This window comes from Rhipicephalus sanguineus, chromosome 10 (assembly GCF_013339695.2).
Source record: "Rhipicephalus sanguineus isolate Rsan-2018 chromosome 10, BIME_Rsan_1.4, whole genome shotgun sequence".
Lineage (NCBI taxonomy): Eukaryota > Metazoa > Arthropoda > Arachnida > Ixodida > Ixodidae > Rhipicephalus > Rhipicephalus sanguineus.
The window spans coordinates 68,751,392-68,812,339 of record NC_051185.1 but is presented as its reverse complement, the minus strand read 5'-3'; the positions used below and the strand labels follow the sequence as shown (position 1 = coordinate 68,812,339).

The window sequence follows — 60,948 nt, the reverse complement described above, 5'->3', positions numbered from 1 at the left end:
GCAAACAAACTGGAATTGGTTGAGTCGATATTGCCACATGCCATCACGTATGAGCCATCCGCTGTGGCACGTACACGCTGAGGAGTGGAGGAAGAAAAGAACGTTGTTGTTGCTGGTCTGGTTCTGGGGAAGACGTCAACTCCTGCAGCTTTCTGTCTTATTTCGCCCGTGACACTGGTGGAGGTGCTGGGTATCTAATTTTACAAGAAAACAATAAACACTGCATATCGTCTCATACATGATGGCATGTGGCACTACTACATGGGTGTTAGGTGAAGCTTCGCATTTTTGTTTTCAGGCGGTGAAAAGTGGTATATCCCATAGACGCGGTCGTTATCAAACGCATGTAAATGCACTAGAAGTTGGAACGTGTGCCGGTTCGAAGCTCTGCATTTGCTTTGGAGCGTAATTATGTGTGACCATTAAAAAGTACATCGCTTATATCTTCATTCGAATAGACGACGTCAGTAATCCATAATTTCCGTTTCCCGTACGTCATACCGGCTCCATGGCAGATCAGCCAGGAGTTGCTACGTCTGAAGTGGCGAAAGCCGGCGCCATGGTAGAACTGTGTGAGAGCAGTTGCTACACTGCGCTTCCTTGTACAAGCAAAACAGACCGACCCTACATTTTCCCAAATTTGTGAGAAACCAAAACAGATTCGACATTCTTGATGCGTCAGTTGTCAGATTGGCGCACACTTGTGGAGGATTTCTTTAATAAGCAATTATGAACAGCAAAGAGGAGGAGCTAGCTTTACAGAAGTTGTAATTGCAGGACATTTTGCTTCTGGGATATCTGTAGCTCGAATGTCACGCGCAACGTATAGTGAAGAGAGGTAGAATGAAGAAATGCCATGGAACCGACAGTGAAGTGCTGCGTTTTTACGGCTGTGCTTCAAGTCTTGGGCTTTGCTGGTACAATTCCTAAATGACTTGTTTCAACTAATTCGAATAGCACTGTGCGAGCAGAAGGCTAGCTAAAATATATTAAGGTTTATTAGCCGGGTTAGCATTAGTAGACATCACGGCTACGGCGCTGAGGCCTGTCCGCTGATGGTGCTCGTCGAAGTCACTTGTTTGCCAACGGCGGACTCGAAGCACACTGCTCACTACAGTAGCTTCATTGAGGATGGCTTTAATGGTATTGCATCTTAGAAAGGTTACAGCGCACACAGACGGGGACAAATTGAAGAAGAAGCGCTGTGTCTTGTTTCTTCTTCACTTTCTGCTCGCCTGTGTGTCCTGTAACCTTTCTAGGATCTTCAGTGAGCGTTCAGTTTAGGCGGAATGAATGCAAACGGCTTACCTTCCTCGACGCTCACCGGAATGGTGCCATTGAATGCGTCGAGAGGCATCACGTAAGCAACCACAAGCGTAAGTGCTAAGCGGTGGGCGGACGCCGGCAGCATCTTCTGTCGAGTAAGCGCGTGTTGGAAATACGAGCGAGGCCTCGATCATGTCTGCGGCGATCGCGGAAACAGCTCCCTTTCTGTCAATGAATAGAACATATGGGAGCATCGCTGTATAGAACAAAACGCCGCAAGCTATAAAAATAAGCGAGAGAGACGAATTCCGTGGGAGGTTTTAGCTGCATGCCGCCCTGCTGCTCCTTGCGCTACTTCTATTTAAATAGGGACGATGCGAAGAAGTGCCCTCATTGCAGTGGCGTAAATCGTGGGGGGTCAGAGGGGTCCGGACCACCATTGTAGAGTAGAGCTTTGTATCCATGGCGCATACCCACTCTGGGGGATTGGTCAAGAACTGGGTAGTTTGCATGAAAGGTCTTAATATGTTAGATTGTGTTTGTTAAAATGACGAAAGGAACGAACAAAAATTTTTAATATTAAGAATAGATAAATAGAAAATACAGATATATATAAAAACACGAAGCGGATAATTACTCAGGCAGGGGGGTAGGACCCCCTTGCAATCCCCCCCACCCCTCATTCAAGTTCCTCTTTCAAACACCATACTAATGCATATTTCGATCTTCTAGGTGTCATTACTCATACTGTACAGAAAATTTCGTATTCAGCTTTTTTTAACGTCTGTTCATTTTGTAATGGTGCCTGTGTTCAATACCCTGAGCTATGTTTAAGACTATGTTTACATCGCAACTGCCGTTCGACCGGTTTCCAAAAAAGACTCAATTATAGCACCATACAATTACGTAAGGTGTGAACCCACGCTCGTTTTTTTTTATATTTTAAAGCATGATTTGGATTTTTTATATAATGAAAAATAAAGCCTATGTTTATAAAAACAAAATGGCTACCATGACAGGATTCGAAAAAGAGTGGTTGGAAACACTTTCGGAAAGTTAAACTAAACTCGCTCAAACAAATTGCTCTGGAGCTTGCATTCTCATCGGAATGTTATTTAAAATATTGTCATGGGTATGGAAAGGTGACTCAGGTAACAAACAATATTCCCGTAACAATATTGTAGTGCTACATATGACGGGGACAAGACAGAGAAGTACATGACAGGACAGTACTTCTCTGTCTTGTCCTCGTCAAATGTAGTGCTACAATATTTTACATAAGAATGTATCACCAGCTAGTACTGTAACGTGCTTTGTTAAGGGATCATCGGAATGTACTATTAGAACTTTTCGCAGAGGTTATTGGGCTTTTTGAAACATCAGACAGATTGCATCTGAGAACATCAGAGCACGGGCTAGCTGAAAGTTTAGGTTGTAGAGCCATTATCATCTGGCTCCTTGATATTGACAGAGGCTGCTTACAGGTGAACGTTGCCTCTGATAGGCTCATTCAGGCAGAAAAGTCATGGAACAAGCATTTTATTTCATCCATCCACTATCTCTGAACAAGCCATCCAGCTTCAACCCAACAATAAACAACGCTCACAATCATGCAGTCAAGTTTTTTTTTCTTAATTACATCCCATAACACACATTCCCCAAAGTTTCGATGACATGCATAAACACAGCAACATCACGCATACATTTCCAGCTGCCTCTAAACGCAGCCCAACAAAATCTCAGCCTGTCCATAAACAAAAGTAAAATCATAGAAACATATACTATTATGCCTTAGACTTTTATCTCCAACTCAAACGAACCAATGCTGACAAAGCTGCATGCAGGAACCATGACACAGCTGTGTCAAAAAATAGGAAAATGGCAGCTGGAGGTAGAGACATGTTTCTAATGAATAGATATTTCATTAGATAAAAATGTAACATTACAATTAAAATACATTTTCCCTCAATGTTCACTTGCTGTGCATTACCTCTGTAATGAGTACAGCAACTACTCTACACAACGGAGAGAAATGTCAAAACTAAAAATTAACACAGCAGGACTTTAGCCGAGGTGCTGCAGTAGCAACGCACCGGACCACATGTATGAATGTGTTAGTTGGCCGCTCACTCTCTGAACCACAGATTGGCAAATCAGGCAATCAACCAGAACACAGAATCAGAACCTACAATAGCAATTCTCTCCACAGAAGACGTGGCACCTTAACAAGGTCATTGGCTGGCCACACTAACTTCGTTTTACTGCACCTTAAATGCAGGAAGACAGCTATTACTGTACAGCACAAACTACTTGGATTTACAGTCTGCGAGTTGCAACGACCAAGCCGCTCTGTAGGAGTGCAGTTTTCTCAAGCTTGTGGACTACCACATAAAATCTTATGCACACAGTTGCTATGCCAAGGGATGAATACTAAGGCCTAGTTGCTATTAATGTCTTGAAGGGCACAAAATTTTCACTGCTAGCTATAATGGTGAATTACAGGCAGGAAGTGAAGCATTTAGGCATTACAAGGTGGATAGTTTACACAAACCACTGCGATACGACTATAGCAGTAACCACACCCCTTAATTTTTTTTTTATGTTCAAGTTCCCCTGTAGACTGAGAACCATGCTTGTTCTGTTTGAAGTAACAGGGACCTGTACAAATTTTCCTGAAGCTGAGCCTGCCTTTTACACTACGCCACTATTTACTATATCTCAGAAAGGTGACTGGTATTATAAATTCGAGCAACTAAGATGCAACTAGGTAGTGAAATGCCACAGCCTCAGTGGAAAGGCGGCACTGCCAGCAGATCATATATAATGATGCCACAGAAAGCAGCATTAAATATCATAGCGATGGTCACAGCTGAATCCACAGAATAGTCATGTTCTATCTAAGCAGCAAATGTCAAGCTCCCTTTGTTTTCTGTTAAGTATTGACAACAGCGAATAATCCCTACATGCGTGTCCCAGAGACGAGTGTGACATGCACTGCGGCCGAAAAATATCAAGACTAGGCGACACTAGATCACTCTAGTTTGTGCATTTTCTATGATGCTCAGTCCAATCTGCCACAAACACATCAATGTGCCCTACGTGCAGATGCATCCGAGGTGCACATAGCGCTTTCAAGTACATCTTGCGAAGTACGAAAAGCATAATTCTCTGTAATGAGTTAGAACATTGCAGAGCATATCACAAAGATACCCGATGCACACCAACATGTAACCGACACGGTGCGATGCTCTGCAACAGGAGAAGCTTACAACAAAGCTGCAGCTTCTGTTTCTCCGAGACCGTGCAGTAAAATGCATCAGCTCAGTTGCACTTGATTCACTATTATAAATACTAAGCATCTGAAGTGAGCCTAGCAGATGGTGCAATCTCTCTCAACTTTTCAAAGTACTCTGGCATCACTTAGGAACATGTGGGACTGCACCCCTGTGCAAGATTGCAGCAAAGATGAACCACTCAGATAGCAAGTGCTTTTGATGAACACCAGGCATGTTATTGCTCAACATGTTATTCATTGCTAATTGGTGATGAGTCTTCGTTTGAAAGCTAATTCAGCTTCAGTCAACATTAAAATTGTTAGATTATGACTGCTAAACAATTTTCGCTGTGGGAAGAGAAGTCTTTCTCTTGCTGGCGAGTGTTGTCATGAAGATCAGTCTGATAAAAGAGAAACACGAATCGATGCCAAAGCACAGGACACCTTTGCTTGAGAACTGCAACAGGCTTCAGCCAGACTCAAAATGCGAGCTTGCAAATGTGAACACGTTCACCAAATCAACAATGTCGTTGTGCCCTAGGGCCACTGGCCCGTATCACGCTCGCATGCCCGAGCTTTTTCCTTGAGAACCAAACAGGAGACGAAATGCGACAAGGCGGAGTCCGTGAGTGTGATACATGGCGCACAAACTCCGGTACCACCATTGCCGCCATGCAACAGTCCGCCGTTGTCGAGCACGGTGACTGGCCAATTGCCATCCGACATGGCTGTCACCACCGACTGCAAGCGATGCGGGCCTTGCGTGGCTCTCGCTTGTTCGGTGCTGGTGATGGTGGCGGGACCACTCGGCGCCCACTGCCGGTGTTGCATGGGCGCCGAGTGCAATTGTCACACAGCTGTCTCCTGACCGTCCTCTGCCTCCGTGTGGTTTGAATTGATGCTGCGAGACAGGTCATATGGTTGCACAGAATACCAAATACGAGTGCACTGAACAGCAAAAGTGCTAGAGAAAGTTGGAATGGTAATGGACTATTTCACAACTCTCAAAATGCTTGGAAGAAACTGATCACTTTTTAAGTATGACACCTTATTGAGAAAATGCGACTGATCTGTCACGGCTCCTGTGAACATGTGAGGGAAATATTGTGGCGCTGGCAGAAGGTTATTTACAATTTTGTGTCAAAGAAAGCCAAATATTACTGTCTCCACTTGGTCAACTAAGCTGCACGTGGGATCAACTCTGCAACTACTTTCCCCATTACCATTTTCTCCACCGTAGCTTCCAGCATGCTTGCTGGGACAAAAGAAGAAAGCGCTAGCATACAGAGCCAGCAACCAACTACTTGTAACTCCCCTTATACATGGCAGATTAAAAATATTTAACAGCAGCAGATTTGCGAGGCAATCTAGTCCAATAGTGAGGTCATTCCGTGATTAACTGGAAAGGTGTAACAGTTCAACAGTAGGATGCACTCTGATATACCACAATGCCATGCTGCTGACATCATTGTGGGACATAGGTAGCACTATGGCTTTTTTCAGTCACAGTGCTACTCACGAAAAGACTAAACATTGCCGGGCCAAATATCCTACAGAACTAATTAAAGATTGCCATAGAAATAGCAACCTACCGAAACATTAAAGAAAGCAATATGGCCCTACTGCCCGCCTGTGACAACAGGATGGCATTACTAATCCATCCTCAAGCTTTCTTATGTGCATGCTCTATTAATATTTACTTGGAGCTTGACTCCAGATGCCCTTCTGTTGCGCTATCTTGAGAAAACTCCTGCCAGAAGAATTTATCCCCCAGCCATCTTCTCTATGACACTAATGCCGCACAAGCATTCTGAGGTTCGTGTTACCTTGCGTCTCACCGGATCTGCTCACTCCACCCCATCTGCAGCCGCTGCCGAAAGGCATGCAAGTGGCAAGGGGAACTCAAACGGTGTGCAATCAGGGTGCACTAGAACAAGGAGCACACCCCGCTGCACCGACATGCATCTGTCATGGTGTCTAATTCATTTAACAAGCCATAACTATCATGCCTTTCTCTTTATTTGTATTTTCCATCACCTCCCAAACTATGAGCAATGCAACAGGGTGCCATCACAGAAGGAGCACACCGTGCTGCACAGACTTGCATTGTTCACGATGTCTCGTTCACTGAATAAGCAACTGTGCTTTTCTCCTTAATTTCCACTCTCACCACCTTGCTAGGCCGAGGCTTCAACGAGATGACATTCCATGGTTTTCGAAAATACAGTAAATTCATAATGTACATAGCCTGTATCCACAGTCCTAAAGAATAGTTATTTCAACATAGCATAACGGTGGTGCAATCTGCCACCACTGAGATTAAATATGGCACACACAGCATCAGTTGGCGTGTTATTTCATCTACTATATCACCAAAGATGATGCCAACTTATTTGGAAATGGGCAAGTTATGCACTCGAACTTGGTTCTAAACTATAAATCCACAGTACCTCTGTGCGAAACTAAAGCACGAAGGAGACAGCAACTTTCCTGGAAGTGACACGTACACCTGCTGATTTTATTTATGAGCAATCAGTGCATGAGCACAGCCTGAGAAAGGCAAGATCTCCTTTACAACCTGTGAAATGAATGGGCACTGAGTACAAGTACTTTTCAGTCTCGACATTCAAAAATCAAGAAAAATCTACCACCAAGTCTTTCTAAAACTAGGTTTAAGAAGTTAACACAGGAGTCTACGAACAGTTCCCTGTGAAAAAAAAAAAAAAGATGTCTTAATCTCAACATATTGCTCACAGCATCCATATCAAATATGAATAACACCCATGAGCTTTCAGCAGGGTTTCCAACCTCCTTGAGCAAATATAATATGCTGTATCCCCTTTACCAAAAAAAAAAGCTGTCTAAACTCTCAAGTCCTCTAATCTTAACTTATTTCAAACACTTCGCAAGTGCTTCTAGGAAATTAGAATCACACAGCTGACATTACACAGCATATTGGATATACATTTATAAATCCTGCTACGCACCATAAAAGTAAAGGCAATTGTATCAAAGCAAAAAGTAAAGGCACTCACTCAGCCATGGTTGACTCCATGTACAGGCCGTTCTGTCGGATGTAGTCTATCACACAGTCTTGAATGAGGTACTTTACGCTTTCACCACGCATCAGCGCCCGCCTGAAAGTGGGTTCCATTTTTGTTGTTACTGCCGTTACTTTCTATTTAAACCAAGAAGCTATGTGAAAAGCAACATCAGGAAAATGTATTCAATGCCCCATAAGCAAACGATGGCAAACTTCAATTGCATGGCATCACTATAAAATTTCGAGGTCTTTTGTGCCAGAACTGCAATATGATTAGGACCACATGTATTAAAAGCAGTTGAGAAGCTGGTCAAACATGTTACACATGTCTGCAGAGTGCAGACACATCACGCTGCAGACCACTACAGGCTGTACACAATTTATAAAGTCATTAATTTTGGTGAACTTAGGTGTAAAATTGTATTTATCAGGATGGCTATAACAGCACAAAAAACGACGGACGAACACACAGAGACAAACAACCACTGTTTGTATCTGTGTGTTCGTCTGTCGTTTTTTGCGCGTTTATTCTTCGATCATGAACAACCAACTACAGTCGACGACCAATTAATCAGACTACAAGGGGAACGTAAATAAGTCCGAATTATCAAATGTCTGAAAAAACGAATGCGTCAGAAAAAAATACTTTTATTCTGTCACCGAAAAAAGTTGTCAATGCGTTGCTGCACGCACTTCCGCTTACATGCAACCAAGTCCGCCTTTATCTCCGCCAGTTCGATGTGATTGCTGTACGATGACGAAAGAACAGCGAGGGCTCGAGACGAGGCCCGTCACCGTATTCACTATGGTGACGGGCCCCGTCACAGTAGTCACTGCCTTAGCAAAAAGCTTTACAGCAGACACATTCGGCAGAATGGCGGTGATAGCAGCAATAGACGGTTTCGCTGTTTGTATACAAACTGGCATGCACCGAACGGTCTGCCCAAGAAGACTTCCGGTGCGGCACTTCCAGTAATACTTTTTCAACGGTCCTGGTGGTGTTTGCCTGGTGTGTTCGAGTTTGCTGCTCTATTATTTCTGGCACAATCCTTCAGACGTGTTCAGAGCGATGTCTAGCGATTACATTAAGGTGCTCGACGACGTCACGTGGGAGAGCTACAAGCAGGAACTTCAGTGGCGAGGAGAAGAGTCACTTGATCCGCTGGATAATGGAAGTTTTGCAATTCAGCTTCTCGGCTGGAGCTAAAAACCTGCCTCCTGTCACAGCCGCGGACATATTTATGTAGTTTTGTCTAGGCACACGAAATCACTACAAAATGCTTATTACTGCGCCTGTGTCACACCGGGTACTTTTGATGGAGATCGGCGCCGGTCGGAATCGATCGCGATCCAATGTGTTCGGCGTGACAGATAACATAAAATGTACTCATTATGTGATGACGTCAAGTGCGGCTGAGTCACGCGAACTACTTTTGTTTACTCACAAGTACACTATATTTATGAATCAAACTTTCAAGTTAACCCGCCTGCATCTACAGTCCTCGCTCACACTGAAAGATAAATTAGCCAGAGTGCGACGATGTCCGTTGGCGGCAACACGACTGCCAATGAACCACTTGCTCGCACCAATGCACCCACTCGCAGGCGTCGCTCTCATAAAAAACAAATGCAATGGTGTCACGGCAATCGGCAACAAAACGTGGGCCGTACACTGTGCGGCGATTCATGTTGAGCGTGGCTGCTTTGGTGTCCCAAGTGTTGCAACTTCCTTCGAACAGTACACATCACTGATGAGGCTACAAGTACAAGAAACACCTTTACGAGGGATTTTCGGCGTTAGCCAGCTTTCACGTTTTGCTATCCACTTCAGGAGACAGCGCAGTTATCTGTCTTGGGTGGAAGAAGATGGCGTCCGATGAGTTCCTTGCCATTGGGGACCTTCGACTAACACCTGAGCATCTCTTCTGTGCCATTACAGTATGCGTTGAGCTTTACTTGCCTTTGATGAAGTGGGAAGATTAGTTATGTGGTTATGTGGGGTTTTATGGCGCAAAAGCAGCAATGGCTATGATGCGCTAGACACTAGGTGGATTTTAATAGGTTTAAGTTAGGAGCATAAAACAAACTTTCGTTTACATTTTGTTTACAAATCTACGTGCTCTTTGCGGGAAAACGGTTTTCTTGCCTGATCGCTGCAATCCAGGCACTCTATCTGCTTTCATCTGTCGGGAAACGCAACGTCTTGACTTGCGATAGAAAACTAGTTTCGTATCGCAGACTGCATCCTGGCACGACACAGCAGTGCCCGAGTCGCGAGCGCTTCATCGGAATAATTCTGTTCACAGAAAACATTGAAACACAAGCAACCGCGGCGAGCAACGCAGGCTAAAACCACATTAAAACGTGGTAAACAGACAGCTTTCTAGGGTGCGTTTCCGGTGAACGCACAATGTTGCTAGAGAGCGGCAAGCGCTGGCGAAACTGTCTATAGCAGCGCAGCGCGGGGATACAGGAAACGGAATGTAGGATGTTCGCGATGTCGATACGATTTCCCACAGTTGACCAGTGCCTCCAAGATCGGCATTTTCAATTACAAATCTCTGAGGCATAAAGTAGCAATCGAAGTAAAGCCTTATAGATCACAATTTAGCTTTCGTTTTGATCTCTGAGGCCATACTTTGTGAACCCATACCATACTTTGTATGGTATGGGTGCCGGAGGAGATAATGGCTGACGATTCGGCGTGCTCGACAGTCTCGGGCAGGGTCTGGATTATCGAATGTAGATCTGGCAGCTGCCCGAAATATCGGTCGTCTTTACACATTACTTCTATGGGATCATCGGTGGTGCCGCGTGACTGCCGAATTACCGAGCATGTCCGAATTATTGGTGTCTGACTGTAGCCCCATTTACTGCCATTGATCAGGATGGCGCAGAAAATGCTGTTCGGTACAATTTCGAAAAAATAGCGGGAGCACAGGGTACAGAATCAAGCAGAGGAGATACCACATTAGATCAGCTCGGGATGGAATTCTGGTTGGACCACTTTTTGGGGATGTCACTTTCAAAATGTGTCAATTCTACGAACCACTGACCAAGTTCACGCTCACCATTGAGTTATCACACCACGTGTAACGTAGCACAGAAGTGAAAGCACCTTTCAAAGTGATAGGCTGTGAATGCAGGCCTTTGTTTTACAAACCAGAAGCTGTAGACAAAGCTCACCTGACTGCCGTGGAGCTAATCTCGTTGGTGATCCACTCGGTAACCACGTGAATGTGGTGCTGCAAACAAACGCAGTCGTCAGGGTTGGCCATATGAATTGATTAAGATGCAATACAACAAAAAAATTGCAAAAGGAGAACACTTGATATGATGGCTTTGTCGTAATAAAAGCCCTCTCTGGGATGTGTAATGTTGACATTGAAGGTCGTACATGTCAGGAAACTTGACAACTCCCAAGGGAGATTCTCACAACCAAATAGATAATACTGCTGAATGGCAGCAATAGGTGGCCAATTTATTTAAGAAGACACTAAAGTGAAACAACGAATTGGTTTAGATTGATAAACTCTACTCTCAGAATTCTCATGTTATTATTTCACCATCATAGCTTTATTTTAGAGGAGAAAATGAATGTAAAGGTATTATTTTCAACCAAAATGACAGCGTGGAACGTCACAGATTTCCAAATGTGTTTTTCATACTTTGGCGACATTTGCTCGACAAAACTTCCTGAAACTTGGTATGTTATGTTCATGGCCCCCTCGTAGGACAATGTACATCTTTTTTACTGATTATGAACCACGTAGGACCTAGTAGACGCCCTCAAAATCTATGACATCCCGGCGCTTGGTGCGGAAAGTTCAAGGTGGCGTCACCACCCGCATTTTCTTTTTGCGCGTTCTCTCGCTTATCAAGCGTCACCTCACAGGAAGCGCAGTGATTTTGGAATTGTAGCAGATTAATTTACTAATATGAAAAAGATCGAATTTCTTTTTAGCGTCGCTTTAAAGCTCCAGTGCCTACACATCCCACACAGCTCTTCCACGAGAGCTGTTGCTGACACAGGTGTGCCTATTCACCACTCACCCGGTGCCGGTAGAGGATGTCATTCTCGTAGATAATCCGAGGCACATCGTAGCCATGACGGGTCACCACCACCAGGCCATACTGTGTCAGAATGTGCTCTATCTTCATGTTGGAGGTGAAAAAGAAGAGAGGCACGAAAGCAATGAGCGGCAACTTGTCAGTATTACACTGCTGCTGTAAGCAATAAGAGTGCGAAACAATGCGCATCTCCTTTTAACAATCGGCTATTTAGAAGAGTATTCTGTGTGCCAGGGTTGCCAATGGTGGCTACTTTTCGCCAAATTGGCGAATTTGAGAGGCCCGTGGCGACCTAAAATTATGAATGGCGACATGGCGAATTTTTGGCGATTTTCGGCTTAGGTGTCCACCGAGTTTTGAATCCTAAGCTCAGTGTCTTCCCAACGAATGAGCGGCAACATTCTTAGTATTTTTCTTGGTTTTAGACCCACGAGTAGAATGTGCACATTACGCGTCATTCGGTATGTCCATCCTGTAACTCGTGTGTACCTCCTCAATTCATCTAGAGAGATAATAAAACGTTTATTTGATGTTCTGTGAAAATAAGATCAGTGACTGGTATCCTTAGTTCGGGATGCCATCTAGATGCAGGAGGTACTGGAACGTCCCCCAGCGACATTCTAGCAAAATGTAAGTCAGCGGACTGCCTTGCAAACCGCGAGGGGCAGTGATTGACTATAGGTTTATGGCTTTAGGTGCTTTAAGCTTATCTGAAGTTTCGCATCTGAAGGGGCAAGAAGACGGTTTGGCCGCGTGTTCCGACTATTTGTTCTGCCAAAGCTCCAACTGCTCTGAATAGCTTGGCTACTTATTCACTGTTGCAGTACCCCCAGTTCAGCTCGCAAAAACTGTTTTGGAATAGCGAAGAGAGGCGGATACGCGGCTATTTCTGCAATAAAAATTATTTATTGAGGCATTTTTCACTGTTCTCGGTGAGCGTGTGCAATAAAAACAATTGCTATATAACATTTTACATTGTTATACAGCAATAACGCATCGGATTGACGCGTGTAGATATAAGTAACTATAAGAAAGGGTCGGTGATGTCCGGTATCATATTAGTTCACACTGAAAAGGTGTAAGACTCACTAATGATCGGTTCCTGTAAGAATTCTGTCGTGTTACCTTCAATAAACCTTTTAATCCTTTTAATTCAAATAAGGGTACGTAAAGCTGTCTACAAATAATGCTTTCACGGTTTTCGCCCAAGGTTTATACCACACTTTTAGCTTTGAAACGACAGGACAGGGATGGAAGGATATCATGAGCGTTTCGTTCATTCACCCTTGCGCCACCACGCACATCTTGCGGCTAGTCGGAGAAGCAGCACCATGCACTCCCATGGTGAAGCGGGCGATACGACTGGCATCGAGAAACGTCAATATAATTTAAGGGTCTTGGATGGTACTGTATTCTACGGGGCTATACGTGAGTGGAAATTTTTATTACTGGGTATGCCGCATATATCTAGAATGGCTACTTTTTTGGCGAAATTTGTAAAAAAATGGCGACTTTTGGCGACTTTTTGCTCGTCGTTTGGCGACATTTACTCGAAAGTCAGTGGCAACCCTGCTGTGTGCACACACACGAAGAGAATATTTCCCCACCAACCGCTTCCTATAACAGTCTATTTAAACAAAGTGGTAGGCTGGGTCAGTTGTAATGTGTGAGCAAAAGAGAAAAACTAGCAGAAAACACGACAACAATAGGATCTTTGTTAATAAAAGCAGCGAAGCACAAGAAATTGTAGCATGTCCAACAAACATTTTATGGCCACCATCTGATTCTGTTGAACGCCGGTTTCAAATGGCACAGCCATATCGCGAAGAATCTGTACCAAGTCACAATTCCCCCCAAGGAGGTTAAAAAAAATTATCGGAGTGGAAGCTCTTGCAATGCCTTACCAGCAAAATTGAAGCCAGCTTGTGTTCCCCCTCAAACATGCTCTTTTTTGGTTGTGTCCACTTAGAGATCAAGTGGTTTTGCTTTGTTAAAGAAGTACTGACACGAATTTCAAGTATTATCAGGTTGTTGCTCTGAATAAAAACACTGGTGTTGAGAACCCTAAAGAGAGTGTCGTAGTGCTTGGGAATGTACTGAATATATTTTTACTACCGTCACCTTAAAACAGCAATTTCAGTTTCGGTATCGAGGGGGTGGCTTTGCAGTGACATGTCAACACAAGTATGAAGTCACGGGAAGACCAACTCGTGGCACACTAGCAAGAGGTGTCAGTTTGCTGTCATGATGATGATATATGGTGTTTTATGGTGCAAGGGCCATTCAGTTTGCTGTCAGTCGCACGTGGTTCACGTAAACAACGACGAGTGCATTGTCGTCCAGAGGCTCTGACAACGATTTCTGTGATTTAGGCTGCAGATTTCACAAAGCCAGTGAACTGTGTTGACTCATCGCGATAATGTCCATTGCAGTGGGGCTGGCTTGTAGATGCTGGGTGATGAAAACATTAATCAAAGTAAAATATTTTATACGTGTTTTCCAACTCCGGTGTGTGGAGAGCATTGATAGTGCATACCATGAAACGAGAAATATCCCTTTTGGGGTGCCTCAAAACCGTGTCAGTACTCCTTTAATGTAAGCACTAGGTTAACTATAAAATAAAAGATCGTTGTTTACGGAGAAGGTAATGCATCGAGATGAGTATTGATGACTTGGTCTCCAATAAAACTTGCCAAGAATTTGATGCTCTTTAAGAAAACCAGCAACAAAGATACACTATGAGTAGTATCTGCCAGGAAGAAATTACCCATATGTTAGATTCGTAGGGCTTGAGAGGAACATTTTCACTTTTCTTCGCTAAACGTTGCTTTATCGTGCGCCTACTAAGAGTGCCACTGAAGCCGCCATCATTAGCGCATGGCTTCACTCTTGAGGTATATAATTTCCGCTCCAGATATTCTTTTTAAACCCCCTCGGTAATGATTAAAGGAGTACTGACACGATTTTGAAGTGCAGCAAAACGGACGTTTTTGGTTTCCTTGGCATGTAGTGTTAACGCTCTCCCCACACCGCATCCGGGAAACACGTATAAATATTTAAGTTTGATTTTGAAGTTTTCATCTCCCAGCAAGGCAGCTTCACCGCATGGAGAGCCCTATGACGTTTCAAGTCAGCTCACTTGGTTTGCGAAGTCTGGGTTCTGCATGCAGCCTAAATCACAGAAATCGCTGTCGGAGGCACTGGACGACAGTTCACTCATCATGAACCACGTTCGACTGACAGCAAAGGACAGCAGGTGCATATTTCGTGGGTTGCAGTCTGCCCGTGACGTCACGGGCAGACTTGACACGTCACTATGAAGCCACCCTCTCGAAACCGAAACCGAAACTGCTGGTTGAAAGAAGCGGTATTAAAAATATATGCAATCCATCCCCAGGCACCACAACACTCTTTTTAGGGTTCTCGACACCCGTGCTTTCATTTAGAGCAACAACCCGAAAAATTTTAAAATTCATGTCAGTACTCCTTTAAGGAACAACGATCGGATTTGCATACATGTAGTGCCTACCTACTTCACAGCACAATGTGCATTAAAAGGGCCCTGCAGCACTTTTTCAAGAAATCGTCTAATAGCATCAATAAAAGAGCTTACTGCCTCACGGAGAGACTGCCGCAAAATATTTAGAATCCGCCAAGTATGGGCGGAATTAGTGATTTGTCGCACGCTTTAAGCGCTTTCTCTCATCCTTTCGTAACAGTGAGTGCACTGAAGGCTACGCAGAGAGGTGGATGATAAGATGGGCAAGAAGATGCGTTTCTTCCTCAAGGCGAGTCATGACCTTGAGCACTTCCTTTTGATTTTTCCTTCGAAAAGCACGCCTTAGTTTCAGTGTGATTGCGAGCATGCGCACGGGCACGTGCCGGCATCCTGCAGCGGCCATGGAACTATGTAGCTCACAATGCTCCAATCAGCCAATGGCTGTGCACTTTGAGTATATGGTGCAATAATTTGGGTATATGGCATCATTTCTAGAGAGAAGAGGGAACAATTTCTAGCGAACTTTGAGAATTAATGGTAAATTCCAGGCCGCCTGCTGTGCTATAACGTTTGGCTTGAGTATTCTCAGGTGGCTCGACTACCGATCGACAGCGTTTTCTGACCATGCTGAAAAAAGTGTTGCAGGGCCCCTTTAAAGCTGACCTTTGGAGTGCACATAAGAAATTGCGATAAAAATGAAGCTCACATCACTGACATGGGCTTGAATACATCCCCTCAAATATAGTGGCTGCTGCATGGGCTGTCATGACTTCGAACTCTATTGAGAAAGAGGCTGTATTGGGTCACTACACATTACTGTCTAAGAAAATTTAGCCCTTCAATCAAGCTTACTGGCTTCGGTACCACACAGCAGGTGTCATGAGAGGATCAAGACCAGGACCAACACCTTTCCGGGGCAGTCGCTCTACCAATTGAGCTAACGAAGAAGCATCCTGGTAGATACGTGGCATGTTTCAGATGCCATGCCATATGTACGACACTCACGAATTGAAACAGGACAATTTAGGGCTAAGTAACGCACATACTTTCGTTTCCACTGTCTTCAGTTCTGAGTCACTATCGGCATAATTTCGACTCGAACACGTAGGTCAGAGCCAACATTATCTTTAGAGACCAGATTCATCACGACATGATGTGGTTATCCCGAGCAGTTGCGCATACCAATCGTCATAGCAAAAAATTTGATGTCGCGTTTCAATCCGTGAGTACTTTATGCATTCGTGCATGAATACACATGCATAAGCACATACACATATGACAGGCTGTGCAAACTTTGAAGGCTCTGCGTGTGGTGCACAGGACATTGCTAAGACGACTCACGTCTTTGTCAGCCCAGAGTCCCGGCACCTGGAACGACTGCAACAGGTCAGCTCCACACAGCAGCATCAGCTGAACATTCGACACTGACTCTGCAAATAGATACACATGCGTAAAATTTGCGGGGGAAGACAGATAAGGATGTATGTGACTTCTGGACTGGTCGACCTCTGCTCATTTGTTGCCACTGTATATACTGAGGATGCCACCTACATAGGCGGTGAAACGTCTATGTCCTTTTGTTGAAGGGGCCCTGCAACACTTTTTCAGCATGGTTAGAAAGCGCTGCCGATCGGTAGTTGATGCTCCTGAGAACACGTGAGCCAAACATTATACTAGTGCAGCACGCGGCCTGAAATTTACAACTGATTCTCAAAGTTACCTAACAAATCGCTTCCTTTTCTCTCTACAATAGATGCCATATATTCATATGACCGCACTATATACCCAAATTCACGGCCATTAGCTGATCTGAGCATTGACGCGGACTGCATAGTTACTGCGCCTGCTGCAGGAGGCCACCACGTGCCCCCACGCGCACTCACAATCTCACTGAAGGTTAGCCACGCGTTCAAAGAAAAAGATATAAAGTGCTCAAGGACATGACGAGCGCATTACATTACTTCTTTCACCGTGCCATCCCTCTCTGCTTAGCTTCCAGCATATTCGTTGGGATGAGAGAAGAGAGAGAGCAATTACAGCATGCGACAAACCTCTGTAACTCCGCTCGTAATTGCTGGATTCTGAAAATTTTTGCGGCGGTCTAATCGTGAGGCAATAAACTTCTTTAGAGAAGCCATTCGATGGTTACTTGGAAAAGTGTTGCAGGGCCCCTTTAAGAATTGTTGTGTTTAGTCTGAGTAAACACTTTACAATCACGAACATGGCTTGTGGAGATGTTTCTTGTACTGGACATGATTCTTGGCCAAACCTGATGAAAAAATAACTAGACTTGTTTAGTTTTCTACACTGATTTCAAACATGAAATAGCTTTTGTTGTAAGTCAACTAGTTCAAGAGATATACAAAGCTGTCACTCGTGTTTCTGGAGACAGTAGAAATGAGCTGTTCAGTAGAAAGTGAAAATTTTTGAATAGCTAGATACTGTAATATCCCCTTCAGGCGTGAATTATGATGCACTGTCTACAAATGTGTTAAATTTGCACACCATAATTACAAGGCACTCAATATTACATTCTAAGAAAGAAAATGGAGTAGTGTTTTAAGTGAGTTTCAGTAATTAATTGTAATTACCTTATAATTAAGCACTTCATTATTCTGCAGTCAGTCATGTTCCATTTAGACATAAAAATAATGAATTCATAGGCTCCAAATGCGAGTGCAATTAGCTTTTGGTAGCAATTATTTTGAGAAAAGAAAAGTAATATTTTTGACGTTGGTTCTGGAACATGGCACCTCAAACATTGTAGTGCCTTCACCAAAGTGATTGTTTACAGTCATACGCAGTACACTTAGGTTAAGTCAACACATATTGGCTATGCAAAAGGTTCAATTCGTCTAGTGAGCAATGTATTTTGCTCTTTTTTTGTCCACAAGTTGACACAATTGGCCAATTGGCATAAACAAATTGAGTGTATTGTTCAAAATAACAAAAAAAAAAACAGGGCAAGGAACAAATGCATGACATTGTTAAAAACAACAGTACGAACACGTGCTCATCACGTACGCGGGAGTGCCTGATATCAAGCAAAGATTCTGAATTCTTATATGGGCGCATCAGGTCACTCCCACTAAGTGATGCGCACACATTCTTGCCATTGTTTTTAACAATGTCACTGCGTCTTTTTCCTTGCTCTGTTGTTTTGTTATTTTGCAGAACCTATAAGCCATCTGCTTCCAGTAAATAAAATCAGTTGGAAGTCCTGTGCTTCGTGTGTGCATCTGTGTTCCTGTTTTTATCTTATCTTCTTTGCGCAGTTCAAAATTTTGCTGAATGTATGACCCAACTAGCCCAACAACATGACTTGCTTTAAGAAATGCTTAGCTTAACGGGTGCTAGTAATTTTGGGCATTTCCACCTGCTGCACGCTGGATGCTTTTTCCGAAGGCAACTAATTCAATTTATACCGAAGGAGAACAATAGGGAGTTTTAAATTCATCATCATCATCATCAGCCTGTCTACGCCGACTGCAGGGCAAAGGCCTCTCCCATGTTCCGCCAATCAACCCGGTCCTGTGCCTTCTGCTGCCACGTTATACCTACAAACTTCTTAATCTCATCTACCCACCTAATTTTCTGTCTCCCCCTCACGCGTTTACCATCTCTTGGAATCCAGTCAGTTACCCTTAACGACCACCGGTTATCCTGCCGACGTGCTACGTGCCCGGCCCATATCCATTTCTTCTTCTTGATTTCAACTATGATGTCCTTAACCCCCGTTTGTTCCCTGACCCACTCTGCTCTCTTCCTGTCTCTTAAGGCTACACCTATCCTTTTCCTTTCCATCGCTTGCTGCGTCGTCCTCAATTTAAGTTGAACCCTCTTTGTAAGTCTCCAGGTTTCTGCTCCGTAGGTAAGTACCGGTAAGATGCAGCTGTTATATACCTTTCTCTTGAGGGATAGTGGTAGATTACCATTCATGATTTGAGAATGCTTGCCGAATGAGCCCCATCCCATCCTTATTCTTCTAGTTATTTCACTCTCATGGTTCGGCTCCGCGGTTACTACCTGTCCTAAGTAGACGTACTCCTTTACAACTTCCAGTGTCTCTCCACCTATCGCAAAGCGCTGTTCTCTGCCAAGATTGTTCCACATTACTTTAGTTTTATGCATATTAATTTTCAGACCAACTCTTCTACTTTCCGTATCCAGTTCAGTAATCATGAGCTGTAATTCGTCTCCCGCGTTACTCATCAATGCAATGTCATCAGCGAATCGCAGGTTACTGAGATACTCTCCATTAACTCTTATCCCTAATTCTTCCCAATCTAGGGCCCTGAAAACCTCCTGTAAACACGCGGTGAATAACATTGGACAGATCGTGTCTCCCTGCCGTACGCCCTTCTTTATTGGGATTCTCTCGCTTTCTTTATGGAGGACTATAGTGGCCGTGGAGCCGCTGTAGATTTCTTCCATTATGTTTATGTAGGCTTCGTCGATGCCCTGATTCCGCAGTGCCTGCATGACTGCTGATGTCTCCACCGAGTCAAATGCCTTCTCGTAATCTATGAAGGCTATGTATAGGGGTTGGTTGTATTCCGCGCATTTCTCTATCACCTGATTGATAGTATGAATATGGTCTATTGTTGAGAAGCCTGTGCGAAATCCTGCCTGGTCCCTTGGTTGATTGAACTCTAATGTCGTATTAATTCTGTTAGCAATTACTTTTGTAAATAGCTTGTAGACAACGGACAGTAAGCTTATGGGCCTGTAATTTTTCAGGTCCTTGACGTCCCCTTTCTTATGGATCAAGATAATGTTGGCATTCTTCCAAGATTCTGGTATCCTCCCCGTCGAGAGACACTTCGTATACAGGGTGGCCAGTTTTTCTAACATAATCTCTCCACCGTCTTTCAACAGGTCTGATGTTACCTGATCCTCACCAGCTGCTTTGCCTCTTTGCATTCCCTTTAGGGCTTTCTTTACTCCTCCTGTCAATACTGGTGGGATGTCAGATTCCTCTGCGCTAATACTGCTTCTTACGTTATCATCCTGACTGTCTCGGCTGCTGTACAGATCTCTGTAGAACTCTTCCGCTACCTCAACTATTCTATCCATATTGTTTTTGACATTGCCTTCCTTGTCCCTTAATGCATACATCTGATTTTTGCCTATGCACAGTTTTGTCTTCATAGCTTTGAGGCTTCTTCCGTTCTTTAGAGCATGCTCAATTCTCTCCATATTATACTTTCTTATGTCGGATACTTTACGCCTATTGATTAGCTTCGAAAGCTCCGCCAGCTCTATTTTGTCTGTTGCACTTGAGGCTTTCAGAGCTTGACGTTTCTTAATGAGGTTTTTCGTCTCTTGGGATAGCTTACCAGTGTTCTGTCTGACGACTGTACCCCCGACTTCCACTGCACACTCCTTAATGATACTAGTCAGATTATCATTTATTGCGTCAACACTAAGGTCGGTTTCCTCGGTTAAAGCCGCATACCTATTCTGAAGTGAAACTCTGAATTCCTGTACTTTCCCTCACAGAGCTAGTTCATTAATCGGCTTCTTGCGTATCAGTTTCTGCCGTTCCTTCCTCACGTCTAGTTGAATTCTAGATCTTACCATTCTATGGTCACTGCATCGGATCTTGTTAACTACTTCCACATCCTGTACAATGCCCGGGAGGCCGCACATTATGAAGTCTATTTCATTTTTAGTTTCGCCATTAGGACTCCTCCACGTCCACTTACGAGTAGCCCGTTTTCTGTAGAAGGTATTCAAGATGCGTAAATTATTGCGTTCTGCAAACTCTACTAGTAACTCCCCTCTGGCGTTTCTAGAACCGATGCCATATTCCCCAACTGCATGATCTCCAGCCTGCTTCTTGCCTACCTTTGCATTAAAGTCGCCCATCAGTACAGTATACTGTGTCTTTACCTTACTCATTGCTGATTCTACGTCTTCGTAGAAGCGTTCAGCCAGTTGATCATCATGGCTGGATGTAGGCGCGTAGGCCTGAACCACCTTCATCTTGTACCTCTTATTAAACTTAATTACGATACATATCACCCTCTCATTAATGCTATAGTATTCCTCTATTTTACCAGCTATATTTTTATGAATAAGGAATCCCACCCCTAGTTCTCTTCTGTCAGCTAAGCCACGATAGCATACGACGTGTCCGTTCTTCAGCACTGTATATGCCTCTTGTGGCCTCCTAACCTCACTGAGCCCTATTACATCCCATTGAACACCCTCTAATTCCTCGAATAGTACAGCTAGACTCGCCTCACTAGATAAAGTTCTAGCGTTATACGCAGCCAAGTTCAGATTCCAATGGCGGCCTGTCCGGACCCAGAGATTCTTAGCACCCTCCGCTGCGTCGCAGGTCTGGCCGCCGCCTTGGTCAGTTGCTTCGCAGCCGCTGGGGACTGAGGGCCGAGGGTTAATTGGTGTATTCATGTGGGAGGTAGTGGCCAAGTACTACACCAGGGTGGCCAATCCTGCTCTGGTGAGGGGTTTTAAATTCGAATGGTACTTATTCACCAAATGCTGGTGAATGCTTTGCAAAGGTCTTTCATTTCAAAATGTGAATTTTTGGTTGACAATTTGCAAACAACTCTGCCCTTCGACCTTACGCTTCGGCACAGCAATTCAATATGACCGTATTGAAGGAGTTCGCTTATTCCATTATTTTTTTTCAATTACAAATTTCGTACTGATTGGTACAACGCTTGTCAAGGTGAAAAAATCTGAATAAGTATTGACTCCCAGGAATTTGCTTTTAACATACGCCTAGGACATGGCACACACAGCCATCTTGATAGTTATTGTATAGTTAAAAAAACTGTATTCTCTCTTTGCACTTATAATCTTGTTTTTCTGTTTTTCTCACCACTCCTATTTGAAATGCTTGTTGGCTAAGAAAACATAATAAATACTAAACAAACAAACAAAAAACAAACAAACAAGTAATGCTTGCACTTTCGTTTCCAGCATCTACAGTTCGTCATATCGACATGAATTTGACTCAAGCACTTACATCAGAGCCAACATTACCTTTCGCGGCGAGATTTGCAGCGACATACACGGTTATGGCAAACAATTGCTCAAAGCCGTCATTATACTAAAATAAATTATGTTGTGCTTCAATTCGTGAGTAATGTACTATATTGCGGTGTAAAAGAAACGCAAACGCCCAGTTGAACTCCGACATGCTTTGAATGTCGCTAGGCGAATCTGTGCTTTCAGCCAGCGTCACCATAGCGCTGGAATCTGCTTATCATCTGCCAGTCATGCCTGGCACTCGGAACACACACGTAATAATAATAATAATATCTGGGGTTTAACGTCCCAAAACCACGATATGATTATGAGACGCCGTAGTGGAGGGCTACGGAAATTTCGACCACCTGGGGTTCTTTAACGTGCACCTAAATCTAAGTACACAGGCCTCAAACATTTTCGCCTCCATCGAAAATGCAGCCGCCGCGGCCGGGATTTGATCCCGCGACCTTCGGGTCAGTAGTCGAGCGCCATAACCACTAGACCACCGTGGCGGGGCGGAACACACACGTGGTGCGATAGCGCCAGCCAGAGCAAGATTACAACGCCACGGTGACACTGGCTGAAACCAGATTCACCTAGCGACCGTCAAGGCCTGTTGAAGTTCGACTGGCCTGAAAACAAAGCTTCCCCCTGTTAGTGTTTACTTCCACTGCAACAGAACATGGGCTGCTGAAAGACTATGTTAACCCATATATGCCCAAACTGAGAAAAAATGACAAAACAAACCTTTTTTCACAGAAAGTGTACTTCTACCCTCAAAAGAAAGCACAAGTTGTTTATTTACTGCCAGGTAAACTCAACACTTATTTTCAAGCTGTCCTATACATATAGGACACTGGGCGTTGGGGGCGCTATATGCGGATGTGGTAAGCCTTGAAACATTTCACGTGCACACCGACATTGCACTTCTTCCTCTCCATGACGTCTTTCGTACAAAGCACGCGTTTGCCCGGAGAAAACGGTCGGCATTTCACGTGCACTTCTTCCTCTCCATGGCGTCTTTCATGCAAAGCATGCGTTTGCCCGGAGAAAGCGGTCGGCACGTGGCAGCAGGAAAAGCAAGCAATGTCTAGGCTTGTACACATTGAGAATGAGGCCTGCTTAATGTGCTGTAGGTGGCGCTAGTCATCAGCTAAAGAAATAGCGATGTTAGAGTGCATCAAAGAAGTGTCCTATATGTGGGACACTGGGCATATATGGGTTAAATTCAAACTGCACCGGAAGATCCACTGCCATACGTGGTGCCCTTCACAATGATCCAGTCTTTGATGAATATGAGCAAAGAGAATACTAAGCACTGTATTGTGCTCACCAATCAGGTTGTCGTTGCTCTGCCGCCTCCGTCGTCGCTTGGGTCCCGACTGCGTGGGCAGACCTTCCACTGCTATCCTCTGTCGGTGGTGGTCAAGCACGCGCCGCGTCTGCGTCCAGTTCTCCTGCTCACACTCCCACGTGTCTAGCCTGGCAGATGCAATCAAATTCACGCAAATTAAGAAGAACGAATCAATGAACAAGTTGACAAACACTAGTGATTCTAAACACAAAGAATAAGCGAATGGCAAACTTTGATCTGTACGCGAAAACATTCCTTGAATCGAAGTGATGTCGTGGCTCCTCAGGGTGGAAAGCAGTGATGTCCATTTTACAATGCAGTCAATGTCATTATTACAATTAATAATTGTGAGGGTTTAACGTCCCAAAACCACGATATGATTATGAGGGACGCCGTAGTGGAGGGCTCCGGAAATTTTGACCACCTGGGGCTCTTTAATGTGCACCTAAATCTAAGTACAGGGGTCTCAACCATTTTCGCCTCCATCGAAAATGCAGCCGCCGTGGCCGGGATTCGATCCCGCAACCTTCGGGCCAGCAGTCGAGCACCATAACCACTAGGCCATCGTAGTGGGTGATGTCATTATTAGCAGCGTATATTAACGTATATATATCAGCCAATACGTGCTTCCTGGCTCTGATTCGTGGAGAGCGTTAACGTTACACGTCAAGGAGATAAGAAAGGTCCCTCTTGTGATGCCTGAAGATTGTGAAGTAGTTATTTCATGTCATTATCAGCCTATATTAAAAAAGTACTTAAATAATCTTGAGGTGCCACAACGAGGGGCAAGAGCATTGGAAAATAAATGGCAAGGTACAAGGAAAGCAAGGCAAGGTCGAGAGTGCATGCGTTCAGTGTCAACAGCTACAGACATAGCCTGTTCGATGCAAGAGTCGGTCCTTCTCCCAATGAACCTTAGGTCACTTTTTTTTCCGCCCAATGCTCAGATTCTCCGGCCACTCACCTGATCCATGAGGAGGTGGCCAGGGCCAGGGTTAGCATCCGACAGCGATGGTTGGCGGCTGTCAGGCCAGCCTTGCCGTAACCATCGGACACTGGGGACATGAGGCCACACACCACTTCCATGGAAGCGTTATTAGTGAGGTAGTCCCGGGCCACCTCTGCACCAAAAGCGGAAAAGGCACATCACCATAATGTGCCAGGAAATGCTGATGAAGGCAAAAAGGGCACGAAGCCATAACGGCTCAAAGCATTACATGCAGGAAACAGCACTATAAGACGGGTCGAAATGAAAGAACACAGACCACTGTGCTGTGGTTTTTCGTTTCATCTCGTCTTATAGCGCTGTTTTCTGCATATAACAATGAACAAACCAGTGGAAATGCATACCCTTCAGCTAAAAGCAAGCTAGTACTTGAGGCAGGGCACAATGGTTATACGAGAACATCATTATGACCACAATAATAACAAAAATATTAGAACAAATTGAAACAGCTTCTACCTCAATTTTCAAAGACTGTTCCATTTTATGCTAAGATACTGTCCTACTGTGGTGTCATACATTTGATGTATTTCGGTGCAGGGAAGGAGGCAACAAGCAGAAAGACTTCTTGAAAACAAAACTTCTGCGCGAAGTTGCTTGAGTACTATAAGTACCGAAGTGCTCCTTTCTGGGCAAAATTGCTTCCCAGATAGAAGCAACTTTAGTACTGACACAAAAGCACTTAAGTGCTTCCTGACCACACACAAAAAAAAGAGGGCCGAATTTGGTGGCTATTATTGTCAATGCAAGTGAGCATCCAAGCTATTTTAAAAAGCCATCCACATTACTAAAGGGATGAAAAGCACTCTTGAGAAATAACATTTGTTGCATTGAAGACAGTAGTGTTTGTAGTTGAACTACATACTTTCCATAAAGAAAAAACTATTAAATAGTGCACAACTAAGTACATGGTTCTATGGACCCTTTCCAGCAGCCACTACAAGGGCAGAAGGTTGCAGAAGAACATGGCTGTCCATCCCAGCTCCACCCACTGTAACTGAACCTTCAGATACACGAGCGCACTAACAAAAGTGCACACTGGCAGTACTGCCTACTTGATTACACACATATCTGTTTTATGTAACAATATTATGAAAGCCCACCTTCATCAGAGTAATGTTGTACCTATAAATGCCGAAGACTACAGAGTGGTTTGAATGGTTTATTTAAATGTGATATCCATCTTATCTTATGCAGCATGTAGATGTTTGAAGGGCGTGGGGCTTTGGTGTGTTGGGTTTGACTTAGCCAGCCTCCAGATGTTGCATGTTTTACAGCGTGGCAACGAGTGTTTTATTCAGTGATATACAGTATTCAAGAGCACGAGGCCGTGTGTGAAGGAATACTGCAGTTTTTGTATAGATTTTGCACACGTGAGAACAGGTATTATACGATGCGAAAAGACGGCGAAATAGAGTTAAGGCATCTCCTTATAATAATAATAACTAGTTTATTTCCATCAGACGGAGGAGACTGCAGGTAAAAGTCGTTTGCAAAACAAGCCACTTGACAGAAGCCCACAGCCACCACCACAATTCAGGCAGTGATAGCACACATATTCAGAATACAAAAGATTAGAGAATGATTTACTTTCATATGAAGCAGTCACAGAAGTATGATGATGATATGTGTTGTTTTGTGGCGCAAGGGCCAATGATGGCCAAAGAGCGCCAAAAGGTATTTGATGTGTAGGAGATGATGCGGTCAATGACAATGGCAGTGTGTAACGTTGGCTGTATATGGGCCTAAAAACGTTTGCTGTAAAGTGCGTAAGACATGAATAGCTGTTAAAAGAATGTTATGATTTCTGAGACATACAATGAGTGTGCTAGTATGGTATGCATAAATGAACTTATCAAAGGAGATTCGTATGAAGGTAGCACTTCATACCTCGTCAGGGTCCTTGGAGACAAGGGCGACGAGTACGTGCTATAAGGTGTACAATCATCGCAGCAGCGGCCTCTCAAGGTAGGCCGTGCTACGTATTTTTAGGATTAATAATATGCAGTGTGGTAGTTCTGTCAACAAAATTCAGGACTGTGTCTGTGTCAAATATTGGATCTCTTCCGAGGAACATTGCTGGGTGCAAAAGAATGTTTTCTCGGTAAGCCTGCTGAAAATACTTTTTTCTTTCAGGTTCAGCTTGCCGACACTCTAGGAGAGCGTGAAGAACTGTAAGCCCTTGACCACATTTATTGCAGGTGGGGGGGTCCTCACCAGTCAGCAAGTAGTTATGGGTAGTATAGGTATGACCTATTCTTAAGCGGCAGATCAAGACCTCACGTCTACGGGACTTCGTCGTTGATGGCCAGTTACCTAAATAGGGTTTAATTAGGTGAAGTTTGTTTGATGTTTCTCTGTCCCACACGTTCTGCCAACAGCTTCTAAGTTTACTGCGAAGGAGTGGTTTCAAATCTGTAACAGGCACCGCTAAGGAAGTGTTGCCACCTTTCATCCCTGTTGATGTAGCAAGTTCGTCGGCAAGGACGTTTCCTTCAATCCCCCTGTGGCCCGGCACCCAACACAGAGTGACGCGCTGGTTTAACACGTACATGCCGCATAAAACAGAGTACAGATTGTGAACTACTGCATGTTTGTGCTTTTGGACTTTTACTAAGGCTTTAACTACGCTTAGAGAGTCAGTAAATATTACTGCCTTTTTTAACTCAAGGCTTTTTATGTGCTTTGCGGCAGTTAAAAGAGCGAAGGCCTCTGCTGTAAAGATGCTCGTTTCCGGGTGCATAACTCCCGATTGTGAATATGACGGGCCAATCACTGCATATGCTACACCGGCATGCGACTTGGACGCGTCAGTGTAAAATGCTGGGCAAGCATATTTCTCTTTAAGTTCAAGGAAATGCATGTGGATATGCGCCTCTGGGGCATGTTTCGAAACTTCGACAAATGTCATATCGCAGTCTATCTCTTGCCATGACCAGGGCGGTAGAGGGTTCGCTGGTGCCATTAGCGCATGCGTAAAAAGTGGGACATCCATGTCTCCACAGAACCTCCTCACGCGCAATGAGAAGGGCTCTCTAGCTGTAGTGCGGTTATGAAAAAGGGCCGCGCATGCAGTGTCATTAATGACAGAGCGATAAGGATGATATATATTTGCATTCACCTTCCAAAAGTATGCAACGCTAAGGTATTGCCTCTGGAAATTGAGTGACCATTCGTTGGATTCAACATAGAGACTTTGGACAGGACTAGTCCTAAAAGCACCGGTGGCAAGGCGGATGCCCAGATGATGGACCGGATCCAATACCTTCAGGGCGCTTGGTGCCGCAGAGGCATACACAATGCTACCGTAGTCCAAACGTGATCTTACAAGGCTTTTGTGTAGATTCAGTAGACATTTTCTGTCACTGCCCCATGTCGTGTGTGAAAGTATTTTGATTATATTCATAGTTTTTAGACATTTAGCTTTAAGGTACTTAATGTGGGGAAGGAAGGTGAGTTTTGAGTCTAGTATTAGACCTAAAAATTTGTGTTCTGTGCTCACAGGTAGTAACTGCCCGTAAAGCTCAATGTGAGGCTCTGGAACTAGTCCCCTCTTCCTTGTAAAAAGGACGCAAGAGCTTTTCTGGGGGTTAAGCTTAAACCCGTTTTGATTAGCCCATTTTGAGACTTTATTGAGGCCCAGTTGGATATGTCGTTCACAGATAGCGATATTACATGACTTAAACGCTATTTGCACATCATCCACATATATGGAATAAAACATGTTATGTGGGATAAAATTGCGCAGGGAGTTCATTTTTACAATAAAGAGCGTACAACTTAGTACTCCACCTTGTGGTACCCCAGTCTCCTGCACATATGGCTTAGATAACACGTTGCCAATTCTTACTCTGAACGTACGGTTGCTTAAGTAGCTTTCGATAACGTTTAACATATTACCACGGATACCCATTGCCGACAGGTCCTGCAGAATTCCGAAGCGCCACGTGGTGTCATATGCCTTTTCGAGGTCAAGGAACACTGCCAAGAAGTACTGCTTATGAACAAATGCATCGCGTATGTTAGCCTCAATGCAAACAAGGTGGTCGGTTGTTGAACGACTCTCTCTGAAGCCACACTGGTGTGGATCAAGCAGATTGTTCGATTCAAGATAATGCAGCAGACGGCGATTTATCATTTTTTCAAATAGCTTGCATAAGCAACTGGTGAGCGCTATCGGGCGGTAGCTTGTTAATACAGATGGGTCTTTGCCCTGTTTTAAAATGGGGACAATGATAGCCTCTTTCCATGCGGCAGGAAGATATCCGGTGGCCCAAATATTGTTAAGTAGCGCAAGCAGTGTCATCTGAGTGTCTGCATGGAGGTTTTTAATCATGTCGTATACGACTCTGTCAGCTCCCGGTGCTGAGCTTTTGCATGTATTTAATGCAGCTCTCAGCTCGGCCATGTTAAAAGGACGGTTATATGGCTCATTTTGCTGGCAGTTGCGGTTGAGTGCCTTGCATTCCTCGGTTTCTTTGTATTTTCGGAATGATTCGGTGTAGTGCATGGAACTAGAAATGCTCTCAAAATGAGCACCAAGGGCATCTGCCTGCTCTTCCAAACTGTTTCCTTGCTCATCTACCAAGGGCAACGGATAAGTTTCCTGTCCCTTCAGCCTTCTCAGCCCATTCCATACCTTTCTTTCCTGCGTATACGAATTTATGCCAGAGATAAATTTCTCCCAGCTTTGTCTCCTGGCTTGCCGTCGGGTACGTCTTCCTTGTGATTTAGCCTGTTTAAATTCAACGAGATTTTCAGCGTTCGGATAACGGCGTAGTATGCCCCAAGCCTTATTTTGCTTCTTTCGCGCCTTTCTGCAGTCTTCATTCCACCAGGGAACACGTCTTTTGGATGAATAACCATTTGTTTCGGGGATGAACATTTGTGCAGAGTCAATGATAAAAGCAGTAAAATAGGTGACTGCGTCATCTATGTTTAAATTCTTCAAGAAATCTTGAGACAAGCGAGATGATTGCTTAAAACCCTTCCAGTCAGCCGACGCTAGCTTCCATCGAGGAAACTGTGGCAGAGAGCTTTGTTCCTCCCTTAATTTTAACACTGCAGGGAAGTGGTCACTTCCATACGGATTTCTGATCACATCCCATTCTAGATGTGGAAAAAGTGTTGCAGAACCAATTGTCAAGTCTATTGAGGAGTAAGAGTTATGCTGCGTACTGTAGTAGGTCGGTTCCTTTTTATTAAAGAGACAGGCACCGGAACTAACTAGGAAGTTTTCTATCAATCTGCCTCTTCCGTCGCAGCGGGAGTCTCCCCACAGGCTGTTGTGGGCGTTAAAGTCACCGGCTAAAATGTACGGTTCCGGAAGCTGGTTAATTAAACTGTAAAATTCTGTCTTGCTCACTTGACAGTTTGGTGGGAGATATATTGAACAGATAGTAATTAATCGATTGAAGAGAATCCCTCGTATTGAGACTGCTTCAAGCTCGGTTTGAAGTGTGATCTGTTGGCAGGCAACAGACCTGTCTACAATAATCGCCACCCCACCGGACGAGGCATTAGTATTGTCACGGTCTTTGCGGAAAATAGCGAATTGTCGTAGAAAGTTAAATTGTTTCGGATTTAGATGTGTCTCCTGGACACAGAACACCTTAGGCTTATGGTTGCAGAGTAGTTCAGTTATGTCATCGAGATTGTGAATAAGTCCTCTCACGTTCCATTGCATTATCTGTGTGACCATGATGACAGAATAAAGGAGGGTGTTCTGCGTCTACTGGAGAACATTGGGTTATCAAGAGTCCTTTTCTGGACACTGGATTTTCTGCTTCCCTTTCGGGGCGCGCTCGATAGAGCTGCGCCGGTCTTTAGGCACCAGAGGTGCCGGTGTTGTGTCCATTGCCTCCCGCGAGGCGCTGGACGCCCGCGCACGCAGGCTGACAGTCCGTGCTTCAGACCTAGCCTCGCGAGGCGTGGTCTTGAGGCCCGACGAACCTGGAGTCGCGGGACTCTGTGACTGAGTCGGTGGAGCAGCCTTAGCTACTGCCACCACGGGGGCGGGCGCCACAGCCAGCGGCTCGCTACAGGCGGGTCGTGGGAGTGACGCAGGCTGGTTCGACGCTGCCCCCTTACGCGCCGCATCAGCAAAGCTTCCTTTATGAAAAATGGAGCACCTTCTTCTGGCATCTTTATACGATATGTTTTCTCTTATTTTCAAGGTGATTATTTCTTTTTCTTTTTTCCAGGTTTCACAGGATCGAGAATATGCAGGATGATCGCCATCACAGTTTATGCAGTGGGCTTTGCCAGAGCAGTTTTCCGAAGAGTGGTCTTTCTCTCCACACTTTGCACAGGTAAGGTGGCCTCGACAGCTTTGAGAGCCGTGGCCATACTTCTGACATTTGAAGCATCGGCGCGGGTTTGGAATATAGGGTCTTACTCGGGTTTTTGTGTAGCCCGTTTCGAGGGTTTCTGGCAGGGTGCTTGAGGCAAAAGTTATGATTAGATACTTTGTTGGTATTTCAGTGTTCTCTCGTCTGATCTTTATTCTTTCTACAGTGATGACATTCTGGTCCTTCCAACCATCCAAAAGCTCTGCTTCTGAAAGTTCCAGCAAGTCAGTTTCAGAGACTACGCCTCGGACAGTGTTCAAAGATCGGTGGGGCGTTACTGTTACTGATGTGTCAGCAAAAGCTCTAATGTTAGCAAGTTTTTCATATTGTGCCTTGTCACACAGCTCCAGAAGGAGGTCGCCGCTTGCCATTTTGCTCGCTTTATATCCCGGTCCGATTGTTTGTGTCAGTGAATTCGCCACGAGGAATGGAGAAATCGCTCTTACTGGCTTCTCAGGTCTGTTGCTATGTATAACATGATAGCGGGGGAAAGACTCACTCTGCTTGAAAAGGAAGTTGACGGAGGCTTCGGTGCGCGCCCGCTTTGTGGCGGTGCGATCAGCTAGCAAGGGAAACGCTTTATGCATGACATGTATATTTCTTTCGGCAACGATGGCGGCCACCCACCACGGAGCCCAACGAGGGGACGGTACGAGTTTAGGATTACTTGCACGCGTCAGCCGTACATCATTGCTATAACCTAATGCGTCTAGCCCAAGGTTGGCTATTTGCACAAGGTTAACCCTTGCCGCCAGGAAAAACGGAAGTTAATTGAAGAGAGGAGAGGACAGGAAAGGTGAACAGTGAGAGAGAAAGACGAAGATGTGGGAGAGAGATAGGAAAAGGCGACTGCCGATTTCCCCTGGGTGGGTCAGCCCAGGGGTGCCGTCTACGTGAAGCCAGGGCCAAAGGGGTGTGTTGCCTCTGCCGGGGGGCCTTAAAGGTTCAATCACCCGGCGTCGGCTCAACCCCCAGGATCCCCTTTTCCCCGGACACGGCAAAGCCACGCACGGCGGGGCATGGCAAGGGGTCGAAACCCCCCCGTTAGCTCGGGTCCGTGGTGCCGCTACACACCAAACGCCTGCTTACGCAGACGCCCCTGCGGGGGTCACAGAAGTAAAGAACGGAACAAAAAAAAAAAAAAAAAAGAAAGGAGAATACTCTTGATATCATGAGAACAAAGAATGGTGAAATGTTTGCGTAGTGCTCAGAGATTGTTTTTAACTCAGTATCTGATTTGTGAAATAAGACTTTGCCCGTGTACGCATGTCCTATTTGTTTAGCGATGGAATTTTAGAAAGTGAGGCAAAAGGCACGGTGTGCTCATCGATAACGTTTTAAAAGAAGACATCACTACAGTGCGCTATGTGACATATCGTGCTCGTCGCGCCAGGTAGATGGTGAGAGAGAATAAGAGAGAGAGAGAGAGAAAGGGCGGCGGACGATAGGAGGTCAGCGTTCCGAAGAGATTGCACAACGTTGGCCAGCGCACTTGTAACGATTTTCGCTACGCGCGTCATTCACGCTCGCACCCCCCCCCCCTTTATTTTTGTTTTCTTTTTCCTTCCGTTTCGTCCCACGTATGCCACGCATCGTCATTCAACGTACAGCGTAGCCAAGCAAGAGACGGAACGAGGCGTTACCTGAAGACAACGCAAGTTTCTAAGCGCGCTCGTCATCTTTTGACAGGAGAGTGATTTCGCGCATCGTACGCAACGCCTCACTTCTACGACGGTAACAGCTGTGCACATCGATCAATGAGCACAAAAGATGACGGGCAGAAGAGCAATAACAGCCTCTAATAAGAAACGTAGCTGTATGACGGTGACGCGCTGAAACCCCTCGAAAACGTCTACTTATAGTCCGTGGGAGATGCGCTCGCTTGCAATCCAATCAAAATTCTGACGCGCACTTTGAAATTTACCCGAAAGCTATCTTACCCCAAACTCCGGGGCACGATACCTTTTTAAGTTCACACCTGGGGACTCTTCGCAATATGAACGATATTACGCTGATGCCACGAAAGCGGTCGCGCGCATTTTGACAACAGTGCGTTTGACTTTGCGCAGCTTTCGGTCGCTGGCAGCGCAAAAGGTAACAGGCAAAGGTATCGTCAGACGTACCGAACATCCTCAGGTGCATGTTGGTCACCGGATTGTAGGAACCGCAGGCCAGCAGAACCACTTTCTTGGTCGACGGCATTGCGGTGTTTTGGCGAGCGCGACGGTCAGAGCTTGTAGTACTACGACGGTGCCGCCTACGACCGCCGTAGACACTGCGCGGTCGGGCCAGCGAATCTGACTACGTTACGCTTACCCTACAGAATGTTTCAGAGGTGTGTGTCGGCAACGAACTTTTGACAACGACGCCGCAGCGATGCGCTGTGCCGGTTGCACATCCCTCGTCTTCTGCTTCTTCTAGGTCGACTCGCGTTGGCTTTGGATTCGCGTGGATACGCACGGCTACAGCGGATCGATTATACAAGATGGCGACCATGACGTCATCTTGGATCGCATACGTGCAAGGAGGTTCATACGTGATTCTCATAGCAACTTGTTGCCATACTTGCCGATTATGTACAGTTTTTACACGTAATAGCGTGATTTTACTGATCAGGGTCTTCGTTTCAAAGAATAGGGCGCTTAATTACGTCCGAAAACTACGTTTTTGAATAATACAGGCCGCAAAAAGCCTGTCATTCGAGATTTGGGTTGGTAACCAGCTGGCGTTGAGGGGTTATTTTCAAACGTCTACAAAGTTACGTGATGGTAATGTAATGCCACTATATGTATCTGCCAACCCGTAATATCCTGCTCTAATGTGACCATCTTTTTGCATCATCTCCTCACAACACGCGCGGCACCAGTCTCGTCACTGCGGTTCTCGTAATATGAAACCGAAACTGTCCCCACAAAACAGTTATAAAAACGCGCCAAGCGTTTGAACGCGTTGACTTACCACCAACATAAGATAAAACGCAAAAAAAAAAATCGAGGAACAAAATTTGTCGAAGCTTGCACTAAGCCGCGCAAGGCTTAAAACAGCCAAACTGGACGGAATCTGAAGGCTTATCTGGATGCTTCTAGGTTATTTCTAGGCCTTAGTTAGGTGATGCAGGTGTTTTCGGAGTTTCTTTATTTTTTTTTTCAGGAAATTCGGCGTTTAATTTTGCATTATAGGTTGTTGCAATGTGTTCTTATTAATTTTACTTCCAATAAAAATGCGCGAATGAAATTCTGTTTCTCCATCCTTTAATTTTTTCTCACTTCTGTTTATAATTACCCTGTTAATAAAGCTGTTCGTGTGCATTGCTGTAAACTCGCCAAAGTGTACCTCTGGGGGGAGCAGGAGCTAGTCTAGCTGTTATTATTATTCAACCTATTATTGTTATTATTCTCAATACTCCGAAATCTTCGATGAAATGACATCTGAACACGAAAATATGCGAACACACTAAGTGTATTTTAGACGTCTGGAAGGTTTGAACGCACAAACACATATACATAAAAGCACAAATACTTAAATACTAAACAGCTACGTTTTTTTTTCGTATTTTAACCTTAAAGCTTGTTGTTATAGACGCAAGCATATTTTACGAGGTTGCTGCCGCTGATGGAGGTGCGCTTCTTTCGATTGACGATTCTCAGCTTTGAAAATGCCCTTTGGACGTTGAAAATGCCCATTTAAAATCGGATTTTGTCGGATAAATCCGAATTGTTGAAAATTTTACCGGCGAGTGTTTATCGGACTTTTTCAGATTTATCCGAAAACACGCGCAGCCCTACTTATAGGTCGTTGCTAGGCTTTAGCTGGGTGATGCGAGGTTTTTTCTACGTTCATTCTCAAAGCATAGGGCTTCGAGTTAAACCACAGACAGTCACAGACACGACACGGACGTCCAAACTCAAGAGACAGAACCTCGCGCTGAAACCAAGCGTTCGCACCTCCCACAGATCTACAGGCTGCTTCTAGTTGTAGCTAGGATGAACTCGGTAGTAGCTAGGTTGAACTTGGCTATATCGAGGTTAAACTTGGTGTGGCTAGGTTGAACTTGGTATTAGCTAGGTTCGGCGGGGGCTACGCCTAGGTGATTATTCCGGTAGTACAACCTACCAATTTCTGTGGCACATAACCGTTTATGATATTGATAGATTTCTCATAGGCCGCACATGAGGCTGCGGTATCCCAAGGGATCCCCGCCGACCTCCTCTAAGCCAGCGCAACCAGTCTTCGCACTGGTCCACTCTTTGGGTGTAGTGAGGAGAACACCACCTACACCACAGTGGCACATATTCTTTTGGTGACGATAGTTTTCTTCATTTTTAGTGAACCAGTGGTGAGTAGTGGGATTTACCCCGTTTCTGTGGCACATACCCGTTCCTTTATGATGATGATAGTCTTCGCGTAGGCCGCACGGCACATACCCGCATGCCGCAGAATTTACAGCTGATTAAACAGCTGTGCTGTTAAAAGAAAAAAGCTTCTTTTATCGGATGGGCGTATCAGGATCAAACGCCAAAATCGAAACTGTCCAACAATTAGACAAAATGCATGTAGGGAAGGATGTTTCAGCTCCACTAACATGAAACCTGTGGAAGGGCGAAACATGCAGTGTGCGCCGGTGTTTCTCGACGCAAAATCACTGCTAATGTGCAATGAGAGACAGAAGAAAGATTAGACACAGAGACCCTCAGTCCGCTTTTAGTTAACGCGCACGCTGCGAATCGTTATAGTTCAACTACGCACAAAAGAAATCTCCCACCGGCAGTACATTGCAGGTCATGATCCAGTGCCAGGGGCGTAGCCAGAAATTTTTTTCGGGGGGGGGGGGGGTTCAACCATACTTTATGTATGTTCGTGCGTGCGTTTGTATGTGCGCGTGTATATATACGCAAGCAAAACTGAAAAATTTCGGGGGGGGGGTTTGAACCCCCCAACCCCCCCCCCCCCCCCCTTGGCTACGCCCCTGTCCAGTGCCTACATATACGGGGTGGCCAGTGAACGGTTGTGCAGCGCGAGCAGTCGGTCTTTTTCAATCAAGGGACTCGCTAGCAGACGCTGCCTGCGTCGGCGTTCTCTTGCGGGCAAGGGCACGTTTTCATTCCTTGCGAGCTGGTAGTTCAGCATTCATGGCAGAAAGAGCGTTTCCGTAGTCAACATGCGCCGTTCGCTCTCTCTCGCCACACGAGCGCTGAGGCGGTGGCGCCCTCACTTGCGCTAAAGCAAATGGACCGTCTCGACAGCAGACGACGATGCACGCCGACACGTCGAAACCCTAAGGTGCTTCGCCCCTAAAACAGGTGACAACGCACAGCTTGTTTTGTGCTCTCGAAATCGTATCTTGCCTGGTCTTTCTCGTTCCAAACCATCAGAGTTGTGGAAAATGCGCCATGCATATGAACGCAAAGGTAGAAATGTGGCGTTGTGCAGGAGTGTGCAACTAACACGTGTGCGCAAGATTTTTCGAAGTGGTGTGTTTTGATGATCGAAATACGACCCTCGCTCTTTTCTCTTTCCTTTGCTACGCCCCGTTCGTCGGCTCGTCTCTTCTCCAGATGTCGCGTGACATACTTCATCGCTAACGTGCTTTCCAAAAAAAGAGTGTCCACTTCCACTCGCCAATGTAATGGATCCGCACGGTAACACGCCGTGCCAAAGCACCTACACTGGAGACGAAAAGCCGCCGTCGCCATCTTCCCCAGATCGTGGCGAGCAGGTAGCCCGCGTACCTGCTAGCAGAACAACCGAAAGTCGTGGGTTCGACCAACCGACAGCATCTGCTCGTGGTGACGTCAATACGAACGCCGGGGATTCCGAAACGCCCATCAGAGGACCACGGGATTGTGTTTAACACGAAAGTGTTTTATGCCGGGGTCCGCCAAGATTTTCATGACGTATTTCCGTCACGGAAATACGTCAGCAAAATGAACGCCATCAAATGGGAAAGAAAACTATAAGAAAAAATTCGGCAGATCCCACGTACCGTGGGAGTCGATGTTATGCGAAGCATGCGGCGGGAAGGTGAATGTGGCGTAATTCTTTATACTCAGTGAAACGTTACAAAATGAAGCTAATGACTTGCATAATATTTATACGCGCACATATATGTTGAACAGCCGCATATGCCTTATATAACTAGTTGTTTACAGTTGGGTAACGTTGCCAACGGCAATGTGGGTATCACCAAAACCAGAAGCGGTAAGCTGATATGTAGTGCTTATACTTGTCCCTTATGATGGAGAACGTACGCAAGTTTTACGAACCCGTGTACATGTGAGGAAGAAGTTCTTGACAGGTCTTGAACAAGGTCATCATCACCGTGGTCAGTGAGAACCAGCAGCTGGTCATGACTTGTTATTGGATTCGGTCGTTATCGCGGTGACGAGGGGTCCATGTGTAGTGAAGTATGAGGTATAGTACAGCTGTTGGTAATCGTGGACGCCTCGGTCATTTCGTCGACAAATTGTCTGTCGATAGAACCGGCGACATGTCGGAACCTGAAGTCACCGTTCGCGTTGGTGTGGTATACGCCGTCGAGGCTGGTAGGCCTGGATAGTGCTAGGTAGACCAACATCAATGAATGGCGCTTGTCGTGTTCGTAGACTATCTGCGCCTATGTGGCCTACGTAGCCTAGTCTAAAAGGCAGCTGTCAGTCAACCTGGCATCATCCTTGGTCAGCATGAGGCCATCGCCCAGCCTCGTAAGAAATGAAGATGACACTGCGTCGTTCTGGCGGACTAAGTGCACTTTATGGTGCGATGATGTGATTATCATACGTAACTTTCGTTGATGTATTCCTCCGTGGTTGAGCAATGCTTCAGTATAGCTTACTGAATCGTAGCAATACAAATGTAATGTTTATTAGAGTGCTATAAAAGCGGAGCCAACACTTGAACCACAGACGTTAATCTGATATGACGCCTGTATTGTAGGATTACACATCGTAGGAGTATCATGTAGTGTTTATTGCTTTCTTGCCAAAATTAGATAGCCAGCATCACAACCACAATTGACGTTGCACCAACATTACGTCTGCGTAGGCTGTTTTTCCAAACCAGTTTATAGACCTGGCGTGGCTGTGTGGTAGAATACCTGATTGCCACGCCTAATGCTTGGGTTCGATTCCTGCTGGCATCGTAATTTTCATTCTTTACATTCGTCAGGTCACCGCTGCCGATGTCAGTTCTTCATAACGCTCTCGCATTAAAAATTTCCAATGTCTGTTCTCGCTGTTGCTGGGTAGATATAAATAGTCAGTCACCTTTGGCGCATACCCGTACACCGCGGCCCGTGGTAAACGGGTATGTGCCACACGTGGTTTGACGACGTACGCGGCAGGACTTTCGCGTTATTCATGTCATGACCCGACAGTCATATTCGTCAAATCATCTTACCCTCCTATGTCAATTTTGGTCAACACCAAGTTAAGGAGGCGATCATGAGAGCACCCAGACGTAGGCGGCTAGATAGATAGATAGATAGAAACGCTCAAAGTGCCAAAGGTTCGCTAAGAAATGCTTCGCATCTAAAAGTTCCACTGACAGGAGTCGAACCCATGACCTCTCGGTCCGCGACGATGGCTGGCGGGCGTTTACCCCACTGAACTACCACCAGACTCATAACGGACCTGGCTACATCAACGCGCCTGTTATCTTTCACACTTTCCTCTCACAGTGTTCTTGGATGAATGGATGGATGCTGTGAACGTCCGCTTGATAACGGGGCGGTGACGAGTGCCACCAGGCTCGAGAAAAAAAATCACAGCATATCCACGGAGTGAATGATGATGAGCGGGCGAAGCTGCGGAGGTTCATCGGTAAACCGTGAATCTTCCGTGAATTCTGCCCAGTACATCATCACCGACGTGAGATCGGGCGCGTTTATACTAAAGGTTCGATGAGAGTTATGACGACTTGCAGCTCACTTTAATTTTACATGTACGCTGTGAATTTTCATTGTTTAGAAAACATTGCTTCAGAAAACTTCTGGCGTCTTTCGTTAACCAGCTGGCGTCTTTTCGTTTTGCTTTAGAAACATCTGGCGTTCTTTCGTTTTGTTTTTAGAAAACATCTGGCGTCTTTCGTTGGTTTATTTCATCAATCAACGGCGTTTTGAACAAAATTTTTATTGTTTAATCACGCACAGGAGAAATCTCACCAGGCACTACCTTGGAGGTAAACAATGGCTGCTAATGGGAATGAGAGACAGAAGTCGGCTTTTAGCTAACACTTCTATAACGTTTCCTACTGGAACATGCCAATGACTGCTAACGGGGAATGAGAGACAGAAGAATTCGGCTTTTAGTTAACGCGCACGCTGCGAATTTTTTATTGTTCAACAACGCACAGGAAAAATCTCCCACCGGCACCACCTTGGAGGTCAAGATCTGGTACTAGCGTTACGACTGGTTACGCACTACTACGACTATGAGGGACGAACGGGTGCCGCCTTAAGGAGCTTCGCCCCTAAAAAAACGCGACGTTGCTACGACCGTCCCATTCGGCGCGTTTCAAATGGAAGTGTAACGTTCTAACCCTTTAACACCGCGAGGCGGCGGACTTAGCCCAAGCCTCGCTCATAGCATCCATCCATATTGAAAAATAACTCTCCGACGCTCGCCTAGCTGTCGCACCGCATTCCCCACTCGCCCTGTGAGAAGTAACGGCCAGGCTAGAAGGAAGACAACGCGCGTAGCGTTTCCCTGCGCGTCTCACGACGCTTTGGAGGAGTGCATATATCGTGTATCAGTGTTTATTATGTGCTTGTTCATGCCATATTTGCGCGGGATTCACCATATGCGGTGTCCACGTATATTGTCACGGGATCGTGACGTCGATGAAGGCAGCAGTCGGCGTGTCGAAGATGGAACTCTTTTATTTTGCTGAACTTGTGGCCGGGAAACGGAAAGTAAAACTACAGCAATACGCACTGTACAGATAGCTGCGAACAGAGCGTCGGCCGTCGATAAAACTGATCATGGTTGGGACGCGCCGTCTTTTATACGTCATGCATCGAACTTTCCAGCCTTATCACTAGTGGTTACGCAAGCTCTGGAATATTCTTGACTATTCGCGTCATGTGCGCAATCTTGACAAAATGATCTACTACAATCTGGAATGTTCCCAAGCATTCTAGCGCGGCCCGCGCAAGACATCGATCACGCGTGCAGCGGACCAGTTACAAAAAAATCACAGCATATCCACGGAGTGAATGATGATGAGTGGGCGAAGCTGCGGAGGTTCATCGGTAAACCGTGAATCTTCCGTGAATTCTGCCCAGTACATCATCACCGACGTGAGATCGGGCGCGTTTATACTAAAGGTTCGATTAGAGTTATGACGACTTGCAGCTCACTTTATTTTACATGTACGCTGTAAATTTTCATTGTTTAATCACGCACAGGAGAAATCGCACACACGCACTGCCTTGGAGGTCAAAATCCAGTGCCTATATATACGGGGTGGTCAGTGAACGGTTGTGCAGCGCGAGCGGTCGGTTTTTTCAATCAAGACGCTGCCGCGACGCTGCCTGCGTCGGCGCCGCTGCGCCGCGAGGCAAGATGGGGGGGGGGGGGGGGGGGGGGCGTAGGAGAGGAGAAAGAGGGGGAAGCGTAGGAGAGGAGGGTGCGATACATATCACGTACTGTCGCAGCGCATTGTCTTTAGGGAGCCTTTATGTGTGCACGCCCCCTCCGTTTTTAAGACTGGTTATGGGGGAGGGGAGGGGACAGGGTGAGTGGAGAGGGGTAGAGGACATGGGGAATGGTGAGGGGGAGTGGAGAGGAGGTGTGTGGAGAGGGTATGCGCATGCGCAGTAAGGGTAGTCACGCCGCACACCACCACCACCGGACAGATACTGCCGTTTACTGCCGGCTGCCGGGAGATACGCCGGACAACGGAGACGTGACAAGGTTAGACTAAGAGGAGCTACGCCCCTAAAACATAGCAAAAGAAGCGCGCGTGGCATTAAGAACTTCAGCTACCGCAAGGGTTAAATCATGACCATGGGCGTTAGTCGTCGGTACGGAGATGTGCCACTAGGCGTCAAGGTGAGTGCGTCCACATCAGGCTGTGCTACATCTGCCAAACAACAATAGACGTTATACAAGCTCTGATATACCAACGCACTAAAGCAAGTGACTACTTCTGTGACAACACGTTTCACTTTCGTGTTATACCGATTCCTATGAGAGAGGGATCAACCATCTTTTTGATTTTGTGGCGTACCCGTGGAGCGTAGCGCTGCCGGGTTTGGCATTGTCGATCGCGACGGCATTCTGAATTGGATGCGCTTGTTTACTTGAAATGTTTGACGGTGTTTTGAACCACCCCTCCTGCTTGGTGAAGAAGAAAAAAAAAAGCACATCCTGCGTATAGCAGATGATGCTATGAATATCCAAACCATATCTTCTGGCGCTGCGCCGTGCTCCCAACCGGGCTGCAGAAATTAGGCGCCGTTTCCTCTTCAAACCACTACCAACACAACCATATCTTGCAGTCGTGCACGGCAAGGAGACTGAACAAACAGAGCGCTAACTTGCCATTGTCTGAGGCGTCCTTTTTTCATACATAGGCCTGTTCTCACTCTCTTCGGAGCTGCCGGCGCCTAGTGTTTGACGTTTAAGAGCAGATAGGATGATATTGGCCAATAGGCGACATCAATCAAGAGCGGCGCGTTTGGATCAGATGCACTTCTTGCCACGGGGTGCCACCGTGCTCCATAGTCTGCCAACGTTACACAGTGAGCCACACTCGCGTACCGGCAATACCGGAATTACAATGCGAGAGAGCGAAGCGTTTCGTCACGCGCGCTGACGTAACTTTTCCTCGCCCCATCCTTCGTGTAGCTTCCAGCGCGCTGGTCGGGGCGAGAGGATGTGTTTACAGCGCTCTCGACAAGCCCCTCCTCTCGTTCTTGACGGATTCGATAAAACTCTTGCGCCAGTCGATTCGTGAGGCTATAAAAACCGACATAAGGTCATTCAATGACTACTTCGGAAATCATTCATGACCCATTTAAAAAAAAAGGGCAGACCTGCACGGAACACGCAGCACAGTCACAGCGAAAGCTGGAAAAGCAGCCTTTTTAGAGCCGGTTGTAAACTCTCTTGGGGCAACTAATACAAGAAAACTTGCAGGGTATCCACGATCCAGCGCGCGGGGTTGGCTGCGGTATCCCAAGGGATCCCTGCCGACCTCCTCTGAAATAGCGCAACCAGTCTTCGTACTGGTCTCCTCTGCCACTACCACCACCACTATGCCATAAATCATAATTTCTGTTAAGTAGGGAAGCATCCACTAGGCCATTATTTGCCATTCTGCGGAGAAGCGAGGTACTCGCTACAAAGATCTGTAAGGCAAAACATTCGGCAGATCCCACACGTTGTGGGAATCGGTTTCATGCGAAGCAGTCAGCGAGTACTTCTGTGCTGTATTTCATGGCTTTGAGCAAAGCGTTACGAGGCGGATCGACGTGTTTCTGTAAGTGTAGTAGCTGTGTGCACATCGTGAGCTTACCAGGCACGTCGACAACACTGGCGTTTAAAGGGTTAAGGCTCTGTTATACTCCGACGTGCGTTCGCGTCAGCCCGCGGCGGCGGGAGTTGGCGACGCTAGGTTCGTCACGTTACGTTGACGCGAAAACAGAGCACTCTATCAATGCCACCTAGAAAAAAAATTAAGGCCTGCTCACTGCCGCCGTGACGTCACGCGTCTTGACCGAGCGAGCGAACGCGCGGGAGACAGTGAAATCATTGCCACTATCGTCTCCTATGAAATGATAAAGCGTTCGCGGCTAGTTTTACATGCGCAACAGCTTTATTTTGCCTTTTGCGTAGGGATTCTCGCTGGCTTAAGGAATGCGTTACGCTTTAGAGTCTGGTGATTGGTCTGTAAGCGACTTATTATCGCACTTAAAAATAAGAAAAGACTGTGCGCTATCGAAAATGTGACCGATTTATAAATGCGAAGGTTGATGGCCCCGAAAAGTGACGAAATAAATAAGGCATGTTTGATTCATACTTCATTCTTTATTTACACACACACACACGCACACACGTCACATTGTCCATAAGATGCGCAGAAACTGTTCCTATTTATTTGGTAAACTGAGAAAAATTGTCGGCACTGCGTCCAGAGGTCCAGAGTCAGCCGAGTAGCCCCCATAGGAGCTACTACTGTCCTGCCGGTTCTTGGATCGGTGTACTTAGCAGTCGTCCTTAAGTGTTCTGGCTTGAAATCGAGCTCACACACCTGAAAACCATTTAAGAAAGCGGTTTATCACAGGCTTTCCGCTCCACTGTGATACTTATTTGCTCAGTTACAAAACAACAGATTCTATGAGGTGTCTACAGGCATCCCAATTCGGCTGACTTGCAGCAATACACATTTCAAGGAAACAAATTAGGCGAAGGTGCTGGCAAGACTGGCGCATAATTATAATACCGCAGAAAGTGGTCGGAGCACCGGTCAGAAATACTATGTATTCAAAACAGATGCACGACGCCACGCACCGCCACTGCTTAGCGTTTCTCAATCAAAAGAAGCCCGCGGTGCTACGCGAAAATAGCGAAATGTTTACCGACCCTGAAGGAAAGAAACGCCTGTTCTGAGAATATACTGCCACGCGCGTTTATTGCTCAATTTTTATGAGTTCGGGGTGCGAGCAGCGGAACGCAAAAGGCATCTCTCGCAACGCTTGTGAAGTCGCTTGATTGGAGCATGAAGGTGCGTCTACTTCGTTTCGCCGTCGTTTAGCAGCCCAGTGGTGCGATCTTGTACGCGTTTCAAATTAACCACGGAGGCGTGGCATTACATCCAGCCGCACGTGACCGCACATGCCGCACGCGAATGGCCCATTTGAACCGCGATAGACGTCACGGCTCTGCATTGACCAATCGCGTGCGGTCACGTGCGGCTGGTTGTCATGCCACGCCTCCGTGTTTATTTTGTAACGCGTACAAGATCGCACCACAGCTCACCGCGTCTCGGCAAGACGCGCTCGTCAAAAACGGGAAATCTATGCACTTTCCAGAGACGCTACATCATCGCGGGGGTGAGCGTCTGCGACGCTCAGCTAAATGTGCCTTCTGTAAAGGCTTACGCTAACAAGTCAGAAGTACACACGGCATTATTTTATCGAAATAACTGAACGTGTTAGAGGTGGTGCCTTTAAAACATCTGAAAAGCAAGTAGCATAGACTACACATACCTTTGAATCACGGAGAGAATGCATATCGATGTCATCCCGATGAACGGCACGCTCTCATTTCTCTTTTTGGTCGCCTTGGGAGAATGAAACCACTGGAACCTTCGGTACATGGCCAATATCGGCGACACTTGGGCCCACAGCACTGCTCCATTGGGAGAGCTTGCAGGTGTACAACATTCCGTGAACGAAGCACATCACATCACCACGCAGCACTTCACAAACGCAGACCACGGTCTTCAAGCAGACGCCAAAAGAAACACCAGTATACACCAGAGCACGCCTGTCTCAAACCCAGGCTGCTGGCGAGCCGAGCGGATACTCTCGCACCCAGACGCCGGGCTGACCGGGCTGCCGAGGCGCGCGCGGGCTCCACCAAGTAAACAGGGCAAGCTGCAGTTCAGAGGCTTTAAAGTGCGAAAAAGTACCCGTTCACGCCGCTTCAGCGTGTAAGAGCTCGTCTTGGCACTACTGCGTTGTCTATGGATGCCAAAACAACCAGCGCAACAAGAGGATATTAGCGTTGTCTGCGACGATTACGACGCGCCACGGAAATAGTGCCGGTGTGGTGTTTTCAGCTTCGCCGCGAGTGGATAACTGTGATTCAAGCAAAAAAACTAGGAGCCGAGTGAAAATGCGCGAGTAAGTACACTAACTGCGTGTATTCTGCAGTGTGATGCCCACCTATTTCATTTTGCGAACCTAATTTGCGTGACACGCAGCTGGGTTGAAGGCAGGCGCGAGCTTTGTGTGGGGGTGCACTTCATACCTTTGAGCGTTTCCTTTGACGAAAGTCTCGTGCAAGGTAGTGCTTTCAAGCCCAAGCAATCAGCATGCTTTGCCACTTTCAACGTAGTATTAAGCTTTAGTGATTTGATGGCATCCACGCCTTCGAGATTTCGTTTTCAAAAGGTAATAAATGGCACGGTGCTCCTCAACAGCTGGTCAGAATTTCGTGCTTTCATTGCAGTGTTTGATGTCCCCAAATTTATTTGGACACGAGGCATCCAGCTGCACATAATACATATATTGGCACGTAAGTAAACAGTACTCGCGCCAGTGTCCTTTACGTCGCAGGCGTAGCTAACCGGCTTAACTAAGAGTAGCACAGTTTCGCTTGTAAAGCATCATCGTTACAAGAATAAAATCGCGCAGGTAGCTTCCAAATGGGATCGCTGAACGATACTGCAGGTTATACTCTCTGACAGCACGCTTTTGTGAGCAAGACTCAGTATTGTAAGAGCGCTCGTGAAACAAAAATTACGTTCCGCGAAACTACCCGTAAAGCGTACTCTCATTATTACGCGATGCATGCTGAAATGATCACATTCCACAAAACTTTGTGCACAACTTGTAATATGGCGCAACAAAACATCGTTTCACTCTTTCGCGAGCTGCACTGCAATTACGATTCACGCGTACCACAGCGAGAACGTTTTTTTACAAATGTAACAGCGTACGTATCTGACGAGGTTGCTTCCGCAGCTCGCTCAGCAGGTACTGTAGACATTGTGGACTTGCATGAGCAAGATGTTCTTGATGTTCCAATAAAATCAGCGAAAATGTCCAGGCTAGAAAAGATGCGAAACACGCTCTCCGACTGGCTGAGTTTCGGGAGTTCCACGTTTGCTCTATGTAGCGTCTGCTGGCGTGGCAGCCCGCGCATGTTTTTCGTCGCGTGTGCGATAGATGGCGCGACGCGCGATGCAAATATGGCGATGCGCATGGAATTCGCTGTGTTCTGGTCTATACCACAGCCGGCTTCGTCAGGCTTAGCAATCCTGCTCTCTCGAACGGCGTGAGCATGCATGCGCACGTCTACTCAGCAGGAGATGAGCACTAGATGAGGGTCAAAAATGACTGACGTCAGAGGCCATGCCCGGAGTAGTGAGCAGGCCTGAAAATATTCTAGAAGGCGCTGACTCTATTCGCAATGGATGCTATGAGCGTCCCCTTTATAACGGGGCGGTGACATGTCTGCCACCAGGCTCGAAGGATAAAACAGAAAAAAAGAAAAAAACTTCCTTGTTTCATGTTGTCCTAATGCCTTATCTACATTGATTAAATCTATGTTATTATAACAAAAAATATAAATTCACAGTCCATCCCTCTGCCTCTTAAGGCAGAATAACCTTTTTTCCCCCAATTATTTATTTTTGTACTTTATCTCTACTTTTCTGCCACCAATACTCTAACCGTCTCTTACTTATTTCTATCGCGGGCGTGTTCAGCTTTCCATTGTTGTCCCTAAAACCCAAGGCTTCATGTAGACTCGTGCCCACACGTATACCTGGGTGAATATCGCCACATTCAATCAGTACATGTTCCATCGTTTCCTTAGTTCCCCCGCAGCATGTACATAGTTCTTCTTCGTTACTGAATCTCGCTTTATAACTACGCGTTCTCAGGCAGCCCGACCTTGCTTCAAACAGTAAAGCGCTTCCCCTTGAATTATCATAAAACCTTTCCCTCCTTATTTCGTTTTTTCCTTTTCGGTAGTTACTCAGAGCCGGCTTCTTTTCCATCGCTGTCATCCAATGCCCATAGACTGTCGCGCCGCCAAGCGGAATTCAGGAGCGTCCTCTCGAGGAGGGTTAGTAGACGACAAAATGGCAGCACTACGCAGTCGCTCCCTTGTTCGGCTGTGCTAGCCTCAGTGTTAACGCGTTGACAAGAAAAGAACACTACGACTTTGCATGTTCTCTGCATCACTGAACAAATCGAGCCCTCCGTGACACGATAAATCTGATTCGTTCTTGCGAGACGCGAAGTTTTCGTGAAAATACGTGGCAACTCGCGCTTTCAATGCTAGCCCACAGCGTACACGTACTATCAGCTTCGCGAGGCTTTCTGTAGCCAGGTAGGTTAGTTAAATGTTATCGTCCGACATATTCAGTTGAAGCCCACGCTGTTTTACTTGCATATAGCATTGGTCAGTGTTTCTTGTAGTGCATGAATCCCATAACAACGTACGCGGGAGGTCGCGCGGGCACGCGATGTGCTTTTGTATAACTGAGCGATCTCGAGTTGGCGATACATTAAAACAGGGCCTCTATCCTTTGTCAGCAAAGCGCTGTTACGAATCGTGCGAGCGACGTTTCAATCATTCGAGGACGCGTCTGCTCGACGCCTTTCGTGGAGCGAACGCTTTCCACGTCGTCCTTCGCCAGTGTGTTGGTTTCATAGCCACCGCTGCGCCGCTTGTTTTTGTACGTTTGTTGATAGGTGGCAGCACACTGCAAGCGATTTGCTTGTTGACCGGTCTGAGAGCAAAATATTTTTCGCGCCCAGACGTCTCCCTAATTGTAAACGTAGTGACGCGGAGTGGTCGAAGTTGTTCGGCGGAGGAAATTCTTCAGATTGCTTTCAGCAGTGATGTTGAAAGACACCATCTTGAGGACGATGATTTTCACTGGACGTAGAAGACTGTGAAAGCACCGAGAGTGACAGCGACGATGAACGATCAGCTGCTAACTCACGAGGAGCGAGTTGCACTTCACGTCCCCCGTGCGTTAATGTTCTTTCACGCTCGTAAGTCACTTTGATTGTATTTAATGTATAATATCCCTGAGCGAGATCGAAATAAAAGCATAGTTCCTCTTGTGCATTGCATGTATTACAATTATTGTGGATATTATGGAGCGCCGCATGCCGCCAACACGCTCGAGCTCGACCAGCGAAGCGAAATGGTTAGAGCGATAGAACGTGCAGTCACGGCCACAATGCATGCCTCTCGCTCTCAGCTAACTTCTTCGACGTTGCGAAAGCATACGTGTGCATTCTTTTCGATATCATGTTTCGGTCGTGCTGATCGAACCTGCAACACGCGAGTGAAGTGAATTGCACACGGCTAGAGTCTGAGCATGGCTGACACAAGCGCTACTGAATGGGATGCGAAATGCTTGTGTTACGTTGAAGACGTAACTCCGCGTTCCCGACGGCGTATTATGTTTGCAAACCATCACCACGTTAAACGTGCGGTCCCGTGCAGCAGATAGGCTGCCAGCGGACTCGCTGGCAGCCTATCTGCGGCAAATCCGTCAGGCAGGCTCGGTACGTACTACCTCGGAGTGCCGTTTAGCTTATACGTCAATTCTAGTTCATGCAGTTTTATGTAGCACGCACAGGATTTCGCAAAGCATCGTTATGTACGGTAACGGAGCTGAAATATAACCTTTCACACCGCAGCAAATAATTAGGTGGCGAGTACTTAGCACTTTCCATGATTTCGGAAAGCATTTTAGTCTCATATCCATTTCAGCGCAGCTCATGACTTCATCCGGTGAAAGTGGCACGGGCCGTACGTCCGCACGTCCTATCTTTTCTTATGCTAACAAACGGGTTGACCCTCCTCCTGGCGCCATCTTGAAAAGCACGGCGCGCCACCTATAGTTCGTGGGCATTGCGAATACTCCCACTTGCGCGACGCACTACGTCGCCTTGACGCATGCGCAATTGAGCGCACTCGGCGTCCCTTCTTCACGTAGAGAGACAGACGCAGTTCAGTCTGGATAACGTCGCCGGCGTGGAATGCAGCATGTCGCATCTCGCGTCGGCTGCAGCCGGGGCGCGTTGACGGACGTTGGGCGCGTCAGTCGCATCGCGCGTTGGCCTATAGAGTGCTGCACGTTTGTTAGTGTAGCGTCACTGTGCCGAGCGTGCGCGCGCGTCGACGTTACGCTGGAGTATATCAGCCCCTTTACTTATGATGCGTCGTAACGTCAGCCCTCACTTTCGAGCACACACATCAGTTTAATAAAAACGATGTGCACGCTGCGGTGTGATAATGTGAATATCATACGTAGCATTCATTAGCCTATTCCTCCGGGGTCGAGCAACGATTGAATATAGCTTGCTGAATCATAGGAATGCAAATGTAATCTTTATTAAGACTGCTACAAAAGCCGAGCCAGCACTGGAACCACATACTTTAACCTGACATGACGCCTGTATCGTAGGAGTACATATGTAGCGTTTATTGCTTTGTTATAAAATTAGATAGCCAGCACCACAACCACAACTGACGTTGCACCGACTATACGCCTACATAAGCTGTTTTTCTAAACCAGTTTATAGACCTGGCGTGGCTCTGTGGTAGAATACCTGATTGCCACGCAGAATGCTTGGGTTCGATTCCTGCTGGCATCCTAACTTTTATTCTTGCCATTGGTCGTGGCAACGCTGCCGATGTCGGTTTTTCTTAACGATCTCGCATTTAAATTACGAATGTCTGTTCTCGCCGTTCCTCGGTAGATATAAACTGTCAGTCACCTGTGGCGCATACCCGCACACCGCGGCCCGTGGTAAACGGGTATGTGCCACACGTGTTTGGGGGAAAGGGTTTGACGACGTACGCGACAGGATTTTGACGTTATTCGTGTCATGACCCGACAGTCATATTCGTCAAATCCTCCTACCCTCCTATGCCAATTTTGGTCTGCACAAAGTTAAGGAGGCGATCATGAGAGCACCCAGACGTAGGCGGCTAGATAGATAGATAGATACGTAGATAGAAACGCTCAAAATGCGAAAGGTTCGCTAAGAAATGCATCGCATTTAATATGTGCAGTTTGTTGATGCTGTAGCTGATGACGATGAAGAAATGTAGCTGAGCACTTTGTAGTGGGTGGGAAGCTTGAAAACACACACTCGTTGCGCAATTCACATCGTGTGAAGCCGGGCTGTTATTTTACTCTCCTATCACGATAACTTACATATGTTAACGCGATTCCTTGCCCCACATGACGCCTGTATAGGGTCCCTTTGCAATGGAGTTTCAAGCACCGGCGTGGCTCTGTGGTAGAGTATTCGACTGGCACGCAGACGGCGCGGGTTCATCACCCATGCGATCGTGGATATTGTCATCTCGTCTCATTTTTTCTAATTTCGCGCGGTAGCGGTTATGGACGCTGGCGGTGGCGGACAACTATGTCAGCAGGAAAAACGAAATCCCGTCGGAGCCAGCAATGCTATTCGGCTGCAACATCATCAACAACAATAATAATAATGACGTCAGAAAGGACGTACCAGAAAATGAACGTAATAGATTTCTGCTATGGTGTCGCAGTAAAGATATCAACGCAGGTCGCTACAAACCAAGATGAAATAGTTTATTGTAAAGTACATCTTAAAGAACAAACCCAATAAAGCGAGGCCATTTGAAGTGTGGAACGATGCACGTGAATACGTGCACTGCGTTTAGTTAAGGTCTATTTGTGTAGCAGAGCGCTTTTATTCGCAATATTTTTTCCGTTCGTACAAAATACAACACCCCGTTCACAAAGTTTCGCAATTCTAAATGAGCAACAGTGAGCACAAGACTGCGATGACGATTCGCCGAAAGCATGTATCAAACCTCATCTAAAGCACGCGTTCGATCCACGAACCATGAAAAACACGGTGAGAAAGGCTTGAAATTCGTCGTACATCTTTGTTAGGAGCGGGTCAAATATAAAGGAAATACAAAGCAGCGGAAGACTACAAACAAAAAGGAAAACAACACTGCATTTGATGTTCAAAGTGTGTTTACCTTTTCTTTAACTGTTGGATACATTCATAAACAAAGTGCGACCACGGTGTATATAAAGTTGGAACCTTCAATGAAATATGTTTTTTAACACATTTAACAAAATACAATATTTTTGCAGTGTTAAAGCACACGTGTCAAGATGGCGCAGAAAGATGCGTTCGCCACGCTATTTTCACTAGTACGATGCCGCGTACCACAAGAAATATATGGACGCCACGAGCATGAACGCGATGGGGAAGATGACCCTGGCGAGTACGTCCAGCTCGTTCGCCCGGTAGGCGCGGTACGAGCGCTCCGTCTGACTTGCCGCGTCGCACATGATCGTCAGCGTGTTCATGGTGGGCGGCTTGCGGTAGACACGGTAGCGGGGCTCGGCTACGGCGGACGCGGCCGCGCCCACACCCTGCGCCCTGGCCTTGTCGCGATGGGAGCCGTGGGCCAGGACGAACTCCAGGAGGCTGCAGAAGACGGCGACGGCGCTGACGAAGAACCAGACGTCGCCAGGCTGCAGCTGGGTGGCGTGCGGACTGGCGATGCGGTTGTGGCCGACCTGCGCGACCAGCATGAGCAAGCAGGCGACGCCCAGCGTGACCCGGGAGGCGGCCGCGCCGGCGTCCACCCAGAAGGCGATCCAGGAGACGACAACCACCATGGTGGACGGCACGTAGGTGGACAGCAGGAACGACCACGTCACCTGGGAGGAGGAGGAGAAGCACCGTGGTGTACGAAAAACTTGGAGGACGCTTGAACTTTGCCTTCAAGAGCAGGGGCGTAGGCAGAATTTTTCTTTTCGGGGGGTGGGGGGGGCACCTCGTTGATTTAAAGAGGGGGCCGGGCAGGCAGATGTGGTCAAGTGTCATTTTGGGCTCTTCAGAGACTAAATACATGCATACATGTATGCCATAGCAAAAAAAAAAAAAAATTGGGGCGGCGAACGGGCCCGATGTGCCACCCCTGGCTACGCCACTGTTCAAGAGTAGAACGCGATAGCTTTAACAGGCCCCGTGCGCATCGCCTTCTCAATTGCTAGCCTGGTTTCTGTGCGCGGTGCAACCGTGCCATAAGGAAACGAACGAGTGTGCTCGTAACATTGGCCGTTTAAAACTATGTTACAGAATGCCTAGTGCAAGTACAGTAAGTGCCCACAACGCCATAATTCTTCCTTTTGCGAATCAGCGAAGCGCCCACTATCGCGCCCGTAAGGCAACACGCGATCCTACGCTGCTGTGCACTTTGTTGATGCTTTTGCAGCTGATGATTGAATATGTCCGAGCGCGTTGTAATGGGTGGGCCTTTAAAACACCTCTTTGCGCACAATTCGCACGTTTTCACGCCCGGCGCGATTCTACGCATCTACCACGCAATATTACATGCGTTAAGGAGACTCCTTCGACTACATGATAATCATATAGTGTTTTTTCCCCAAGCAGTTTCAAGCAATACCGTGGCCCTCAGCTAATTTCCAACGGGACGCGATAACACGCATTTTCGAAAGCGCACTTTACCTTGGAGAAGTGAAAGTCGGCCGCAATCGCGGGAGCGCTGCCGACGGCGGACGCGTCGTCGCATTGGACAGGTTCGACTTTGACGAGCGTGTAGACGAGCGGTCGCACATCCGCGTGCACGACGACGCTCTCGTACTGTCCGCGCAGTGGGCTCGCCGTCTCGTTACCGATCCAGACGAGGCTGGCTAAGCTGTCGGCATCGTGGAGCAGCTTGACCGCCAGGCTGCACACGGTCACGCCAAGGATGAAGTTGTCCCGCTGGCCCAAGCACAGGACCTGAGAGTTTGAGAGGACCCCCCAAAAAGAGTTGTCAACAAACTTCATCATAATCAATGTTAAGATCAGGATTGTCAAAGCGACTGTCATACGCGGAAACATAGCCGTGTGTAGGGTTCCCCATTAGGGGGTGGGGGAGTATGCAGATTGTCACAAACCCCCCCCCCCTCCTTTGGTCGAGTCCGCAATGCTCCAGAATGGATAAAAAATGAAAATCAAGCGGTGACGTGCTTCACACAACGGTCTGCCTTTGGTCCCTGGCCTCCCGGGAGTAAAGATGGCAAGTAAATAGGTCTTGGTCTTGGAATGCGCTTGCGGCCTGAATGTCCAACGAGACGGAATGTACACCGAGACTGAATGTCCAATAGTGGACATTCAGTCTCGTTGGACATTTCGTCTCGTTGGACATTCCGTCTCGGTTGGACATTCAGTCTCGTTGGACATAGTCTCGTTGAACATTCAGTCTCGGTTGGGCATTCAGTCTCGTTGGACATTGCGTCTCGGACATTCAGTCTCGTTGGACATACAGTCTCGTTGGACATTCCGTCTCGGTTGGACATTCAGTCTCGTTGGACATACAGTCTCGTTGGACATTCCGTCTCGGTTGGACATTCAGTCTCGTTGGACATACAGTCTCGTTGGACATTCAGTCTCGGTTGGACATTCAGTCTCGTTGGACATTGCGTCTCGGTTGGACATTCAATCTCGTTGGACATAGTCTCGTTGAACATTCAGTCTCGGTTGGGCATTCAGTCTCGTTGGACATTGCGTCTCGGACATTCAGTCTCGTTGGACATACAGTCTCGTTGGACATTCCGTCTCGGTTGGACATTCAGTCTCGTTGGACATACAGTCTCGTTGGACATTCCGTCTCGGTTGGACATTCAGTCTCGTTGGACATACAGTCTCGTTGGACATTCAGTCTCGGTTGGACATTCAGTCTCGTTGGACATTGCGTCTCGGTTGGACATTCAATCTCGTTGGACATACAGTCTCGTTGGACATTGCGTCTCAGTTGGACATTCAGTCTTGTTGGACATTGTCTCGGTTGGACATTCAGTCTCGTTGGACATTCCGTCTCGGTTGGACATTCAGTCTCGTTGGACATACAGTCTCGTTGGACATTCCGTCTCGGTTGGACATTCAGTCTCGTTGGACATACAGTCTCGTTGGACATTCAGTCTCGGTTGGACATTCCGTCTCGTTGGACATTCCGTCTCGGTCACAAATTTCACTTTTGCGTTTTCGTTCCACACATCCCAATATTTGCTGTGAAAATTTTCCGAATGTGCCCTAACATTTGCGACGTGCGTGAAAATTCGTTTCGTCGTGATAGGACGTGGTGCTGAGACTGCGTATTACGCACGGCGCGTAATACTGCTCGATACCCAGTCTTGTACAAATGGCAAGGATATATATATATATATATATATATATATATATATATATATATATATATATATATATATATATAGAGAGAGAGAGAGAGAGAGAGAGAGAGAGAGAGAGAGAGAGCGCAAAGACACGAGGGAATAAAATAGGAAACAAGACGCAAAAAAGAAGTATTTAAAAATAAGACAAAAATATTTAAAGAACTCCCTTTTGCACCCGTTTGCTCGTGTTCATATAACTTGATGCCTTTTCAACAAATCGAGTTGAAAGTTTGCGCTTTTTATGCTTTCGTTATGTGCCTCCTCCCTAAAAATATGTACCTGTAACTTTAGCACAGTTTAACAATTACGCAAAACCAAATAGCCCGGTACCTCACCTTGTTGAGTAATCGATTAGCTTTCAGTTTTTTCTCGGTAATCCGTTAGTTTTTTTTAAAGGTAATTGTAATCGCTGACGCTCTTTCACTGTAATGCGTACAAGTCAGTTCCCGACCCAGTTTTTTTTTTTACTTGAGCTTCACAGCACTAATATCGACATCATTGAAAGAGTAATAGAAAAGTTCGTGTTCAGGCCGGTTCTGAAAAGTCCTCAAATGATTTTAAAGATCATAAAAACGGTTTTATTGTCGCCAACGATTACCTGTATGCTATGTGTTGTAATGAAAAATTATTCACGCGAAGCACTTTGCAAAACGCGAGCAAGATTGGCTACTTCGGCAATAAGCTCAGAAAAAATGAGCAGTTCGCAGCGGATGGCCTGATGCTCTCTTGACTGGCCCAGTGCAGCGGAGGTGTAGGTCACCGCTCATTGCACGTCACTCTAATGTGGTGTGACGTCACTAAAACTTTCGTTACGCTTCCTACGCAGTGACGTCGGTGTCAGTCGCGCTAGCGATGGGTCTCGATCGCGAGAATGAGCATTTATACAGACTTTGGAAGTGAATTAAAATGTATTCTAAACGTTTGCTGCGTGCAATACTTCGTGCTGAGCGTCCTTGCTTACAGAGAAAGCCTACAGCACGCTTTTTATAGCCTCAAAATTTGGTGACACCACCTCTTTAACGGCATGGTCTTTCCTAGACCGGCCTGCAGTTCTCTTGTAGCCGAAATGCCATGACATGTTTCCATCAAGGTAGTCAAAACTAAAACTGATATCCCACACTCAGCATGCTTCATAATCATTTCGTGGTTCTGGCGCATAAAACCCAAGAATTTAATTTTAAAGGAAAATTTCCTCCCTAGCTTCTTCGACCCGCATTCTTTAAGAGTAAAGAAGAATTGTTCTAGGGGCTCGTAGAAAGCCAACAATAAAGCCAAGGAAAGCATAGGTACGTTATTCGTTGATCTTTTTAATTGTAGTGTAATGAATATGACCTAAATTGAAAGGACATAAATGGGACGAAAAAGCACACTTTCTTTCGGTGGGATTCGAACCCACAACTTTCGCATTACGCGTCTGATGCTCTAACAATTAAGCTACGACGGAGGGCGCTCCCTCGTCCACTTTGTTGGGTATTTACGTGAGCTGGATCCCTGGAAGTGTTAGCAAGCGCAAATCGTCGCCGTAATTATAAGGTTGCGGGTTCGGATCCCACCGATGGAAAGGGTGTTTTTTCGTCCACTTGGATTCCTTTGCATATTGGTTACAATTATTACAGCGCAGTTAAAAAAAGCAACAAATCTCGAACTATTCTTCTTTCGCACATTCATAGCAAGGGATTCGTCCTGCCTCGTGACGCTTTCTGGCTAAAATAGTGTTTCACACTCGCCGCCTTAGCTACGAGTGGCGCTGGTAACACTCTCAGGGATTAAACGCAGATAGATACCGCACAGAGTGGACGAGGGAGCGCCCTCTCTCGTAATCCTTTAAGGGGCTGTGATGTCCGATTTATAACAAAGATAAACAGGAACAGCAAAGTATGCAAACAACCAAAATAAAGCATTAAAGTAACATATTCAATATACATATGAAAACTAAAAATACAAAATAGAAATAAAACTAACAAAACTTGAAATTATGGTAAATGCAGTAAAGCGAATAAGGAAACAAAAATACGACGCCCGACGCCACAGACAGTCAATATTTGCAAAACACAAAAAAAAATGCGATCTTCCGTTAGGCTATCTTAACCCAATGAATCAGTTGTCTGAGAAATTTCAAACGAGGGCACGTTTATCTCTTCTAAATTGGACATTCCGTCTCGTTGGACATTCAGTCTCGTTGGACATTCCGTCTCGGTTGTACATTCCGTCTCCTTGGACATTCCGTCTTGTACATTCCGTCTCGGTTGGACATTCAGTCTCGTTGGACATTCAGTCTCGATGGACATTCCGTCTCGGTTGGACATTCCGTCTTGTTGGACATTCAGTCTCGCCGGTCACGTGACCCATTGGACATTCAGTCTCGCCGGTCACGCAACTGTCCGAAAATCGGCGTCCGTCTTGGGATGAGAGTTTCATCGCCTGTTCCCACTAAAAAGTGGATGACGTGCAAGGAACACTCAAGCGAAGTGCCGGATCAGTTTACAGTAGCAAATTATTTGATGAGAACTCTAGTGTCGTTAGTTACATGATCATGTCAGCAGAGAAAAATGAAAGTCAGTATCCCCCCTTTTCCTATTGCACACAGAAATCTCCGCACCGGCATGTCAGTTCGACGTGAAGGATTTCAAAGTATCTTTTCGTTTATTCTTATTTTTGTCCATTTTAGGTATCTGGATACATTAGAACACGGTGTTAACAATTTTTTTACTTATAAAGATCTATATAGAGTCTAGGAGACGCTATCAATATCTACGACTTCAGGGCGAACTCGTACAGGAACTTTAAGGCGGCGACGCCATTTGTCCTTTGTTCTTGAGCTTAACAAGCGTCTTTTCAACACTAAAAATAGTGCTTTAGGTATTGTGAAAAGGCGATGTACTAGATTTCGTTACTTATGCTTTTTACTTATTACCCCTTTGCTAATGAGCAGCAGTCGTTAATTCCACCGGTGTATTTTGAAAACCGGTGAGAAAAACACGGTTTTATGATGAACACCAGGTCAGGAAACTTTTGACGTGAAACAATAATTTTGACGTAATAATAATTACAATTATTATTATAGCTGGTGTTGCACGTGCCAAAACCGCGATACGATTATGAGGCACGCCGTAGTAGTGGGCTCTGGAAATTTCGACCGTCTGTGTCTGTTGTTCTTTAATGTGCACTGACATCCACGAGCCTCTGCTACCCTAAAATCGCGGGATCGAACCCGCGAGGTCAGCGGCCAAGCACCGAAACCACTGCACGACCGAGGCGGACTGTCTGACAGCCTCCGCACCTGGAATACGGCTCTCTGGCGGGAAAGCAAGAAGTCGTCTTCCCTGACGAAGACGTCCGGCTCGTCCCAGCGGGTCACTTCACCGACGCCCTCGAAGACGACGCCGGGACGCCATACGCTGCGCGCCAGGAACTCGGGCATGATGCGATGGCCCAGCTGTCGCAGGAGCTCGACGTTGACGCGCGAGTCGCGCCACAGCAGCGACACCCAGGCGTGCAGCTGGAAGCCACCCAGCTCCCCAACCCGGATGTCGCCCACAAACGTCACTTCGAGTTGGATGAAGACTTCGGTCTTGTTGTCAGCTGTCTGCGGTGGCGAAGATTTGGTGTACCTGCGAGGAGCACAGTGAGGTGGCATCGTTACAAGGTTGATGGGCGTGCGCACAGGGCAGACAGGAGGGGGGGGGGCGGACGATCCCCTGCACCTGCAAATAATCTAAGGGGGGCGCTAAGTCATTCCCATACCTTTACTCAGTCTGACCTTACCCGTCATGGTCTAATGTGCAGGGTTATGGCTATGCAGGATTTTGACGATAATGGCAGCCGAGTACCCCTGATATGTTGCATTCCAAGAACAGTTTACTTCACACATTGCCCCCGGAAAGCCAGGGACCAAAGGCAGGCTGTTGTGAGCAGCGAGTTACTGCTTCATTTTCATTTTTTTTTTTGCAACCACTGCGGCGCTTGTTTTCTTGCGGACTCATCCATTTCTTTAAGGGGGGGGGGGGGTAGGGGGAGGGCGGAGGGGGGTTTCTACGGTGACTACGGTATACCAGCTCAATGGGTTTATGACATGAAAACCGCTTCAGGGTCACCTTGATATGTGTGCCAAAGGTGCACTGAATTGCGAGATGTACACGGGGCTAGGTTGTAAATGGGCCTAGAGGATATAAGTAGTAAAATATGGCAGTGACTAGTTAACGTTCGCAACAAAACACTAAGAACATGTAGTCACCTGGAGCCCACGACTTGGGTGTAAAGGGCTGCTTCCTCCGCGGAGAATGCGGCGCAGTCCCTGAGGAGCGTCAGCAGCAGGAGCAGCAGCCGGCTGGCCGAGGACGCGCGCCCTAAGCACTCGGCTCTCGGGTCGGCACGGCTTGCGCACCGCCCAGACCAACCGTCGAAGCCTACATGAAATCGGCCTCGCATCGGAGCGGCCCGTAGAGCCTCGCGCTTCGGAGGCGTCGTCACTACCTTGTCGCCTCTTTCGAAACCCGTCCCCATCTCGGAACCGAGGAAAAGCTGTGGCACCGCGATGGCTGAAAGGGAGCGACGCACTGCGAGTGCTAGTTAATGAAGCAGCGGCGGCCGAGAATCGTACGCGAGTGTGGTGCTGATGGGTTGATGATGATGATGTTCCTTCCTGTATGGCTCGTACCCACACTGGGGGATTGACCAAAAACTGCACCATGGCGTGCGCAAAGTTGGGGCGGGGGACTCCCATCCCCCCTAGTCATCTAAGGGGGGCGCCGAGTCTGCCCCATACCACTACTCAGTCGGACCTGTGAGTCATTGTTTAGAGGGACACTAAAGAGCAAAACGATTTTTCTCGCATTAGTAAAGTATAGTCTTCCACGATGCCAAAAACACCACGCTTGCTGCGAGAAGTTCGGCGCGAAATTTAAAAATGAATCTTTGAACTTGGTTTTCTCCTCTAATAATAAACCTATGGTGGTGAAATAAACTACACAAGAGTTCTTCGAGCACACTTTATCAATCTAAACCAATTCATTGTTTCTCTTTAGTGTCCCTTTAATGTTCAGGGTTATAACCAACGCAAGTTTTTTGTTGACAATGGCGGCTGAAGACCCCTGATGTTGATTTTCGACAGCTGTTTACTTCCCATATTTGCCCCTGCAAAGCCGGGAAGCAAAGGCAGGCCGTTGTGAGAACCACGTCGGCGCTTCACTTTGATTTTTGCATCCATTGCGAAACTTGTGGGGGGGGGGGGGGCACCTCCTCGATCTGAAGTGGGGACCGGGCAGGCAGATGTGGTCGAGGGTCATTTTGTGCGCTGTATGCCATGGCAAAATAAATTCGGCGGGGGGGGGGGGGGTGTCCCGGTGTACCACCCCGTGGCTACGTTACTGTGTGTGGGTGTGCTCCCACCGCCTGTAACGTAATTTTCGCCTCAGACGCGCGCGTGGACTTCACCGCGGGGCACAGGTGGCAATGGTGGCGTATTTAGCGAAATCGCCGCCGTGGGAGGGATGGCGCACTGTTCCCGCGGTGGCTAGAGTTACTGTATATGCTACCTTGGCGTCGCCTGGCGGCGAGGTTACGCGGGCCCATGTATAACAGGACTCACTCTCTTTGGTCCTGGGTGCTGCTCATGAACGCTCGACTCCCGCGTGATGTGGGCGATTCTGCAGCCCGTCCCAACGGACTCCCTGCCGCGGTGAGTCGAACGTCGGCGACGCCGCATTCGGGCTACATTGTGTGTGATGCTGTTGTGCCCGGTATAATGGCATTACATTGTGCTATTTGTCGGGCTGCTTTAGTTGATGGCATGATTCGAGTGGCGGGCTCGCTGTTATGTAAAAGGTGTTTATACATGCTCATGCGTTCGTTGCCCTACGGTGTATACTGCGTCCCTTTGTTCCTCGAGCGTGAGACCCACAGAACTTTAAAAAAAATTGAAATATTACATAACAGAAAATACGAACATGAAGAAAAGACTGCAATAATTGTGCACTTGTACGATCAGACCAGATAGTTAACTTGACAAGAAAAGGGGATGGATGGATGGATGGATGCTATGAGCGTCCCCTTCTTAACGGGGCGGTGACCTGTGTGCCACCAAGCTCGACAAAAAAAAAAGAAAAAGCGTTTTTCTTTCTTCTTTAGTTGGCGAAATGCCGCGTCGACTACCATTAAACCAATCTACTACAGAGAAAAAAGAATCACAGCTTATATAATAATATCTGGGGTTTAGTGTCCCAAAACCACGATATGGTTATGAGAGACGCCGTAGTGGAGGGCTCCGGAAATTTCTACCACCTGAGGTTTTTTAACGCGCACCTAAATCTAAGTACACGGGCCTCAAACATTTCCGCCTCCATCGAAAATGCAGCCGCCGTGGTCTGGATAAAATTCACAGCCCAGTTCTCTGCCCCTTACGGCAGAATGTCCTTACTTTCCCCACTATTTATTTTTGTCCTTTCTCTCTAGTTTTCTGCCACCAATACTCTAACCGTCTCTTATTTCTATCGCCGGCTTGTTCAGCTTTCCATTGTTGTCCCTAAAACACAAGGCTTCATGTAGGCTCGTCCCCAAACGTACACCTGGATGGATATCTCCACATTCAATCAGAACATGCTCCACCGTTTCGTCACCTTCCTCACAGCATGTGCATTGTTCTTCTTCTTTACTGAATCTCGCTTTATAAGCAACTACGTGTTCTAAGGCAACCAGACCTCGCTTCAAACAGTAAAACGCTTCCCCTCGAATTATCATAAAAGGCCTCCCTCCTTATTTCCCTTTTGCCCTTTTGCCCTTTCGGTAGTTACTCAGAGCCGGTTTTTTTCCATCGCTGCCGTCGGCTAAATCCTCTCCGTCTCTCTGACTTTTCGTTTAACGCTCTTTGTTGCCATATTGTTTACAGTACCAGCCATATATTTACTGGTCAGCCTCCTAGCTCTTTTTCTCCATTGTGTGTCAACGCTCTTTCTATACAAATATTGGAACACCTTCTCTGCCAATCTACTCTCTTTCATACTCCTTAACCTCTCTTCGAACCTTATTTTGCTCTGAGGTTCCCTCACCTCAAAACCTGCCCATCCCATATCGTCCTTTAGAGCCTCGTTTCTGCCCGTGAGCGCCCAACGCGAGGCGTCCCACGGTCCTTTGATTTA

General features: G+C 46.5%; 2 protein-coding genes across 2 annotated transcripts; both read right to left on the bottom strand.

Moving 5' to 3' along the window:
• Positions 1–2,789: 2,789 nt before the first annotated feature.
• Positions 2,790–33,291, bottom strand: LOC119372078 (nicotinamide/nicotinic acid mononucleotide adenylyltransferase 3). The gene is made up of 8 exons (XM_037642530.2): positions 32,989–33,291; positions 24,477–24,633; positions 23,492–23,640; positions 16,495–16,583; positions 11,637–11,738; positions 10,770–10,828; positions 7,576–7,677; positions 2,790–5,441 (listed from the first exon to the last, which is right to left on the bottom strand). The coding sequence occupies exons 1-8, from the start codon at positions 33,065–33,067 to the stop codon at positions 5,390–5,392; spliced, it is 789 nt and encodes a 262-aa protein (XP_037498458.1). The 5' UTR covers positions 33,068–33,291; the 3' UTR covers positions 2,790–5,389.
• A 16,797-nt stretch (positions 33,292–50,088) lies between these two features.
• On the bottom strand, positions 50,089–58,318 carry LOC119372075 (glutamate-gated chloride channel). The gene is made up of 4 exons (XM_037642528.2): positions 58,050–58,318; positions 57,096–57,426; positions 52,107–52,382; positions 50,089–51,295 (listed from the first exon to the last, which is right to left on the bottom strand). The coding sequence occupies exons 1-4, from the start codon at positions 58,316–58,318 to the stop codon at positions 50,777–50,779; spliced, it is 1,395 nt and encodes a 464-aa protein (XP_037498456.2). The 3' UTR covers positions 50,089–50,776.
• Positions 58,319–60,948: the final 2,630 nt, after the last annotated feature.

Coding starts and splice junctions, on each gene's coding strand:
- LOC119372075 (XM_037642528.2), bottom strand. CDS start 58,318: ATGGGGACGGGTTTCGAAAGAGGCGACAAGGTAGTGACGACGCCTCCG. Junction 57,427..58,049: donor ACCCAAGTCGTGGGCTCCAG/GTGACTACATGT, acceptor TGCTCCTCGCAG/GTACACCAAATCTTCGCCAC. Junction 52,383..57,095: donor GCCAGAGAGCCGTATTCCAG/GTGCGGAGGCTG, acceptor TCAAACTCTCAG/GTCCTGTGCTTGGGCCAGCG.
- LOC119372078 (XM_037642530.2), bottom strand. CDS start 33,067: ATGCCGTCGACCAAGAAAGTGGTTCTGCTGGCCTGCGGTTCCTACAAT. Junction 16,584..23,491: donor GAGCAACGACAACCTGATTG/GTGAGCACAATA, acceptor ATCTATTTGCAG/AGTCAGTGTCGAATGTTCAG. Junction 11,739..16,494: donor GACTCTGGGCTGACAAAGAC/GTGAGTCGTCTT, acceptor TCCAACATGAAG/ATAGAGCACATTCTGACACA.